This window comes from Triticum aestivum, chromosome 1B (assembly GCF_018294505.1).
Source record: "Triticum aestivum cultivar Chinese Spring chromosome 1B, IWGSC CS RefSeq v2.1, whole genome shotgun sequence".
In the NCBI taxonomy this organism is placed as follows: Eukaryota; Viridiplantae; Streptophyta; class Magnoliopsida; order Poales; family Poaceae; genus Triticum; species Triticum aestivum.
Window position 1 is genome coordinate 207,048,594 of NC_057795.1, and position 72,089 is coordinate 207,120,682.

General features: G+C 46.0%; 1 long non-coding RNA gene across 9 annotated transcripts; it reads right to left on the reverse strand.

Moving 5' to 3' along the window:
- Nucleotides 1–35,105: 35,105 nt before the first annotated feature.
- On the reverse strand, nt 35,106–39,005 carry LOC123116278 (uncharacterized). Of its 9 annotated transcripts, none has more exons than XR_006457024.1 (8): nt 38,585–39,005; nt 38,272–38,376; nt 37,942–38,161; nt 37,608–37,864; nt 36,978–37,092; nt 36,557–36,897; nt 36,174–36,258; nt 35,106–36,008 (listed from the first exon to the last, which is right to left on the reverse strand). It is a non-coding gene; the product is annotated as an uncharacterized lncRNA (long non-coding RNA). The 9 variants fall into 9 exon arrangements; XR_006457013.1 differs by having other exon boundaries at nt 36,557–36,665; nt 36,867–37,092; XR_006457021.1 differs by having other exon boundaries at nt 35,106–35,698; nt 35,813–36,008; nt 36,557–37,092.
- Nucleotides 39,006–72,089: the final 33,084 nt, after the last annotated feature.

Consider the following 72,089-nt stretch of genomic DNA (forward strand, 5'->3'; position numbering starts at 1 on the left):
TGTATATTGGATTCTTGCTCAGGAGCGATGGACGCTGCCGGACTGAGCGTGGGAGTGTTCCTGGTGTTGAACGAGCCGAACTGGCCGAGCCTCTGAACTTCCCCCACCCCTTTCTACGTTGCGCTTGGGCCTCCTTTTATACTCTTAAGGGGTCACCGACAGGGGGCAACATAGACAAGAAGGGTAAAAATGGAAAAGGATGTGGTAGGTGCAGCTACCGCTACTATGGATACAGTGCACCCTACCTAACTCTGATGGCACGGGACAAGGGCATTAAATGCCTGTCTGAGTCTCCTAAACAGTGCAAAAGGTGACCGTTTGGAGCGCCACCGTTTGCCACGATGGGCTTCTCTTCATCTCTGCTTGCCACCACGTACCCCTAGCTGCACGGCCTCCTGCCACGTGTGCTTGGGAGATCCCTAGAGCGACACGTTAGTAGGTGTGCTGGAGCGCAGGCATGAAGTGGGGGTTTCCCGCGGCAAACTCCTTGCCGCGGCCGTCGTCTTGTCGCGTCCGGAAGCTTGTCGCTCACTGGATCTTGCCGGGACGCAGGGCGCGTCGCGGCAAGCTTTCTTGGTATGCCTTGAGTGGCCTTCCTGGCAAGTTCCTCTTGCCGGGGTCTTGTCTCTTCCCGACAAGCTCCTCTTGCCGGGGCCTTGGTTAGCCTTCCCGGCAAGCTCCTCTTGCCGGCGCCTTGGCTGGCCTTCCCGGCAAGCTCCTCTTGTCGGGGCCTTGGTTTGAGTACTTTGTTCTTGAATGGTCTTCAAGGGAACCACGGAGGGTCCCGGCGGTCACTCGGCAAGCCTTGCCGCGGGGCGCTGCAACTGCCCGTGCACAAGTTCGGGGTAATAGGGTACCCCTACTCTAGTACACCGCCAACTGGGTAGTAAAGAGGTATGATCAAAGTGCTACTTGCCTTGCTGATGATCCATGAAACATAGAAACTCGTAGTAGCACGCTTCACACTCCGGGTACTCTATCGCAAACAAAAAAGCATACAATAAAAACTCAACTAGAAGCACGGGTAAAACTCAAATAAGAGATCTAACCAAAAAGTTCAACTTAAGAACTCCGGTTTGCAAAAAGAATCAAATCAAACGAGGCAACGAAACTCAAACTATGAAAGAAACAAGCTTTGTTTACTAATATGGACTTAAGTGAAGTTTTACAGTAGCAAAAACTTGTTTAAGTTGGTTAAACGGAAAGAGGGTTTCGAGACAAAACTCTAGGCGCTTGAATCGTCTGATTCCGATAAACGAGCGAAAAGATAAACTATAACGAAAATCAGGGCAGAAATCATGATCGAAAATAAACGCGGAAAATCCCTGGAAAAAGAAAACTGACGAACAGGCTAACGAATGAACGTTCGCTGTCTGCGGCTAAGCGGTGAAAATCGTTCATTAAAACGAACGAACAAATGGGCGTCCGCTAAATAACTAAACTGAAAAAAATAAAACTGATCTATTAAAAAATAAACCAGGGTTTTTCAAAAAACCGACGGTTTTCTTACAGAAAACCGCGGCGGCGGCTACCTCTGACAACTCCGGCGGCGGGTCCGGTGGGTGGCGGTGGGGAGACGACGGGGCTCCGACGGGGTGGCGGTGGTCAGCGGCGGCTACGGACGGCGGCGACGACGGCGGACGGCGGCGGCGGGTGGATGGGCGGCGAGGCGAGGCGACGGCGGCACAACGCAACGGTGGCGGCGGCGGCAGCTAGGTTTAGAGTTCAGGCGGTGGTGGGCTCGAGTGGGCTAGGCGGCTCGGGGGTGGTAGCGTATAAGAGGGCCGGCTGGGGAGAGTCCTGGTCGGTTACGGCCCGGAGTCGGTTCAATTATTTTTTATTTTTTTAAATAACTCCGCGCAGTAAAACAAATAAAATAAATACTAAGCAGACTCCAAATATCCTGAAATAAATTTTCCCCGTCCTCTAAAAATATATCGGACAAAGTGAACATTTATTTAGGCCTAAAATGCAATTTTGAAACACGCATATTTTTCCTAATTCAAATAAAATAGCGGTAAAACTCTGAATAAAATTCTTATTTGATTTTAATATTAAATCTCCAATATATCTTTATTTTGGGAAAGTCATTTTATTCCCTCTCTTTTATTTTTATAAAAGAAATATTCAAAGAGAAAATAATTAAAATCGAACGATCCTCTTTTGAATTTGAGAAAAACTCAAATATGAAAATAACGAAATCCCCAACTCTCTGTGTGGGTCCTTGAGTTGCATAAAATTTCTAGGATCAAGCCAAAATGCAATAAAATATGATATGCAATGATGATCTAATGTATAACATTCCAAATTGAAAATTTGGGATGTTACATACCTACCCCCCTTAAGATGAATCTCGCCCTCGAGATTCGGGTTGGCTAGAAAATAGGTGAGGGTGATCCTTCCGTAGGTCTTCCTCTCGCTCCCAGGTGGCTTCATCTTCGGTATGGTGGCTCCACTGAACTTTGCAGAACTTGATAACCTTGCTGCGTGTGACTCAGCTGGCAAACTCGAGAATCTTCACTGGTTTCTCCTCGTAGGTCAAATCGCTATCCAACTGAATCGCTTCCAGTGGCACTGTATCTCTCAAAGGAATATCAGCCATCTCCGCGTGGCACTTCTTCAGCTGGGAAACATGGAACACATTGTGTACTCCTGACAATCCTTCGGGCAATTCCAACTTGTAAGCAACTTCTCCCATATGTTCCAGAACTTTGTATGGTCCCACAAAACGTGGCGCTAACTTTCCCTTAACTCCAAAACGCTTAACTCCTCGAAGTGGGGACACTCGAAGATAAACTCTATCTCCGACTTCGTAAACTGCCTGCTTGCGTTTAGAATCTGCATAGCTCTTCTACCTGGACTGGGCTATCTTGAGTCTATCACAAATCAGCTTAACCTTCTCTTCAGACTCTTTAATCAAATCTGGTCCAAACAACTGTCGGTTTCCAACTTCATCCCACAACAATAGTGTCCTGCACCTCCTTCCGTACAAAGCTTCGAAAGGGGCCATCTTCAGACTAAATTGATAATTGTTGTTGTAAGAGAACTCTACATAAGGAAAATTGTCATCCAAACTAGATCCATAATCTAACGCACAAGCTCTCAACATGTCTTCCAGAATCTGATTGACTCTCTCAGTCTGTCCATCTGTCTGTGGATGAAAGGTTGTACTAAACTCTAGCCTAGTACCCAAAGTTTCATGCAACTGATTCCTGAACTTTGAGGTAATCTGGGTTCCTCTATCTGATACAATGGTCCTCGGAACTCCATGCAAACATATGATCCTGGTCATGTATATCTTTGCCAACTTAGCACTGGTATAAGTGGTCTTCACTGGGATGAAATGAGCTACCTTCATCAACCGATCGACTACAACCCATATTGAGTCATAACCTGAGCGAGTCCTGGGCAATCCCATGATAAAATCCATACCTAGCTTATCCCACTTCCATTCGGGTATTGGCAATGGTTGTAGTAAACCTGCTGGCTTTTGATGCTCTGCCTTTACTCTCTGACATACATCACAAACTGCTACATACTCCCCAATATCCTTCTTCATTCCGGTCCACCAGAAACTATCCTTCAAACCAGATACATCTTGGTATTTCCTGGGTGAATCGAATAGGGCGAATCATGGGCCTCTTGCAGAATCAACTTCCTGACCTCCTGATTATTGGGCACATATATGCGGTCCTCAAACCATAAGGTATCGTGCTCATCCTCACGAAATCCCTTAGCTTTTCCTTTCCTCATCCTTTCCTTTATCTCGGCAATCTCCTATATCTGTCTTCTGAGCTTCTCTGATTTTATCCATTAAAGTAGACTGAATCTCCAATGCTGCTACATAGCCTCTCGGAACTATCTCCAAACATAGTTCACGAAGATCCTCTGCTAACTCCTTGGGTAACTCTCCCGTTGTCGGTGTCAAAACCGGTGGATCTCGGGTAGGGGGTCCCGATCTATGCGTCAAGGCTGATGGTAACAGGAAGCAAGGGACACAGATCTTTACCCAGGTTTGGGCCCTCTCGATGGAGGTAAAACCCTACTTACTGCTTGATTAATATTGATGATATGGGTAATACAAGAGTAGATCTACCACGAGATCATAGAGGCTAAACCCTAAGAGATAGCCTATGATGGTATGATTGTAATAGTGACCGGCCTTCTAAGGTCCACCCTCTCCGCTTTATATAGACATCGGAGAGGGCTAGGGTTTACATGGAGTCGGTTACAAGGAAGGAACTATAATATCCGGATCGCCAAGCTTGCCTTCCATGCAAAGGAGAGTCCCATCCGGACACGGGCCGAAGTCTTGAGTCTTGTATCTTCACGCTTCAATAGTCTAGATGTTGTACACAGTCCGGCTGCCCGGATACCCCCTAATCCAGGACTCCCTCAGTAGCCCCTGAACCAGGCTTCAATGACGATGAGTCCGACGCGCAGTATTGTCTTCTGCATTGCAAGGCGGGTTCCTTCTCCAAATACTCCAAAGTGGTCATCGAACACTTGAATTGTGTCCGGCTCTGCAAAATGATCTTTCCACACCACCGTAGAGAGAATGATATTTCACAAACGTAATTTGCTGACAACTTTTTCTGATGACGTGACATGTTGTTACGGTCGGATCATTACTCAAACCGTTTTCCCACAACCAGCTACAGCGCACATTGCGAGGCGGCTTCTGTGACATGTCTTTGTCAAAGCAGAGATCGTGTCCCCTTATCACGGGATTCTCATCAACACGGGTATGGGTAATCTAACCACGCCGCTAATCGCGGCGAGTGGGAGGCAGACGGGTTCCACCAGGAAAGTGGGGAGGCGCAAAAAGCATTTACCGCCTCTATAAAGAGGTTAGGTTTCTTTCTCTTTTACCCATGCCTTCTCCTCCCGCTAGCTCATTCCCCTCTGTTCGAGCCCTAATGCCCAAGCACTCTTCTTCTCCATCGAAGAGAGGTTTTCCAAAGATGTCCAAATCCGGAGAAGGAGGCAGATGGATGGCCTCGACCGTCCAGGAGAAGGACATCAAGAAGCTCCGGGGAGCCGGGTATCTGGCCCAGAAGATCGGCCACCGTCTTCCACCAGTGGGACAGGTCATCCCCACTCCGGAATCTCACGAGAGAGTCGTGTTCCTTCCCCATTTCGTCCGTGGACTCGGGTTTCCCCTTCACCCGTTTGTTCGGGGAGTCATGTATTACTACGGAATCGATTTTCATGATCTTTCCCCCAACTCCTTCCTCAATATCTCGACGTTCATCGTCGTGTGCGAGGCTTTTCTCCGGATCCCACCTCAGTTCGGCCTATGGCTGAAGATCTTCAATGTGAAGCCCAAGGTGGTGAGTGGAGAACACGCCGAGTGCGGCGGCGCCATGGTAAGAAAGATGCCCAAGGCAGTTTGGTCGAAAGGCGCTTTCAACGACTCCGTCAGGGAATGGCAGCAGCAGTGGTTCTATATCACCGAACCACGTGGCAAAAAGTGGGCAGCAGCTCCAGAGTTCAGATCCGGAGCTCCACTGCGACTCACGTCCTTGCCCGAGAAGGGCCCGAACTGGTCCTCGTCCGATGAGCTGTCACTGCTCCAGACGCGCATTCAGGGTGTGGTTGATAGGGACGTCAAACTTGTCGACGTAGTCCAGGTGATGCTAGTTCGCCTGGTTCTCCCCTGTCAGCGTCGAGCTTGTACTCTGTGGGAGTATGACCTGGCCGAGCACCAAACCCTTTGGGAGCTTTATGATTCCTCCCACAAGGATATCTGGAAGGTGCTCTTCAAGTCCGGCAAATCGTGGCCGGGCCCCGCCAAGGACCGTGGGTATCAATTATCCCATTCTCCAAGCTCGGTAAGTTACAGCCACGCTCTGTCTATTCATGCTTCAGCTGGCATGTCATGGGGGAGACATCCTAATCGTGTCTCATCGCGGCCTCAGGGATGGATAAAGAAAGTGGAGCGGATACATTGTCCGGCCCCGTTGCCGGAGGAACCGTCCGGACCCCTTCTGTCGAGGATGCTGATCCTCGCACCTTACAAGGCGCCAAAGAAGGAGGCTTCCGAGAAGGTCAAGAAGACCCGGAGTGGCCTCCGTCGTCGTGAGGCTTCGGACGCAAAATCCGGAGACTCAAGCGACACTCCTTTTTCGGAGGACGAAGAGGAGGAAGAGGAAGACGAGCCTCACTCTGGAGGTGGGAGGAAGCGTGCCGCTTCCCCGTCCCTGGAGGCCGAATCGCCAAAGAGGGGGAAAGGTTCCCTCCTAGAGACATCCACCACGGCGGCCGACAGCAGCCCGGAGTGGGATCCCAGGGCCCAGCCCCTGGGGAAGTCGTAAGTATATAAAATCCGAACTCACGTACGCGTCCGGGATCGTCTTCGGGTTTATCGGCTTTAACTGTTGCCACATTTTGCATATCCCGGCGAGGTCTCGTGCCGGACAGTCCTCATCGGAGGATTCGTTGGGCTCAGACGCCTTGGTGAGCGAGACGCCTCCGCAGGACCCTTCGCCAAAGTCTTGGCGCGACACTGAGGTGTCATCCCGACAGGACCCGGACCAGGGGGGACATATCCCCATTGCCAGACACATGGGGGCGGATAAGGCCCCTAGGACCTCTAAGGTTCCAGAGTCGAGCGGATAGCCACCTTCGATGGTGGGGGGCCTGCCTACCCCGCCGGCATCCTCTGTTCGAGCAGAGCTGCCCGGTGGTCTATCGATAGCATTGAAGAACGCATCTATCATTGATGAGCACCGCACTCTCATGGGTGCGGTGGTTGAGAAGATTCAGTTCGCCGAGAGCGGGTTGAACGAGTCCTGCTTTGGTCTTATAAAGGCCTTTGAGGTATGTTTCCTAAGAAACCTTTGAGGAATTTTTCTAATAGGAGTAGTAGCCCCTGATACGCTGTCCGGCGGAGAAGACAAAGCTGGGCAGGGGATCAAATCATCTGCTTTCGCAGGAGCTTATGTGAATGACGTATACCCCTTTATGTGAAAACAAGCTTCTGCCGAGAGGACGGCCGCTTATAATGCAGAAGTGTCCGAAGTAAAGCATAGCCTTGCACGGGCCGAGGAAGAACTCAGCCTTGTAAAGAAGCAACTAGAAGACAAGCAAGGTATGTTGAAAACATTTGTCTTGAAGTTGGCACGAATGAATAGTTGTGCATAATGAGAAATATTTGTATTGTATGCTCTAGGAGCGGGTGCCGAATACAAGGCACTAAAGAAAGCTTTGGCTGAGGCCGAACATGCGCTTCATGAAAAACACAAGGCCAGGGTTATCGCAGCTGAGCGAGAGCTCCAGGAAGCTGTGAAGAAAAGCGAGGGCTTGGAGCAGAGTCTAAAAGAGAAAGAATCCGAACTCGCCCAAGCTCTCGAGGCTGCGGAAGGTGCTCGGGAAGAAGCCCGAGGTGCTGCGCGGGACATTCAGGAGTCCCAGAAAGTTGCGGCTGGTAAGGCCTTCTGTATTCTTAGCTCTTTATATGTGATAATGGGAAGAATCCTAAGCGGCAAGCTGAATTCTTATTTTTCCAGGGGCTTTTGCGGATCTTCCTCGCAGCATATCAGATGCCGCCAAATTCTACCGCACCGAGGAGAAGAAGTCTGCGGAGAGGGATTTCTGGTCGCAGTATCTAGCGCCGAACTATCCGGTGCCATTTATCAATCAGCTGAAACAGCTGGTCGAACTGCACCAGGCGGCCGAACTAGCCATGAAGGACTTAGTTGTTCGGCTGTGGCCTGCGGAGCCGATTCCAAGCAGTTACTTCGGACTCGTCAAGCGGATTGTGGGCGCCTGTCCTCGGCTTGATTCTATCAAGCGATCAGTCTGTATAGAAGGCGTGCACATGGTGTTTGCCCGTGCAAAAGTGCATTGGGGGAGGCTTGACGCAAAGAAGCTGATGACTGAGGGGCCGCCGGAGGGTAAGGAGCACCGCAAGCCCGAGCTTTATTATGAAAGTGTACTGAAAGGGGCCCACCTTGCGGTGGACAAGTGTGCTAAAGACATTATATTACCCTGAGGGCATTTGATCCACTTTTTGTAATATGGTATAATGGCATTTTTATTATATATTTCCTGTTTTGTTTGAACATATGTTCTTCCAGTGCGGCTGTATATTGTATGCAAATCCTGAGAGTTGGCTAGTCGTCAGCTTCTGCCCCCTCGTAAAAAGAATACGGGGGTGTTCGGGATATATCTGAACGCTCTTTATCCCATAGTTGGGTCCTTTTAAGGAGGTGTTTCTCTCCGCGAACCAGGCAATCAGACTATAAGGCTTTATTACTCTCACTTAGCCATAGGAATTCGAGTATGGTCGGCGCAGCCCCTAGTGTCCGGAAGGCCGAACTAGGGGCTCTATTGGCGCCTGATCAGAAGACCGATCCGTCACACTCAGCATTTACAATGGCGTTGTGCGGAATAAATCTTTAAGGATTTTATGACCTCTCGAACAGCTGACCGGCTCTCGCTTCATCATGACGGTCAGTTTTCGGCTTTCTCTACCGAGGTGCTCGTCCGACTGAACCGGGACACAATCGCAGTAGTTCTCCCAGCGCTACCTTAGCCGACAGAACGGAACGTAAGGTACCAAAACATGGGAGCCGGGCAAACCCAACCAATGACCCAAGACATGATTCGGAGCAGATGCATATAGTGCTATAAGTTCGGGGTGCCGAGCGATTGAAAAGGTGGTCGGACTTTATTGCCGTACTGTGAAGCCCCTTGTGTAACCGGGCGAACGCAAAGCATGGCTGTCATTTTCGGCAAAGAGGCGTCGGCGATAAATGTCCGCCCGTATGTATTTTGTAAGTCTACGCATTGTAGTAGGATGATGTGTCCATGTATATGAGTATGACGTATAAAAACGAGGTGTTATTTGGCGGAACATGTGGTGGCCGGACTGGAGGGGGTTGTGAGTGGATCAAGGGCGAATCTGAACTGCCTTCTACCTACATGCTCCTGCCATAGTTTGTCTGGGCTGATTCCACGCCGCCAATCCTGTTTTTCGTCAATCATTAGTTTGTGAATGCAAATGCTTGAAGGCAGCCGGGTGTCCTCTTGTTGTTGGTCCCAGGGTCCCTAATCGGGCCCCGGTGTGCCCAGCCGTTATATCGTGAGGTAGTGCGGACTCCGCAATGGGTGTCCGGGTAGCTGGCCTGAGTGATTTACCACGTGGAATCTAGTCAACGTGGTTTATCCTGTTAGCATACGGTAAATTACCGCATGGTGGGAAGGTGCCTTACACCTTTTAGGAGATGTTATTCGTGGCCTCATACCCGTGTGGGATTTATGGAGCCCCTGGACTACTAGGTCTGGAGGTACTGCAATTGACATGCAGTGGTTGATGTGATTATGGGCGATCGGCCGTGTTTTTATGCTCTGGGGGGGCTCTATTGACTAGACGCCTCTCCTCATTGTTTCCGGCCCGCGACCAACCGCTTTGTTTTTAGGATCCGGCATTCTCTATTGGTGTGTTTTGCCGTCCTTCTAGGAGTTCCATAAATTTTGCATGGTTGATCGAGCCTGTGGCTCGGGCCGAATAGGCTTGAGCTGCTCCTTGTCTGTTGACCGGACTGGTATTTGCTGGACCTGGCACCAGTTTCCTTGACTTGACGTTTGTTGCCATTGCGCCGAGGCTTGAGGGTGTCTCTTCGCGTATCCTTCTTGCTGTCTTGGATCGTAATGATATGAGGACGTCGGGGTGTGCGCCTTGGGTTCTCCTGCTTGGGTTGAGGTAGCCAGTTGTGTCGTGCATGCTCTTTATTGGGGCTGTCGAGTTCGTGCCTTTCGGTGGCCAGTACCTTGGTCCACCTATCCGTTAGCAAGTCTTGGTCAGCTTTAAGCTGCTCTTGCCTCTTTTGCAGGCTCCTTGCCGTGGCCATGAGCCTTCGCTTGAAGCGAACTTGTTCCACTGGATCTTCAGGTACGCCGAATTCGTCATTGTCGAGGCTCACCTCATCGTCGGAGGGGGGTGTATAGTTGTCCTTCGAGTATCCCATCGTGACCGGTCCAGCCAGCTTGAAGGTAGGCTGATCAGGACTGTATTCCTCTTTGGCACCATCTGGGTTGCTTGCGTCTCCGGGTTCGGTGTTGATATGGCGGGGCGTGGAGCGGCGCCGATGAAGCAAAGGCTTTGTCTTTCTCCTTGAGGGGTTGTCCTCCATTGCCTGGTCGCCATTGGTTTCCTTTGGAGTGTCCACCATATATATATCGTATGAGGAGGTGGCTGTCCACCGCCCTATGAGCGGTGGCTCCTGTAATTCTCTTGCATCGTCGTCCATACCGTCGATGTCTTCGGAGTCGAAGTCAAGCACATCAGTTGAATCATCGACCGTGGCAATGAAGTGGGTGGTGGGTGGGCAACGAATTCCGTCGTCGTCTGCTTCCAACTCAAGCCAGACATAGTTCAGCCCAGAGTCTCTTGACAAAGAGAGAGACTTCAATAAGTTCGTAATGTCGCCAAAGGGCGAGGGCTGAAAAACGTCCGTCGCGGTGAACTCCATTACCGGAGCCCAACCAGGCTCGGCGGGCTCGGGAATGCGCGGACTGGAACCTACATCCGGATATGAATCCGGGGGTCCGGAGTCACAGGCTTCCTCAGAAAGGAGGCCGGTGTTCGGCTCTACCGCCGACGAGGGTACGGCCTGCGGGGCGGGGTCCATCCCTCCGTCCCCAGGCAACATAGTCTGCTCCGGATTTGAGTCCAGAGCTACTACAGGGGTGATATCCCGAGCATCGTCTGACAGCAGGTCTAAGCCGTGCTCATCGTGACTATTCAATGCTCCTGGCGCTGGGCCGAATCCGTCGAAGATCAAGTCCCCGCGAATATCCATTGTGTAATTCAAGTTTTCGAACCTGACCTGGTGGCCGGGGGCATAGCTATCGATCTGCTCCAGGTGGCCAAGCGAATTAGCCCGCAGTGCGAAGCCACCGAACACGAAGATCTGTCCGGGGAGGAAAGTCTTGCCCTGGACAGCATCATTGATGATGATTGAAGGAGCCATCGAGCCCGACAGCGACGACACAGAGGAACTCTCAATGAAAGCACCAATGTCGGTGTCAAAACCGGCGGATCTCAGGTAGGGGGTCCCGATCTGTGCGTCAAGGCTGATGGTAATAGGAAGCAAGGGACACAGACGTTTACCCAGGTTCGGGCCCTCTCGATGGAGGTAAAACCCTACTTCCTGCTTGATTAATATTGATGATATGGGTAGTACAAGTGTAGATCTACCACGAGATCATAGAGGCTAAACCCTGAGGGCTAGCCTATGATGGTATGATTGTAATTGTGATCGGCCTTCTAAGGTCCACCCTCTCCGGTTTATATAGACACCGGAGAGGGCTAGGGCTTACATGGAGTCGGTTACAAGGAAGGAAATATAATATCCGGATCGCCAAGCTTGCCTTCCACGCAAAGGAGAGTCCCATCCGGACACGGGCCGAAGTCTTGAGTCTTGTATCTTCATGCTTCAATAGTCCGGACGTTGTACACAGTCCGGCTGCCCGGATACCCCCTAATCCAAGACTCCCTCACCCGTCATGGGTGTGTTGACATGGCTCTTGCGGCTCAACGCATCGGCTACTGCGTTAGCCTTTCCTGGATGATAATGCAACCTCATATCATAATCCTTGATGAGCTCCAACCATCTCCTTTGCCTAAAATTCAACTCCTTCTACGTGAAGATATGCTTCAAACTCTTGTGATCCGTGTACACTTCACAATGGTTTCCGATGAGAAAATGTCTCCATGTCTTCAACGCATGCACAACGGCTGCTAGCTCCAAATCATGTGTAGCATAATTCAACTCATGGGGTTTAAGCTGTCGTGAGGCATAAGAAACAACTCTTCCCTCCTGCATAAGCACTGCTCCAAGTACTCGACGAGAAGCGTTGCAATATACTTCATAATCCTTGCGCTGATCTGGCAGAATAAACACTGGTGATGAAACCAAACGTTTCTTCAACTCCTGGAAACTGGCCTCACATTCCTCAGTCCATTTGAATTTTGTGTCCTTCTTCAACAACTCCGTCATGGGCTTTGCAATCTTCGAGAAATTCTCAATGAACCTCCGGTAGTATCGTGCGAGTCCAAGAAAACTCCGGACCTCTCCAACTGACGTGGGTGCTTCCCAATTTTTCACAGTGACAACCTTGGTTGGGTCTACTGCCATTCCTTCTCCGAATGTAACATGTCGGAGGCATCCAACTTCCTTCAACCAAAACTGACACTTGCTGAACTTGGCATATAACTGATGTTCTCTAAGCTTCCCAAGTACCAAGCGCAAATCCTCCTTATGCTCCTCTTCATTCCTCGAGTAAACCAAAATATCATCAATGAACACCACGACGAACTTATCCAAAAACTCCATAAACACCTTGTTCATCATGTTCATGAAATAGGCAGGTGCGTTAGTTAGGCCAAATGACATAACAATATACTCATATAGCCCGTACCTTGTGGTAAAAGCTGTCTCAGGTATATCCTGCTCTCGAATCGTCAGCTGGTGGTATCCTGATCGCAGATCGATCTTGGAATATATTTAACTCCTTGCAACTGGTCAAACAAATCATTGATCATCGGCAGTGCGTACTTGTTCTTGATCATCACTTCATTCAATCCACGATAATCAACAACCATCCTCAACGATCCATCCTTCTTCTCCACTAGAAGCACTGGTGATCCCCAAGGTGACGAACTTGGGCGAATATAACCTTTATCCAGTAACACCATAATCTGCTTCTTAATTTCCTTCAAATCCTTTGCGAGCATCATGTACGGTCTCTTAGATATTGGCCCTGTTCCTGGCACAAGCTCAATCAAAAACTCAATGCCTGGCAACTCTTCTGGAAATACATCAGGGAAATCCTTCACCACTGGTACTTCCTCCTGTACAACTCCTGATAAGGAATTCACTTGAGTCCTCTTCGACACATGCCGGGATACATACTTGATCCTTCTTCCTTCTGGGGTGGTGAGCAAAATCGACTTACTGGCGCAATCGATGTATCCTCCATACATCGATAGCCAATCCATACCCAGAATCACATCCAAACCTTGCGACTCCAAAATTATCAGATCTGAGGGGAAAATATGCCTACCTATGGTCAATGGCATCTGAAAACATCCTTGACTTGCCATATACTCCGCTCCTGGCGAGCTCACTAACATAGGTGTTCTAAGAACTTTGGTGGGCAGTTTATACTTATCCACAAATCCCCTTGATATGTATGAATGCGATGCACCAGTATCAAAAAGAATGATTGCAGTAAATGACTTAACCAAAACTTACCTATTACTGCATCTGGCTATGCTTCAACCTCCTCCATGTTAACGTGGTTCACCTGTCCCCTGTTGAAAGGGTTCGACTTCTTCCCAGAGCTTCCATTGCCATTTCCATTCTTAGCTTCAGGACATTCATTGGCATAATGTCCAGTCTTCTGGCACTTGTAGCAAGTAATATGACTTAGGTCCTTCTTGGCGGGTGTTGCTGGGTTGGAACGGTTCTGGCCGTTGCTTCCTCCATTACCATTCCCATTCTTGGGGCCACTATGGTTGTGCGAACTTCCTCCATTGTGATTGTGACCTCCATGGTTATGCTGAAAAGGTCCTCCCGAGTTCGAGGTAAAACGAGGCTTCTGATGAGCTCCAGAATTGTACTTCCCTTGTCCATACTTCCTCTTGCGGTTGCGAATATGCTGCTGCTTCCCTTCAATCATGAGAGCTCTATCTACCAACTCCTGGTAGTTGTTGAAGGTTGCCACCATCAACTGGATGCTCAGCTCATCATTCAGTCCTTCCAAAAACTTCTCCTGCTTAGCTGCATCCATAGCAACATCATCTGGGGCATAACATGCTAACTTACTAAAATCATCCACATGCTGGCCAATTGTATGTCCTCCTTGGCGCAAGTTGCAAAACTCACGCTTATTCATGGCCATAGCTCCTGTTGAAACATGGGAAATACGGAAAGCCTGCTGAAACTGATCCCACGTGACAGTGTCCATGGGGTAAGTGGCTGTGAAATTCTCCCACCAAGATGTTGCAGGTCCATCAAGCTGATGTGCGGCAAAACCACTCTCTCCGCATCTGTGCATCCCGCAGTGGACAACTCCCTTCCAATCTTGCAGAGCCAATCATCAGCAACTATCGGCTCGCTTCTACTGGAGAACACCGGCGGATTAAGCCTCAAGAAACGGGCTAAGTGATCAACAGGTGGTGGTGGTGGTGGGTTGTTGTTGTTGTAGTTCCCCTAATTCTGATTCTGGACTAGTATCTGCATCAATGCATCCTGCTGCTGGATCAACTGAGTGAGCTCCGGTGGGAAAGCAAATCCATTGTCGCGTCTCGGAGGCATCTGAGGGTTTAGAAAGGTTGAGAAAATAGAATAGAATGAGGTCTAGAGAGAAAAACACTACCCATATGCACATGAGGCAAACACAATCATATCACTTCAATCAATTTAAACAAGGGCATACAATGGTCTAACTATCGTTACAAAAGTGCTCGGACTATACTATATACATAGGGGAATACTACTACTGATATGGTGGTCGACTAGAAAAATTGATCGGTCGAAGACTCCATGATATCTGCTCCAGCTTCATCAACGTAGTCATCATCACTATCGTCAGGGTCCGAGTCGGTGTCGTCGATGATGATGTAGTTCTCCGGACAAGTGGAATCGTCCTCATCTCCTCTTGGCGCGGGGTCTCCCATGTATACTCCTAGCTTCTTCTTTAGATCATCATTCTTCTCCACGAGTATCGTCATTTCCTCCTCATAACCATCGCGTATAGTCTTGAGTTCTTCTTCCAGCTCCGTGATCCTGGTCATTTCCTTCTTTAGATGTATCATGCCTGCGCACATCTGGTTCTCCTGGCATCGAATGTGCTGGTTTAACTCCTGGATGAAAGCTGCAATAGATCTATCCTTCCTGGTGCTGATCATCTCCCATTGCTCATCTCGGTGCCCACAAATATGGTAGATAGTATCCTGGAGATCCTTGTGGTAAACTTCTCCAATGCATCCCATAGTGATGTGGGCTGCCATGCTCTTTCCTGGACTCCAGGTTGGTGCATCAATGGAAAACTCTATGGGCTCGGTAACTGGCATGAACATCCTTCCTGGAACTTGAACTTGAATCGTCCAACGCTCCTCTTTGGGTAAAGTGGCGATGTAGGTCCCGGTGAAGCTTGGTACTCCGATATTCAGGTATCTAGTGACATCCTTCAAGTAGCGTCCAAAAGGTGTATCTTCATCTGGTTGCGTGAACTTGTTCCTTGCATCCGCCATCCTAAACAGTAGAAAAAGGGGAGGAGTCAAAAATGAGAAGAGAGTAGTGATCTAGGGATTGAGCTTAGTGGTCGTGTCCTACAGTCAGCATCTGCTCTGATACCATCTTGTAGCGACTAGACCTCAAACAGTCTGATCTCTGTGCATCAGTGTCATCCCTGGATCGGTAATGCTGACACGCATAGTACTTGAAGGATTTATAAGAGAGTAGCAATCACACACTTATTACATCGAATGTCTCAAAAGAGAAGTTATTACAATAAATATGGCTTAAGGCCATCTAAATACGATAACAGTGGAAGGCTTGGAAGATAAAGTGAGTCCATCAACTACAACGGCATCACTGCGTGAAAGATCATGACCTAAGGCACCTTACTCGTCGTCTGAAAAGTCTTCAACATGAAAGTTGCAGCCCGAAACGAGTCAGCACACGGAATATGCTGGCAAAATAACACATAGAGAGTAATGAACAGAATAAAGCTATCACTACATGCATATATGGCTGGTGGAAAGCTCTATGGTTATAGTTTTTTGTAAAGCCAATTTTTTCCTACAACAAAGCAATAAATTTTATTTAACTATCATGGTGGTTGTTAAACATTGAGAAGGTTCACCCAACTCAATCCCAATTAGCATCATCATTAAACCCAATCAAATTACATTATTAGTGATAAGATCCACACACTACAAAAAAAAAGACACATCCGTGACATTTTGGGCCGAACGAAATTTTTTTCTGTCATACATATGACACTTCTATGACAATAATTGTGACAAAACCCGGTATCATCATAGATGTAGTGGGCTCCTACTTCTATGACAAAAAATCATGACAGAAAATGGGCTTTTCGTCCTGGACGGGCCGGAGACGCAGCTGCATGACATTCTTTGGCCGTCCATGATGGAAAAAACCATGGTAGAAGCGAGGGGGAGGAAAATTTCGGGGAGTTACCGGTTACGGTGGGAGGTCGGGGGCCGAGCGATGCGCGTTTCTCTCGTACACGTACGCACATGTGTGCGAGGCGTTGGCTCTAACTGAACCCGAGCGAGGCATTGGGCTCTAACTGAACCCGAGCGATTGCACTGGAGGCTACGCGTTACTGAACCCGAGCGATCGATCGATGGCTGTTAACTGAACCCGATGGAGCGATTCCTTCGCTACTGGTGCTAACTGAAGCCGATTGATTGGGTGAACAGTGAGTGTTGCGGGGGGGGTTGGATGAACAGTGAGTGGTGGCATTGCCTCTGGATGAACAGGACCCCGTGGTGTGGAGGGCTGGATGAACAATAGACGGTGGAGGGGTGGCCGTGGAGGGGTGGTTGAATAGGACCCCGTGGTGTGGAGGGCTAGATGAACAGTAGACGGTGGAGGGGTGCCCGTGGAGGGGTGGTTGAACAGTAGCCGGTGGAGTAGCACGCGGTGGAGGCTGGATGAACAGGAGCCCGTGGAGGCTGGAGGAGGTCGACGGTGGAGATGAACAGTATCCCGTGGAGTCCTGTTTTGCGGTACGCCACACCCCTCCTGATGAATAGGACCCACATTTCGACCGTAGCGCTCTAACACAAGTCCATTTCGTCCGTTTTGCGGTACGCCACACCCCTCCTGATCAACAGGACCCCCGTTTCGACTGTAGGAGGTCCATTTCCTCCGTTTTGCGGTATGCCACACCCCTCTCGATCAACAGGACCCCCGTTTCGACCATAGGAGGTCTGTTTCCTCCGTTTTGCGGTACACCAGGCCCCTCCCGATCAACAGGACCCCGTTTCGAACGTGGTCGGTCGAACACAAGGCCGTTTCCTCCGTTGTGCGGTACGCCAGGCCTTGTTTCCATCGCATGTTCCGTCCAAGCCCTCCCGATGAACACGACCATGCATTCCGTTCTGACCCAGCCGGTTGGCTCCCCATGAACACAACGACGACGTTGTTTCTCCGTTCCGACCCAGCCATGTACGTATGCGTGATAGGTGTTCGAGACCCTGCCCGTATGTACGTACATGGCCGTATTTTCTTTCTTGCACCCTCGCCCCTCTGCGTACGTGTACATGCTACGTGCGCGCCTCTACTACGACACGTGTGTGCCTCTACATCCACCAGTATATATGTACGTACACGTTCACGACCAGAATGACAACGCTACGTACGCTTCGACCAGGTGGGTCCCGACTGTTAGGCACTTCCTTGCGTGCGAAGATGTAGCTGGTGGGTCCCAGCAGTCAGGTGGGCGAATCGTTTTTTTTTCGAACGCACTTCCTTGCGTGCGAAGATGTAATTGGTGGGTCCCAGCAAACAGGGGGAAACGTTTTTTCGCTAAATACGATGGCCCGTCCGGTGGGTCCCCGCTGTCAGGTGGAGGAATAATTATTTTGCGCGTAATAAGGAGGCACTTTCTTGCTCCGGCCGTGGACCAAGCTGTCAGCCTCTCCACGTAGAGTCCACGTCCGATGGAAGCCATTCCTTGACAACGTTGACCACACCGCGCCGAGAGCACCAGGGCGGTAGACGACGGCGAGGCCTAGGAAGGGGACGACACGGAGCCAGGGAAAACGTGGCAATGGATGCCCACGCGTAGAGGAGTATGAGGGTTCACTCATTCGGCTGCGGTGTGAGGCTGCCTTCGCCGCAGAATAACAGGGGGTGTGGATGCGTAGAGGGATGGCCTGGCCAGTGGTGGGAGTAGTAGGGGGCAGTGAGGCCTCCGCGGCATCACAGCTGGCCACGGGCGGCAGGAGCAGGCGGCACGACCGGCGCTGCTTTGGGCGGCTGGAGCGAGAAGACTAGAGGTTGAAGAAGCACTACGGCCGTTGGATGGACATCGTACGGTCACTAGAGCTAGAATCGTTCATATATTGACTAAAGTTGACAAAGGCCTCCGTCCTAGTCAACTTAGTAGGCCCACAAGTCAGCCTCCCACCAAGGTTCGTCCCAGCTAGCAGGGGGTATTCATTTTTTTGTGCGTAATAAGGAGGCACTTCCGGTGGGTCCGAGCTGACAGCGGGGGGAACATTTCTCTCGCGAAATACGGTGGCCCATCCTGTGGGTCCTAGCAGTCAGGGGGAAATGTTTTTTTCGCAAAATACTGGTGGCCCGTCCGGTGGGTCCCTGCTGTCAAGTGGACGAATAATTATTTTCCGTGTAATAAGGAGGCACTTCCTTGCGGCTGACGTGGATCCAGCTGTCAGCCTCTCCACGTACAGTACTCTTCCGATGGAAGTCGGTCGTTGACCACATTGACCATGCCGCACCGAGAGCACCACGGCGGTGGACAACGGCGAGGCCTAGGAAGGGGACAACGGGGAGCCAGGGAAGACGTGGCAGTGGAAGCCCGCACGGAGAGGAGTACGAGGGTTCACTGGTTCGGCTGCGGTGTGAGGCTGCCGTCGCCGCAGGGCCTGGCCAGCGGTGGGAATAGTAGGGGCGATGAGGCCTCTACGGTGGCACAGCCGATCACGGGAGGCAGGAGCATGCGGCACGACCGGCGCTGCTTTGGGCGGTTGGAGCAAGAACACCAGAGGTTGAAGAAGCACTACGGTCATTGGATGGCCATCATACGGTCACTGGAGCTAGAATCGTTCATATTGACTAAAGTTGACAAAGGCCCCCATCCCAGTCAACTTAGTAGGCCCACATGTCAGCCTCCCACCATGGTGGGTCCCATCTAGCAGGGGGAGTATTCATTTTTTTGTGCGTAATAAGGAGGCACTTCCGGTGGGTCCGAGCTGACAGCGCGGGGAACGTTTTTTTCACGAAATACGCTGGCCCGTCCGGTGGGTCCCAGCAGTCAGGGGGGAACGTTTTTTTTGCGAAATAATGTGGCCCGTCCAGTGGGTCCCTGCTGTCAGGTGGAGGAATAATTATTTTGCACGTAATAAGGAGGCACTTTCTTGCGGCCGCCTGGACCCAGCTGTCAGCCTCTCCACATAAAGTACTCTTCCGATGGAAGTCGGTCGTTGACCATATTGACCACGCCGCGCCGAGAGCACCAGGGCGGTGGTCTGGACAACGACGAGTCCTAGGAAGGGGACGACGCGGAGCCGGGGAAGACGTAGCAGCGGTAGCCCGCACGGAGAGGAGTACGAGGGTTCACTGGTTCGGCTGCGGTGTGAGGCTGCCGTCGCCGCAGAATAAGAGGGGGTGTGGGTGAGTAGAGGGATGGTCTGGCCAGCGGTGGGAGTAGTACGGGGCGGTGAGGCCTCCGCGGCATCACAGCCGGCCACGGGAGGCAGGAGCACGCGACACGACCGGCGCTGCTTTGGGTGGCTGGAGCAAGAAGACCACATGTTAAAGAAGCACTACGGCCGTTGGATGGACATCGTACGATCACTGCAGCTAGAATCGTTTATATTGACTAAGTTTACAAAGCCCTTGGTACGCGTCAACTTAGTAGGCCCACAGCTCGGATTTGGTAGAGAACATATAGCCCATTTGCGATTTGTAAGAATGTACATCCCATTTTTCAATTATAATGGAATGTACTACAGCCCATTTACGGGTTTGTTAAAAGTACAACCCAACTTCTAGCTAGGACAATGATTAATACTTTCAAACAACCGCTCAAAACAGAATTCAAAAAAAAATTCCCACATTTTGATGGGATCCGAAATATTTTTATCCAAAATTTCTAGTCAGGTTAAATATAATTTCAAAATAAAGTTGTATCACGTTAAAATCCAATGAAATATTGCGCGCGCAACAAGTAATAAAATTAAAATTTCCAAATTCCAAACATAATATATTTTTCAAACTAAGTACGTGTTTGGTGCATAGTAATTGCCCAGTTATTATAATTACATCACATTTATTATTTCTTAAAGTCCATTTTCTTGTTAAGCCTAATGCATACCTCCTAGGAAACTTTGCAGCCCAGCGGGGCGGATAACAAGTTGACCCGAATATTGTGTACAACTGTCGGCCAAGTTGCATTGCTGATGTTGAAAAAAAGGCCTGTGTAGTACAGTACAACCTAACATGGTTACTCAGCCCACATTCAGGGACGCCGGAAAGGCACAAACAAGGCTTCTGTACAACTTTTTGAAGTAATTGAGCTCAATTAATAACTTAAGAAAAAAGTTAGATTATAGTGGAACCTAATTAAAAGCTGTCACGAGCAAATAGATAATTCAACGGGTCCCACTTGTGCGTGCGTGTGTGTGTGTGTGTGTGTGAGAGAGAGAGAGAGAGATAGAGAGACCCATCGGTCGATGCTCGTAAATACATCTTTCAGCCATATGCATTGCTGATGCTCAGTAAAAACTTATATAGTTGACACAATCATATAGAACATCATAGCACACTGAACTTGCATACAAAAATTTCACGCAGGCGGCACAATCAGGATGGAAGCAATGGATCACTACGGTAAGGGCTATGTTGAAACCAACGAAGTCGTACATAACGGTTCATCGTCTTTATAAATTACGGGGAAATATCTTGAATGTTGTGCAAAGAAAACAGATAGACAACACAATAAGTTCTGCTAGCACATTAATTTGACGTACAGCCCTTTCTAAAAAAGTTCAGGTACAAAATTAGAACAGGTCACAATCAAATGTACTGGCATATCAGTGCTTCAGACCCATAGCTCGGATTTAACTAGTACTATCTGACAAGATTCAGTTGTTCCCTCAAATTAGAGCTTATCCAGGCAGCCAGCCATGCCTCTTCTCCCAAAGAAGCAGTGGCCTCCGCCATGCGATGGAGTAGGCCCTGTGCCATCCATCATTCCGAGCAACACGGGGAATGTCTGACGTTGACTCCTGTAATGGACGTCGTCGACGGACCCTGGCACCAGCAGCGGCGGCAGGACTTCGATTGATGGATTGACCACTTCTTCGACATGCACGAACACTCGATACAGGTACATCCCTAACATGGTCCGCGGCGGCCTTGGTGGCGACGAATAGTACAACCCCGGTTCCTGCACCAGTATCTCAACACCAATCACCTTCGGTATGGTGGACAGCTTCTTCATCCATGCCATAACCGTCAGAGCCCAGCTGTCTGGAGGAACAAACATACTTACGAGCTCACCTCCGAGGTCGTTGATAAGCTCGTTCATGGACTCGCTGTTCCAAGCACGTCGAGGCATGTCGTGGAAGGTAAGTTTTGTTAAAAACTCAAGCTCAGAGGGAACCGAGCCCCATCCTGGGTGCCACCGATCAAAGCTCACCAGCGCGCCATCGCAGAACAAACGCCGGGAAGATTCGAACACACGACTGTGTGTCGAAAGTTGTTTGGAACCTGACAAAGAAATCAGCCGGTGGCGGACAGACTTCGACGAGCAAGTCACTTGTTTGGATGCCGTGCGCAATGCCAAGAGCTTTGAGAAGGTCGTCCGGCGAGATGGGAGGCCGGTCGCCGTTGATGGTTACCATCAGCACTTTGCCGGCAAACTGGTCGTCAAGCGCCGCCATGCCACTGTTGAGCGACAGCATGCAGCGACCGAAGGCAGGACCGGCCTCAGGATCTCCGGCTCAGAGATTCACGTTGACCAGCGACATGATAGTGCGCTTGACTACAGGGAGTACAGGAGGGGGATTTGGGGGAACTGGAGTAGGAATCGAGATTCCAGATGTGGGGGAGGGGCGGGAGACTGGGGATGAAAAGGTAGCATGAATTTCGAGCACGCGCCAATATGCTCACGGCGCGAAAGCGCACGAAAACACCAGTGGCACCCACATGTCGGCCTAAGAGTCCTTATTCTTTCATTTTTGGAGATCCCGGCCTTTTTTTCCAAGATCTTTTGAGAGCCCGCCCCGAGAGTCATAATTGACTTGTTTGGCATTGCGTTACTACTCGGCCCATATTCAACGACACCTCACTGGCCCAAACAAGTGTACATCATTGAAAAGACAGTGAGCTCAAATTATATAACTTGAAAAAAGGAGATATACTCTGAACACTGGAGAATGGTGATGCCCTCATTTAGCCCACCAGTAGTTCGAGACAATAAACAGTTCGAAACAACGATATATACAACATTCAAACACTAACTAGTGACTACTACTGACATAAACAGCAAGACATGATAGTTCATAAGAAGTCTTGCTACACCACCAAAACATACCCATCTGCAGCGCTCAGACTCTCGTGATCCAAACGAGAATGACATTCTAAACAGAAGCAACTATTACATAGAAAGAGTGACATAGACGAGGATGACCAAATGACAAGGAATATGCATAACAAAAGAAAGAACTATGCATCCAGAACCAGCAGCAAAGACAACAAAGTCATTCGAAGAGATGATCCAACACCATCATAATTTGCAGCCCCGCTTCAGCGACCAATGATCCGGAGACACCAGTACTCCACCCTTTTGATGCAACAGCCCAATTACCTATCAACCTGAAGGCTTGAACCACATCACTGTCTGTCGTAATTGAGACATCCAAGGATCAAAGTTAATCCGGATGCCTTTGTCATTCTCACCTTCTTTTGGCTGCAGGCTGTATCATTGACAATCAGGGGAGTATGCTCCCGAACTCCTAGGGCTCGCCATGTAGACACAGTTTTCCATAGCAAACAGAGCCTCTCTGCCATCAAGGTCCTTGCCAACGGTGATCTCCTGGTTAATCGGATAATTGAGTCCGAGAAACAGAGAGTGTGAACCAAGGCTGTTTACCCGCCTCCAACTAAAAAATCCTAAAGGCCCCAACAAGCTGGTATCCTGCTCATAGACGTAATAGCCATTATCCGGATACTCATCCATTACACGGTGCTTGTATACAGTGGGGTTTTTGCAATATAACTTTTCCAGCTCATGTGTCCGAATGATCATCAGTCTTTTGTCATCATCTGATCGAGCAAGGAACCAGTTGTGCTTCCCTGTTTTTGGAAAAGGTGGTGTAATTACAAAGGGCAGTAACTGTAGGGACACTGCATCATATAAAAAAGGACATGCATTGTTAATGTAAGATCAGCATTGTTCAGAGTATGAGTAGGATAATGCAAGAAACAGCATTGATATGTCCCTGTTGGAACTGGGAGGAAAATACAGGGAAATGTATACTGGGTTCGGAAATATAGAAGTGCCATGCATGGTTATACTCATGTAATCTCGCAATCGATTCTTCATAGGAAACTACCATGTCATGCATGTTATGTACTCATGTTCTGTCCTCACAAACAAATTCTTCAAGGTAACTAATAGACCATGCATTGTTATATACCCGTGTTCTGTGGGCAAAAATTTTGTGAGGATATTATTCTAGCCATTGATTGCTGAAGGGCGAATATAGGTATGTACACATGGTAAGCATTGCAGGATTTCACTACTTCCAAATATAGAGTTCTCCATATGCACATTTACTTCCCTAATGTATGGTTAGATGAAACCAACAACGTGGTGCATGTTTCTACATCATGAAAATGAGGAAACTAACATGGCCATTGATACACACTCATATTTAGTAGTAGTATATAGATTACTGTAAAATAAGGATAATATTCATATATTCCTAACCGTTTGATTATTTAGGGTACGAATTGGTTGTAATGACATGGTCACAATCGCATGAATTAACTCATTCCAAATATAGCTGATTTACGGCGTCTCTAATATATTGCCATAGTTCTACTCAAATTCTGCTCAAACAGGGATATGTCAATCATCACAAAAAGTTCAAACAGTGTCATGGCGTCATCATTAACATGAGATGGAAACAACTTACACGCGGCGTCCCAGCAATACGTGGTGCCATCTGCTTTGTCGATCGCGTAGATGATGCCATTGTGTTCAATAGCATCACAGAAGTGTGTATCAGATTTGACGGTGATCCACTGCGAGCCGAGTTGTCTCCAGCTAAAAAAGGCACCAGCATAAAGATAGGCAAGTCCGCGGTCGAACAAGGCAATTAGCTTGAAGTCTGCGTAATTCGCATGTCGTGTGGGTACTTGGCAGATTACAATCTTCTGCAAAACAAGGTCCGTCCAACTAACGTAGTAATCTAGATGCCTTGGACCGCGATGGTAATACTCTATATAATCCAACGGAGGAAGGATAATCTCATGGGAGGTCTGGAAGTTCACGAGCACCAACTTTTTACCGTCTTCTCTGAAGGCAGCCATCCAGTGGGAGTTCATGCCGACCCAGTAAATACCTGCCAAGAAGTTTCGGGCGATGGTGATCGGATCGATGTCGAGGGAAATGATGTACGACGACACACTACATACCTGCAAAGAAGTTTCGGCTAATGGAGATTGGATTGAAGTCGAGGGGCATCATGCACGCCTCCGTATCATGGTGAGCCAATCTCGCAAGACCAGATAGCAGCAAGCAGGGTGTCTTGAAAAGCTTAGGCCTCGCTTTGACGATGGTCGTGTGCATATCCCTCGAGCATGCAGCCAGCCGCAGGGCGGTCAACATATCCATACACGAACAACAGAGGTCGAGGATGTCACTGGGGAGATTTCTCCAATCGCGGCTCATATGGATGTTGCGCGGTTCGCGTTCGGCCATGGTGGAGTTTGGAAGGGGGCTTGATTTACGGGGGAGAAGGATGTTGGTGCTGGAGACTGAGATGGACACAGAGACGGAGACGGAGAAGGAGATGGAGATGGAGTGGTGCTATGGGAGCAGAGAGGGAGACGAGGCGAGGCGCCAATGTGCTGTACAGCGGCGGTGACAGACTACACAGTGCACAGCATGAGGCTGACTTTGGTAACCCGAACACGTCGCCTCGCCTGGACTAGTGTCAGGCGCAGGGTGTTGTCACTTCACTGTGAGGACCCGATGAATAGTATTTTGACCATCAAGTGTACCACAGTTGTACTACTACTACTACTACTACTAGTAGTAGTAGTAGTAGTAGTAGTAGTAGGAACATGAGTACTCCAGTATTGTATAGTGGAAATAGGTCTCCCGTGCTAGCATGCCTGTTCACTTCATCGTTCAGGTATCATCCATATTGTGAGCAGAACCAAATTCTCGTGCATGCCCAATCAATGCCCTGCCATGATGCATGTAGTGGTCGTTCTGGTGCATCAAGGACCGCATGCAGATCGTTCCACACTTGAGAAGAGGAAAAATGGAAAGGTAGAACGCGGCAGCAGAGGAAGAGAACACTGGCTAACGAGGCTGGGAAGGGATCGAGCAGGAAGTTAATGCTCCACGCCTAAAGGTTTTGGGAAAACCTAATTTTCATAAGGTGACTTATACTCGCCTAAACAGAGGGAGTATTCCTTAACCAGCGAATGTTGTGTCTCCCACTCACGCGCTCAAAAAAAACTATGACACATTTGTTTATCTGTTTGCATAGGTCCCACCTATTAGAAAGGATGGGCACGTACATGAACAGGTACGACTCCTCAGTCTACCCGCATAGCCTTTTCGTTTAGTCTACCTAGCCGTCTAATCAACTGCCTACACAGCACTTCTCCCATTTACTTCTCCATCGGGAACCAATTCGCCTCGGCTTCTTCACCTCCCCTTCGTCTTCATTTGCATCCAAACCCCACTGCGTTCACATTGTTTTAACCTCTTTAAATAATCATCTACTACTTCAGTTAGACTAGCCATCTAATCCTAATTCTCCAAACCATAGCCCTCTATTCCAGCGGTTCCAAATGGAGAAAGAGATCGAGATGCAGGTTTTTAGCGTCCAACATGTCCTTGTCGAAGGCTCGATGCGCATAGTTTCCACCGTCACCGTCCACCCAAGGGTTGTTCGGCAGTGGATCAACAATGTATCCAACTCCCTCAAAAAGGTAGAGACGAGGGTTATCGGTCTCGATGCAGAGTACACAGAGCGTGCCCCTGGGAAGATCCAGCACGCCGCCGTCCTTCAGCTGTGCCTCGAAGATGATGTTTTGGTGTACCACATCATACACTCGCCCTCCATACTAGGTGAGCTTCACGATTTCTTGTCTCGGGAGGACGTATACTTCTGTGGGGCAGCCATCGAAGGGGACAAATATAAGCTGGAGCCGTACAACCTTGATTTGAAAAGCATCGCTGACCTACAAACCAGAATCAAAATTCCTGTAGAAGATTGTGCTAAACAGACACCATCCCTATTCGACATAGAAAATTTTGTGCTCGGTACAAATCTTCAGAAGCGTGACGAGAAGGTGGCATTAAGGTTGTCTGGATGGGAGAATTACCCCTTGATGTACGAGCAGATAAAATATGCCGCCCTCGATGCCCGTGTGAGTTTCGAGATAGTTGCAAGGTCCAAAGATCTTGTTGTGAAGCCGTCTCCCACAGAGAATGAGAACAAGAAGAAGAAGAAGAAGAAGAAGAAGAAGAAGAAGAAGAAGAAGAAGAAGAAGAAGAAGAAGAAGAAGAAGAAGAAGAAGAAGAAGAAGAAGAAGAAGAAGAAGAAGAAGAAGAAGAAAACGCTGCAAACAGCAGGAGGGCATTATGGATGGATGAACTATTTCCTCTCTTGTAAAAACAATTATTCCCTCTTGGTGTATATTGATATAGATGGACTATTTCGATGGTGTGCATGTCTTTGGAATAGAGTAGTAGCATGGGTCCGCTTGACTATAAGGAACTATTTATCCGCATATATAGCTTTCTCTGCTACTCCTTCTAGTAATCGGTATGCAGTGCATGTGTCCATAGACATGACAGCTTGTCCATGGAAGTTCAACTACGGCGACCATCACGTTTCATCTCCCGATTCCCACTACGCCTCTCCAACCCACGGCACCACGCCCCCCGACGTGCGCCTCACCCCTCTCAGCCGCACCGCCCCTCTGCCTTTGTGTGCATGACATGTGGGCCACCTAAAATGCGGCGAGCATCAAGTTTCTACCACAGCCACCCGCGATTCCCACGACGCTGCTCGAACCCATGAAACCACACGTCCCCCGACCTGCGGCTCACGCCTCTTGGCCCCACTGCACCTCTGCCTTTGGGAGCATTACATGTGGACCAGTCACCTATCGGGTCTACATGTTATTAACTCAAAGGTAGGTGTAGTAAGGCACTGAAGCTCAGTCTCGACAGCCTTGAGAGGGAAATGTAACTCCTGCGCCAGGGCTTGTGGTGCTCCCGCAGCACAAACTCGTGCCAAACTAGAGATTTGTTTCTTTACTATACATGCACGCAACGATTTAATGGACATTGTAATCTCAACATGTGATGGGGAGCTCTAAATTTGAATTTGAAACTTATAAATAGAAAAGATTCAAAACAAATAAACTGGGAGAGAGGGAGTATATCGTAGGATGTGTCCCATACAAAATAAGTCCCCTGGTTTGTCACCACGAAGATGCGGTTAGAAAGGAGCACAACGTCTTCCTACTCGTACGGCAAAAAATCAGCCGCAGACAGCATGGTCCGCCTTTGACCGCCATGTGCAAGGTTCGTGCTATCTTTTATTCAATCTCACCGTGGTTCCATCGTACCAATTCATGCGGTGGCCCATTGCATGGCTGATCCAATTGTTGGACAAAGGTTCTACGAGAACGGTGTCACCGTTGTAAATGTTGTGCAAATTGATGTTGGTACCCTACCGTACATATGCAAGCCAATATCCACTCGCACTGAGCCTAGCCTGTGAAACAGTGGGCAGGGGTAGAATTAGGAAATGGACACGGAAGTAGTCTTTAGAATGCATTTACTACGTGATCAAACTCATCTTACCTGCTCATCGGAGGAAATCCGAGTGCCCCTCAACGTCGGCATCTCAAGGGGCGTCAACTTGCAACTACGGCCACGCCGCGCTGGAGAGACCCCCAAGGAAACATCCTTGTGCGTTCCACAGAACATCAAGATGCATTTGTATGAGTAGTTTATCTTGTGAGAGAAAAGGATGAACGAGGGAAGGCCTCTAGAGATAGAGATGGACACTACTACTACCAATGTGCTGGCCCGTGCATTGCAATGGATCCAAACTAGTAGAATAATACTTGTTCACGTGCTTGAAATATAAACGCTCTAGTTTTGATATACATGTGCCAGCAGACACGATAGCTTGTCCATGGAAGTTGAACCACGAAGACCATCACGTTTCTTGTTTCTACCACTGCCACACCCACACGCGATTCCCACGACGCCGCTCCAACCCACGGCACGACGTCCCCCAACGTGGACATGGATCCTCTAACGTGGCTATCACAGCCTTGCCCTGCCTTTCCTTCGCTGCCAGGTGGGACCCATGCTTATGGGTCCCACGTGTCAGTGACAGAATGGTAGGATTGTTCGTGCCCCTCATCCCTCTCGGCCCCACCGCTCCTCTGCCTTTGTGTGCATGACATGCGGGTCAGCTGAACTGCGGCGATCATCAACTTTCTACCACAGACACACCCGATTGGACGCGGTTTGCCTGCTCCGCTGCTATGCTCCGATCCGTACTCCCGCACCATCGAATTTTCATCCAGCGGTTGTGACACATTTCGTCCCGGGCATCAATCCTCAATTGGAGTACTTATGTACTACAGGTAGTACCCGCCGGTGTGGCCATCTACGCCTCGTAACGCCCCGATGCCCAACTGTGGTACCCTCGCCACGGCCACGCCACCCCCGGCCGGTTCATCTCGAACGAGTGAGTCGCGAACCACGCCACCACCATGAGAATGACATGTGGGCCAGTCGCATTTAAGGCCCGCATGTCATTGACTCATAGGCCGGGCACTAAGCCACTAAAGTTCAGTCCCGTGGGCCCCGAGAGGGAAATGTAACTCCTGTGGAAGGCCTTGTGGTGCTCCCACCGTATGAGCTCGTGCCAAAGCTGGAATTTGTTTCTTACTACTACCAACTAGTACTAGTAAGGTACACGTGCATTGCACGCATGAGATTCTGGTGGTTTGTGCATTATGCTTCTACATGTGGAGTTTTCTGGATTCTAACATGTGGCAAAATCTTGTGGAATGTAAGGTTAGGCAAGTTTGATTAACTTAGGTGAGTGTTTGGTTCAAGCCACACCTTAGGCAAGCCACACTAGCCCACATGACATACACACAAAAAATGTGGCAAGATTCCCTTAGGCTTGCCAACTTGTGGCTCTCATTTTGAAGAACTTATAATAACTTTGCCTAAGCTTAGTTGTGGCAAAGTTAGTCATGAATTAAGTTCAACCATGGACCATGGAGTCTTCTAGATTATACATGTGGCAGAATCTGGTGGATGATATCCAATTGCCAGTAGTGCTCGGATTTGCCATCTTTGTACTGTCGGATTGGCTTCATCCAACGACCAACTTTTAAAGTTTTTCACACACTATATAGGGGGTATAGATATAGATATGCCGGTCCGTTGCAATGGATCCAAAGTATATTTATTTAGTGGAGTGCACTCTAAACACATTATCTATTTATTTTTCTCTAACCTTCCGTAGCCATGCAACCAAGCCACATAAGCTTCATGGGTGCCCCTCACATCATATTATTCATACTACGTTGATTGAAAAAAGATAAATCACCCAAAACAAGATCTTCCCGTTTTTTGTTCCTACGATGTTGTGCTGTGCACGTATTTGTATAGTGGTAGTACTAGTAATATAGTATTAGGAGTACAAACTTGGTAAGTACTAGTAGGAGTAGTACTAGTACGGAATGCTCCTACTCTATCAACGAGCCCCGTCTGACACAAAATTTCTTGGCTTCCGTGCTACAGCTAGATCTTCCCTTGTTTCTGTTTTCCAACCCGGCGGTGGGCGGGGTGTTGGTTTGCTCAACGGGCGGTCCCACATGAAAGTGAAAATGCTAGGCACAGGGGCGGAGCTACGTGAGGGCCAACACGTGCCCTGGCCCGCCCAACCTAGCAGGATTTTCATAGTTGTACATCCAGTTTTGAGGCATGGAACGTCAAAGCAAGGGTAATTTCTATAGCCTGGCTAGACTGGCACGCCCAACGTTTTGCTTCAAGCTCCGCCACTGCTAGGCAACACGCCTTCCCTAAGCTATGTGTCATGTCGGATGGGCCGTGTTGTACTCCCGATTCCCGGGCGTGTGGGGGTGCGACGCGAACGTGGTTGCGACGGATCCAAAGTAGTAGAATAGTAGTATTTGTTCACAAACTTGAAAGAAATCCCTATTGTTTTGGTATACTCCTAATATATTACTCCCTCCGTACCTAAATATTTGTCTTTTTTGATATTTCAAATGGACTATCACATACGGATTATATAGACATATTCTAGTGTTTCTAGCAAGATGCTCGCGCGTTGCACGAAGTTGATGGAAAAGGTAAGCACAACTTATAAATTGACGGATGGAGTACTAGTTATAGTGATGCATATAATTAAGCAAAGGGATCGCACATGTCGGTATTGACTGGAATGAGAATGCAACAGCACAATAAGAATTAAGGCCATGATGATGTGATCACAGTGGTGGTTTCAGAAGGCAAGAAGAAAGATGGATCCACGAACGTACGACCTCCTCCTCCTCAACTTAGTGCGCCGGGCCACCGACCGGCGGCTAAGGAGCGGCATCTTTTGTGGCGAGGTCGAGGTGCTTCTCAACAAAGGCATCCAAGGCTTCCAGCCGGTTGAGGAAGGCCAACATCGTAGCGTCCTCACTGGCCTTGTAGATATCTATGTACACGATTTTCTCGTACGCGTGGATGTGTAGGTCGACGAATTCTTGCAGGGCGAGGCGCCTCGCGGCGAGCGCGACCTCCAGGTGGACATTCTTCGTGGCGTCGGCGGGCAGTCGTAGGGCCACCAGTGCTTGAAAGAGGTTCCGGCCACGGAGGCCGGTTAGGGTGGCAGGCAATGAGGAGCCCGGGCGCGCGGGCTGGAGGAGTACGGCGATGTCGTCCGCGAGCTTCTTGAGGACGGTGAACTTGTTGCTGGTGGCAACGATCATCTGGTCCAACTGGGAGTCGTAGTTGGCGTCGACGGCGGCCATCCACCAGCCGGTCTCCAACACCGTTTGGAGACGATCCACGGCGCCATGGCGCAGGCCGGCGTCGTGGACCATCTGGTGTAGCTGCTGGCCGCTCAGGCGCATCGCCACCATGGGTCTGGAGCGAGCTCTTTTGCGCTTAGTGTAGGTGCTTAGGCAAGTGCTTAGGTGCGTACGATGTGGTAGATGCATTGGAATGGAGGAGGGGGGCCTTTATATGAGGCATTGAGGGCAAACTGCGTTGCATTCATATCGTGCAGCCTCTTTTCCCGGACCTCCTCCCATTAATTCCCTCATGCATTAATTAAAGGAGGATGCATTGGCCGTTCAACATATCGGGAACCGCTACTCCCTCCCTCGTCTGCATTAAAGGCGTATCGGGAACTGCGCCGCCCGCTGTCAAATCGAAGACTCCCTCCGTCTAGGTGAGTATTAAGTCATCTTACGAAAACCAAATACTAGTAAACACATAGGCGTGGTGCATTAACTCTCACGTTGTTTCTTATTTTTTGACATAAATAGAGGAATCAACCAAGAAGAGATGTGGGGCTTGTGTGCTTTTAATGACTTGAGACTATCAAACATGACATGCAGTGGTCAGTTCGTTGCACAAGAACAAATACAACCCACGTCAGCACACACACATCTTATAGCATCACATCCAATGGCTATAAAGATGAATGAGACCAAATTATATCTCATCTAGATGAGTTCTAGCAAAACTGTATTAATAATACTTAGGCTGGCCATAGTGAGGGTAACATAAGTAGTATCATGCACTTGAGACTCGCAAACATGCTTATGTGGCAGGCAATTAAAGAAGAAAGAGATGGTCATAGTAACATAGGTAGATACTGTAACATAATAAATGTGATGCTACTATGTGTCATGCATGGCAATAAATGAGACCACCTATGATACTAATCTATGATACTATGCACTATAGAGGTAGTAACATAGACTAGTAACATATGCATGTTACTAGTCTAAGTTACTCCCCACTATGACCAGCCTTAGTACTCTTGCGCCATGTATCATATAAGTATTATGTAGTACTTTATTTATTGCCATGTATGACACATAGTTCACGAGCGCTCTCTATATGTACCACCTTTTTTTTAATTTTAAGTTTTGCTCCATGTCGCAATCCATCGATACAACTACTGTACAAATGTGGAGTATATCATTTTTTAAAAGGCTAGAGGGCGGGGCAGTCTAGCTCGGTCGGTTTCACGAGAGGCGAGGGCCTTTGTGATTTGACGGCTCATTAATGCTGTCAAATCGAATAGTACTGCACCGCCCGCTGCACGCCCGGCGCCTCCATTAAACCCTTCCGTTAAACCCGCATGCAAACCGAGAATCCTACTCCGGCCACACGTCCGTTCATGAGCGGGCCAGAATTAAACGCAACACCGGCCGAGCTCCTCCCGTACGCCCTCAGTTTAAACGAGGCCAGACGCCGGCCAAGCTCCTACCGTCCTCCCTCTATTTACACGAAGCCAGATAGACAGCGGGAAAGAATTGCACCCCTCCGCCGCTCCCCCATCTCCTCCTTCACCATTTTCTCCACCCTTCCGATGGCTTCCGATGAGCCGTTCTCCGGCATATTACCCGGCTGGGTGGCCCGCCGAGCCCTCCGGATACGGGCGAGGCCGCTCGGTGCTTCACCAACCTCGCTTGGCCCGACGAAGCCAGTTGCCGCCCCAAGCAGGCGCGTGGTTCAGCAACTCGCTGCTCCAGTTCAGCTCGATGAGGAGTGGTGAGTTGCTCCACGCCGGCACGGCAACCAGCATGCCGGTACGGGCGCCATCGCTGCCGCGTCGTACCGTGTCACTAGTGTCTGCGGTGGTCGTGCCTCCCGTGTCTGTAGGTGCGCCTCCCGTGCCTGCGGCAGCACCATGCAGGCAGAGACAAAAGCCGGGTGCGTGGAGAGCGACGAGTTGGTGGCCAGCTTCTTCGTGTCCGCCGCCATCATCGAGGAGAAGTAGAACACAGGAGGCCGCCATCACTTGGGACCCATGAAGGCCACCGCCGAGGTGACGACCGCGGATTCAGGTGGTTTCTTTGCTGCTTCGTCTCTTCCGAGGATCTTCGTCGACCCGGCAAGTGTCTGACGGACATGAGGGAGACAAAGGGATCCGCGGCGGCCATTTAGAACTAAAATAAGTCTTGATATATCCTTTTCTAGGACAGGTATTTCCGGACGGAGGGAGTATTAATTATACAAGAGAGCCAGATTGGCACCTCTTAGTTCATGTAAATGTAATGAAATCCATCATGTTTATATGAAGATCCGGCTTTTTTATACGAAATCCTTCATGCTTATATGAAATCAGTCCATGTTTGCACGAATTTCATCTGGTTGGTTAGAGTTGTAAAAATGTATGCCGCTGGAGTTTGATGTCGTCCTCCGCGGAAGGAAGCGGGAGGAAATTTGCCGCCATTGGAGATGCTCTTTATGCTGGAAATAATAGAGTGACATCCAATCCATTTGAGTTATTGCGTGTATGATTGTCCCTCTATAAAGTTAATTGCATGTACATGTACACGTGACTTGCAGGGTGGCTACAGCTTCGTACAGAAAGTTAAAAAGAAACAAGTCCATCCTTAATATTCTATGTACTCTGTGGGTTCCACTGTCAGTACAGTAGCGAAAGAAGTATATATTAAATAAATAGAGTAATATATAATGTACAAATCTAAAGTTAAAAGACAGAATTCAAACTCATCTCATCGCGTTGCGAGCATCCGGCGCTAACCAGCCCAACACATTTTTGTTGTAGACCATGCTGGAGATATATCTCCATGTCTACTCTTATATATACTCTACTAGTGGACCCGTTGCGCCAAATGGCGCAGAGACCTGCTGATTCCATGTTAGCGATGAAGAAAAATCCATGGTTTAGTTGATTTTGTTACGGGCAAGCACACATGACAATAGTTTTAATCTCTCTTGGGAAAAACAGGGGCTTGTTGTCCACAATAGATGTATATACACATTTAAATCTGGTAGCATAGAATTCTATTTGAACAAAATCTATGTACCAAATCTAATCCCCTTTAGTATGAAACAACGGTATTTTATTGTCTATAATGAGCTGTATATACCAATTCTAATTTGGTAGCACTAAGTCCCGTTCAAAATCATGCCGCTGAAAATACATGTATCTTTTTTAATGCATGTGCGCATTGTAAAAATACATGTATTAGTTGTTTTGGTTATGAGCATGCACATACATAACAAATTTAACTCCTTTGAATAAATATAATATAGATTTTTTCTACAATAAGATGTAAATGCACGTTTTACTTTGATAACATGGAGTCTCATCCAAAACCACATCGAGTTGAAAATATATAATCTTTTGTTTGAGCGACTACGCAGAATTTAGACCCTTCTGTATATAAAAAAAGTACATATCTTTTTGCCTAAGAACATATGTATACTTAACACCATGTACAAATCCAGTTAAGGAGCGGATATTCGATTCTGAGACCAGGCTCAGCTGCTCCTGAAATCTCAGCCGCCAACCTGCATTTGGATCAGCGCCCCTCTATGTACTCATAGCTGTATTCAGTAAGTATTTCGTCTGAAGTTTTGGTGGGCCTGGGCGCATTCATTGTGACGGAGGCATCGTCCAGAGGGCGGATCAGGCTTTCAGCGCACGGCTCAGCATTGTTCCTGAGCTATCCCGAGCCGTCCCCTCGGACAAACCTCCATCTGCACCAACTCAGTAGACCTTCTGATGAAAAACTGGCTCTGGCTGATTCATACCTCCTCCGCAACCACTGCAGATTAAACATGTGCCGCCGTCGTGCTCCATGCGTCAGCTGTAGACCCCGTACTGAAGTTGCCCGCGACCTGCAAATGTTGTGTTACAAACACAGCCTTCATGCTGACAAAGCAATGGAACAACGGAATCGAAACGCGGCTGAATCTCATCACCGGCACCCACGACATGCTTCATCAAGCCCGTCTCGCACAAAATCTTTTCTGGGATGCACACCAACAATGCAACAGATTGGAAAATGTAGATGTCACGCCCAACATTTTTTCTATCATAATTGTGAAGTTCTGTTGAGTTACAGACTTACCATACAACACTATGGAATACAATAGCACTAAGATTAAGCACTGGAGGAACAATCGTGGAGCATGGCTCACAACACACACCAGAAAATTCTTGAATCACACATTACACACGAAATTTTAAATCTTCTAGACTACATATGTGCACCACCCAGTAGGCGTGTGCACGTGTTCCTGCGGCGCCTTTCCATTCAACAGTTCTTGCACTTTCCGGGTTTGCGGGGCTGTTTAGGTGCATCTCCACGATCAGGGCATGTCGTCAGCTTGTGGCCTTCACGGGGGCAGATGCTGCAAAACCTGGTATGCTTGCTCAGACCCTCGTGTGGTGCTTTCTCCCGGCTGTTCGACGGCCTCCCTACACCTCTTTGCCACTCCGGTGGTGCTAGTCATTGAAGCGCATTCACGCCGACGGACGCCCCAACACTACCTTCCTGGGCCTCCAAACCTTTCGACGGGGCTCCAAAACATAGCACGAGTGTACACTTTGCTTGCATGCTGCTCTATTGCCATTTGCCAGATTTGCTCTCCTCACCACACCTCCCTGCCACCATCAGCACACATCAGTTTTACTGAGAATGAAAAATTGAAAATTAATCAGCAACGGTGAATAACAAACAGATACATCAGTTTTTCTGACAAATAGTCAATTCGTAACTTTCCTCCCTCCCACGGTCAAACTGGAGCCTCATATACTGCCTCACAAAAATGTGCATCGGGCTAGCAGGTGGCATATAACTCTTCAACATGTGGTTTGCGCTCTCACTTCGTTGGGTGCTTGTCATTTTAGAGCAGAACACACCTTGAAGTACAGGGAGGTAAATGATTTCTCATGTTCAATCACAATGCATATCCTGCAAAAGTTAACGAAGATCAAAGGGATATCAGTTATACCAGCACCGCCCTCCCAAACTTGCATTTTGAGGTGTGAGTGAGACAAGAACTGAACAAATTCTACAGAAAGAAACTTATTTGATAAGAAAACAAATGCAAGGGCATTGTGCAGAAGGTGGACGTACTTCTGAAAAATATGCAGTACCGATTTGTGAAAATTAAACCTCCTGTTTTTGTTCCTGATTGCTCACAGTATGCTATACCACTACACTGAAGAAAGCAATATCACACAGCAAACCTTATATTTTTTAACCATCACACAGGAGAACCATCTAAGGGAAATAGACACAGATGCCACAGAGATGGTGATAGATGTAGACAACTAAGATGGTGATTCAGAAACAACTAAAACGTTGATTCAGAAACAACTAAAATATTGATTCAGAAACCGGTGTAGACAAGTAAGATGTTGATTCAGAAGCAAATTATTGCTATAGAAAGATGTAGGTTGCTATGAAAAAGATGAACCACTAACCTAGCAACCGGACAAGCAAAGGAGGAAGCAAACCTGATGGTAGTGGTCTCTTGCCATCGAGGCCGGTGCGCTCGAACTGGCGTTAATATTTCACCTCTGCAAATATACTGGAACATTACTTCTTTGTTTCTTCATTTTTATGCTATACAAAGATATTGTGAGGTCAGCAATGTCACCAAGTCTTTCAGGATATTCTGGCTTCTATTCAACATGTACAATTCAGAAGCAACAATCATGAGGGCAATGTGAGGGCTTGCATATTTATTTCTTCGACATGTCGCTAATTTTTTAGTACCAACAAGGGATATAGATTATAGAGAAACCTGTTATGCTGTCGACATACCTGATACAGTTTTTCAACACATCTTCTTAAACTGCACCAGGAAATATGAAGATAATCATGTAAGGATCCTCCACCATTTCCATTATCATGCTAAAGTTGCAGGAAATGTACTCATTATCTATTTGAAGCCTTGGAGCTGTAGTGACTATCAGAAAATGGCGACCATCGCACATGCCATTTAGCCTTTGTTTTCCCTACTAATTTCTTTCTGAATAGTCCCAGAAAGCTGGACAAAAAAACTGTGAGCTATGTGGCAACCACATAAAGAAATATCAAAGCATGCCCTTTTTTGCTTTTGTAGTCTGTCATAGGCTCTCTTAAACCAGACAAGACTTCCCCAATCAGAATGTTTACTCATTCTAACTGTTAAGGCTATTGTCTAATACAAATTTTAGTGACAATATCACCAGGCAAATTACCATGTCCAAGTATAACAATAATTAGTGGAGAAACTTGGGTTAAGGATATCACCAAGATAAACATGATTTTTTTCTTACATGAAAGCAAGCAATAACAGAACATGAACAATTTGTTAGACGCATATTGCTATGCTAATAATCAAACTATAATAGAAGGGTGTGCATATATATATATATATTGCTAAGAACATGAACAATTTGTTAGACGCATATTGCTATGCTAATAACCAAACTAAACAGAAGGGTGTGCATATATACCCACTCAGACCAGAGAACATAGCACGACCGGCTGATCAAATTATTGCAAGGTTACATGACTTACATCACCCTTCAGGATTCCATCTTATCGTATTATAATGGCCTTCACCAAGCTCGTGAAGAGGATTGCATTTTTGGCTGAATATTGGTGCTCTGGCCGGCCTAACCAAGATTTAGTCAAGGAACAGTTGTAGAAAACAAAGACATTAAACCAGAAATGTTATGGTTCATGTAAGGACGATGTAAGGATATATCCATAGACCACAACAAATTCAGAACCTGAAGAAGACCACTGAACATCATACATTGGCCCCTCATTTTCTGCAAATTACTGATAGAGTTAATGACCAGACATTAAAAAACAGTCTCATAAAGAATATCATAAACTAAGAACTTACTGACAGGAACAATTCCTTGAAAGGCCCTGTAAGTTGTCAAGTGGTGAAACTTGGTTTCACCATAATACTCTGGTTGATTTTATCCACATCAAGTTCGGAAACAATAGAAGTCCAGTGGACCCCTTGTTCCAGTGGAACTGAACAGTTGGACAGCGAAAAAATCTCCTACCGACAAAAAACTTGATTTTGTGTATCCTTCTCACAAGAAAAGATCTGAACACTATGAAAGTCAACAACAAGTAAGTCATACATTTGCCTCTGGGGAAATCTAGCAACATTCAATCCTGGAACACTTGCTAGCTGCATTGCAGTTATGCCTGGTAATCTTACCTTGTACACAATCCCTTTATTAAAATTACTTGTGGCAAAGAAGTGCATCTCGTTAGTCACCATCCATCCGACAAGGACTCATCCGCAGAAAATTTAACTACTGGCCTGTCAAAATTTAATCAACATGTCATGTACCAGTAAGTTTTATGCATCTCATTACTAATTGCATACTATAGGTAGATGAAATCAGCAGTCTTAATTATGTGTACAGATTATGAATCACCCTAGAAACAAGAGCAAGGTGCCATCAAGTGAGGAGGGAAGGTGGGGGAAAGGGCCATGGAGAGAGAGAGAGAGATGGTTGGAGACTCACCTGTGCACTTGGTGGCCGTGAAGATGCGAGCTATTCAAGCACCGACGCATTGAGGTGCGAGCTCATGCACCAGTTGCAGTCTCCGTCGCTCGCCCGCTAAGGCTGCCGTCCGCTGCACCACCACATTAGCTGTCCGCGCTCGGGTTTGCCGTTGTCGTGTCGCAAGGACGGCGTCGAGAGCGGCCGCCGCAGCAAGCCGATGAGGCCGAGATCGACGACCTGGTGAGGTCGGACGCGAGGGCGCAGGAAGAGCGCCGTGACACCATGGCAGGGGCCGGCAGCGATGGTATATGAGACGACAGAACGAGCGCGCGGTGCTACGGCGGATGGTGTGGCGACGAGGGAGGAGGGAGGGAGTGCGGTGGCGGACGAGGGAAGGAGGAGGGGGGAGGTGTGGCGGCTCTGGATTGGGGGGCTAGGGTTCACGCCCAACACACGTCTCACGCGCTGCGTGCATACCTGGCCAAATGGGCCGGCCCGGCACGGCACGGCCCGGCCTGAGCTACACGGGCCAGGCACGGCACGGCCCGGCCAGACACGCTTATTACACGGGCCGTGCCGGGCCGGCACGCGTGCTGACATCCGAGGCCCAGGCACGGCCCCTGACTTAAACGTGCTGGCACGCTGGCCCGGTAGGCACGCAAGCACGGGACGCCCTCGACTGCTCGTTGCCAGGAGCGCACTAGTGTTGCCTCAAAGAAAAAAAGGAGCGCACTAGCGCATGAATTTTTTAATCTATCGATCGTATGAAGCGCCGCTCCCACCGCTCGCTAGTCTTTTTAGACAAAACAATCCTCCTTCTTGCCTGTCGATTGTATGAGGCACTCCTCCCCGCTCGCTAGTCGTGCCGTGCCGGGCTGGCACGCGTGCCTGGCAAGGCAGCCCAGGCACGGCCCTAGCCGGGCCACGTGCCAGGCACGGCCCACTAAACCACGTGCCGTGCCGGCCCGTGACGGGCCAGGCACACGGGCTATCGTGCTGGCCCGACAAGACCGGCCCGTTTGGCCAGGTTTGGCTGCGTGCAAGGAGCCGATGGGAAAATCCGTCTGCACATAGGCACGGCTGACCCAGCCAAGGAACGCGTGAGACGAGCCCACTCGTCATTGGCGTACGAAAACAACCGCGAGGTAAAATCAGATTTGACTGTAGGTGAAGATCCCACGGTTCAGATGCGCCAACAGGCAGATCGGACGGCCATCGAAGGCCCAATCTGGGGGAGCGCTGGTTGGCTGAGTTGGCTAGCTTCTTTTTTGTTTTAAATTCATTCCTAAATATTTGTTTTTTTCAGATTTCAAATGGACTACCACATATGGATGTGTATGTAGACATATTTTAGAGTGTAGATTCACTCATTTTGCTACGTATGTCTTTTCAGGAAGGGGTCAGATTTGTCCTTGATTTATTTATGAGATATCCAGATGGCACTGCACCGCTAAGAAAAGAGGGTAACATTAACATTATGGACTACTTTTTTGAATATGTTGGTAAGGTCCGGTCATAGTCACTTGTTGAAATCTCTAAAAAGACAAATACTCCATCCGTCCGGAAATACTTGTCATCAAAATGGATAAAAGGAAATGTATCTATACGTATTTTAGTTTTAGATACATCTATTTTTATCCATTTTGATGACAAGTATGTTCGAACGGAGGGAGTAGAAAACAGAGTTGGTGATGATGGTGTGCGTGCCATCCTGCAATATAGGCCGTCGAATTTATATCTAACGGATAGGAAAGAAACTATGGAAATTTTGCAAAAATATACCCACACGTCTCTCCACCTTCACAAATAAGGCCTTCCCTCGTTCAGCCTGTTCTCTTACAAGATAAATTACTCATACAAATGCATTTTGATGTTCCGTGCAACGCACGGGCAGCTAGCTAATTTCTTTTAAAATAGTTGCTGCGATAATTGGGTTGAAGTGATATATTTTATGTCTGCCCCGAATAATTTCAGATTCACTAGTAGTAACAAAGAAAAGGTTGCCTTGTTAATTAACAGAAAACATGGTGAAAACTATCACATGAGGCCGGTAAAAACAAGGCACACTGGGTTCAGCGTCATTGTCACTACAGTTGTGCGCGCGCGAGAAGTCTACATATCGAGGGGGCTACCGAGCGAGGCACCGAGACACAATGTTTGAGAGATAAACCAATTGACATATTATGATCAGATCGAGTTGTCACCCTTCTGCTGTCATTGTTGGGGGGGGAGAGAAATAAGTATCGAGAGTGTGCGCGGTAGGCACAGAGGCACAACTAGCGAGTGTGTGTGTGTTTGAAATAGGAGTCGATAGATTATTATCAAGATCGATGTGCCACCCTACTCCTTCGGTGTCGGGTAGTGTGTGTGTGTGTGTTTGAGAGAGAAGCCAGTCGATAGATTAGTATCAAGATCGAGGTGTCACCTTACTCCTTCGGTGTTTGGAAGTGTGTGTGGGTGTGGGGGAGTAGTGACACTCACATATCTCTACTCTTATAAAAACAGAGTTGGTGATGATGGTGTTCCTGCCATCTTGCAATATAGGCCATCTGATTTATATCCGACGGATAGGAACGAAAATATGGCAATTTTGCAAAAAGATACCCACACCCCTCCCCGCATTTGCAAATAAGGCATTCCCTCCTTCATCCTTTTCTCCCACAAGATAAACTTCTCATACAAATGCATCTTGATGTTCCGTGCAACGCACATGGGCATCTTGTTAGTAGGAAGAAGGAGTTTGTGTGACACATATCTAGCTATATTAAGGGATAGGTAGATAGCATATGTGTGAGAGACATTATTATACGTTGAGACATTAGTGGCTGTGGGTGGGCGGAATTAAAGGGGTGGGCGTGTTAGACATAGAGAGCGTGTGTGTTTCTGTGTGAGAGACTTGTAGGATGGGGTAGAAAGACGAATTTAACCCTGACGGAGGGAGAGAAATACACGAAGTGCACGTGTGTGATTCCGATGCCCACAGGGAAATGAGATATGTATGCGTGTGAGAGAGATTGCACAATTCATTCACGTATCACTATCTAGCGATCGTGGACGTGCATCTCTTGAGCATAAGTCAATATCTACTTTGTATCGTGGCCAAAGATACAATATCAATTCAACGCTATAAAGATTGAACACTCACATATCACATTTTTTTCTATTTAAATAAACCTTTTCAGTTGTGCATGCCAAAGTTACAGTGATGTTTCTTCAAACAACCAATGTAGCTATCATGCACATGAACCATTGTTACTCTTGCATTCAAATTCATTAGTCTTGGACGATTTAAGTTTCTATTTTTAAGTAATATATGTAATATTCATATATGAATTCAACGGGTACGCAATTTATGAAAAGGCGGCTATGTAATCATATGAGGTAACACTTTTAAGTAGTTAACTACAATATCCATTTATTTTTGTGGGCCTCTACAATAACATGTCAATGCATTATGTTTAAAGTAAATAACCAATGACACTAAATTATCTATTTACACAAGAAATACATAGGCTGAGCGTTTCATCCCTTTTTTGTGAACGTGCCACTACACCCTTCCGATTGGTCGCGCCCGTGTGAACATCCAAGTTATCGGCGCATCATCCCGAGTTATTGTCTTTTTTTCTGGGGTGGACTTCACACCAGTTATTAACTGCTGACACGTGCCCCGTGTACATAGTCTAGCATGACTTTCCCGCTAGCACGGTCCAAAATTAGTTGAAACTAGATACGAACGATCCCGCGGGCGGCAAAATCTCCCGCCTCCTTCTAAAATTTCCACCACCTTTAGCATGCGAAATCCCCCTTTTGTCCTTGGTGCACGGAGACCAATAGTTACAATACCGCCCTCATCTACATGATAGGTCGGGGCTGCTTTGGTAACTTCCGGATCCCCCCACTACACGGCACCCCCATTTCCTCTCCCCCTCTCGCAAAAACGACTAACTCCATAGCACCAGAGAATCTTACATCACGCCGTCCATACTTCATCACCCTTTCTCCCCTCCCCTCTCAAAACCCTAGACTGCTCATCCACCAGCGTACCATAGCCCATTCACTGCCAGCGGCATCCACCTCGCCAGATCTGCTTCTGTGGCCGCATCTACCCCTCCCACCTCCCCTAGAAACAAGTAGATTGCTCATCCACCACTGTACCACAACCCATTCAGTGTCGGCCTTGTCCACAGTGCCGAATCTGCTTCGCCGGTACTCTCGTCAACCGCCGCACATCTGCAGCGGCTCATTCGTACTCCCCACCGGAGACGCTTCGTCCACACCCCCCGGAGCCGCCCCACCGAAGCCCCCGTCAATGGCCTCAGATCCTCTTCGCTGACACCTTCCTCAACCCTACCGGAGCCGCCTCGCCGACACCTTCCTCAACCCTACCGGAGCCGCCTCGCCGACACCTTCCTCAACCCTACCGGAGCCGCTTCGCCGACACCAGCGTCAACCCTACCGGAGTAGCTTCGCCTATACCATTCTCAACCCTAACGGGGCCGCTTTGCCAAATCACAAGTCCACGGCCTCAGATCCGCTTCCTCGCACCCTCATCCAACCTACCGGAGCAGCTTCTGACGCCCCGTCCACGGCCGCAGAGCCGCATCATCGACACCGCCCTTAACCCAACCACCGAAGCAACTTCTGACGCCGCGTCCACGGCTGCAGATCCGCATCATCGACACCATCCTTAACCCAACCACCAGAGCAGCTTCTGACGCCCCGTCCACGGCCGCAGATCTGCGTCATCGACACCATCCTTAACCCAACCATCGGAGCAGCTTCACCTACGCCCTCCTCCACGGCCACAGATCCGCTTCGCCCACACCATAGTCCACCCTACCGGCGCCGCTCCACAAACACCCTACTCAACGGTTCTAGATCTCCTTACCGGACCCCGACAGCCAGCGCAGCGTCATCACCTCGACGTTTCTAACCTGATTCCCACCGTCTGGAGAGATGCCAAGCACCCGCCACAGCCTAGGTACTTGTCACCTTTAAACCCGTCCAGCATCACCTACCTGATGTACTTCAAATATACTAACCGGTCGCTGTTACCTGTTATGCAGCTGGCAAAAACTACAAGGACAATGTTTCTTCTGGATCTAACAGCTTGGCCAACCAAGATCCTGGACTTAGGCATTGCTATGATCTTGTAAGCGCGTCTCTCTCTCTTGTATTGTTTTGTGCCTGCCAGCGTGCTTTGCTAGGATTTTCCACCAGTAATCCCTTTGTGCAGACAATGATTTCTACTACTGGCTGCTAAATTAGATATGTAGATGTCATACATGATACTACCTCGTACCTCCGTTCCTAAATATAAGTCTTTCTAGAGATTCCACTATAGGCTACATACGGAGCAAAATGAGTGAATCTACACTCGAAAATGCATCTATATACATATGTATGTGGTCCATACTGGAATCTCTACAAAGACATATATTTAGGAACAGGGGCAGTACATTACACAAAATCGTAGGTGGCATGTAGGAATTCCAGTGCACTACATTAGGCTCCCTTAGAGTGCCTGCCAGTCCAGCATACAGAGTCATGGCTAGTTTATGGTACGCACACAATCGTTAATTGGTGGTTTAAATATGCGCAAGGGATATGCAATGTAGTGTCATGTAGAGATGTCTGAAATTAGCCGTGTCAACTTGTAGATAGGGTTACACAATGAAAAAGTACAAGATGTATCTGGCAATTTCATGGAACATTGCAAAAAAAGGAGAGGCAGCGGTGAGCCTATACAGTGTGCTATGGTACGTCACTTCTCCATTGCAATCATCGTGACATGTTATTTGTATGCCAGTTCTATTAGCCAAGTTTCTTAGGGACAGTTATTACGAGTTATCCTAAGAAAATAAGCACCTGTGAATATAAGCTCCATGTAATACGCCAACCAGTTCTTTTCATTGTGTTTTCAGCTTATCTTTGGTATGATCAGTGGAAAGTCTAGATTGCATTATATATATTTTTCATTTTGCTGCCCATATGGAAATTAATTTGACTTGCAAACATCACAAAGTAAACCCAGTGCAGTAATTAATATGATAGGAAAACATACCATCACTATTTGCTCAAAATGCAAATACAAAGATACCATCTACTTGGCACAATCTAGTTTGGTCAATGTTTTCCATAGAGATCCCATTGCCTAATTTAAACGAAGAACACATGACCCACATTTAAATGAAGAACAATTATTTATTGAAATTCGATGGTTCAAGTGGCTGGTTATTATCATATAGCAGCACCACCTGAAAGCATCATATAGCAGCAGCAGCTCATAGCAACTCATCATACAGCAGCAGCAGTCTGCAATTCATCATATACCAGCAGCAGCTCATATCAATTCATCACATAGCAGCAGCAGGAGCAGCTCGTAGCAATTCATCATATAGCAGCAGTAGGAGCAGCTCATAGCAATTCATCATATAGGAGCAGCAGGAGCAGCTTGTAGCAACTCATCATATAGCAGCAGCAGCAGCTCATAGCAATTCATCATATAGCAGCAGCAGCAGCTCATAGCAACTCATCATACAGCAGCAGCAGCTCATAGCAATTCATCATATAGCAGCAGCAGGAGCAGCTCATAGCAATGCATCATATAACGGCAGCAGAAGCAGCTCATAGCAATTCATCGTATAGTGGATCAGAATGAAAATTTGGCAAAAAATCAGAGGAGATCCTCACCTTGTTGGATGAGCTCATCCTTCAACAACACCTCAAGGCCATGGCCTGGGAGGAGGGGAGGGGGAACAAGGTGCCTTTTGCCGCAGTGTGGAATCAGCCGTTGTTGTGCAGTGCCCGCCAGAGTAGTGCGTTGGACAAACCACAGTGGAGCAGCTGCTGGGGACCATGAGAATGAGGGGCGGCACTAGAGGGAGGAGCAGCCAGGGAGATTTGCCCCTACCCGCCCGCCATGTAGCCTAGCTGGACATAGCATCATCAAGGACCAGGCCAGATGGGACCAGTGGCAACGGCTCGCTGGAGGAACCCTAGTGCTGCAGGCAGGGGATCGAGGTAGAGGGAAAGGGGAGAGGAGATGCAAGCGGGCAGGGCAATGAATGCTTGTGTGTTTGTTTTTACTTGAGGGTCAGGTGTGACACGGGCGTCAGCAGTTGCATTTTGAGTGTAATATAGGCAGACAACAGAGTCATTTCACTATTTCCCTTCCCTTCAATTTTTAGTGAGGTTCTACCCGAAACACCCCCCTCCAAAGAGAAATTAGTTAAGCCCAAGCCCATAACTCAAAAATGACTTCTTTACATCTTTTATGGCTTATTTTGACAATATACCTTGAAAAGGCAGAATCGAACTGGCCCTTAACCTGCAATTCAATTGTGCGTGCAATGATGAATCACTCCTGCCTGCTATCTGTACATTTAGGCATCATCATACATGGCATAACCTAATACATGTGCATTCCATTGTAGAATCTGGAATATGCAATGTTTATGTTAGTTCATACTTTGCACATGATGTTTAAATGCCCCTTAAATCTGGTCAGTCAAGTGATGGTCTTTAAGCCTCCTTCTTTGCTTCTTTTCTTGATATGTAAGATTTTCTCACACATCTGTTCAATTGCTTGTTTGCATCAGCCAGCCATACTAGGACTGTTTGCTTTGATTACTTGTTGTTCTTGATCTAACACTCTAACAGAGCTTGTCAACGATTTAAACACTAAGGGCTGCTGTAGTGGGGCCTTGTCTAACTCATAGGTGACATAAAGGTTTGGCTGTACACTACAGTAGGCTCTCCAAGAGTACTTGGAGGTCTAGTTCGAAGGTATGCCTAGTTTTTACATAGTGCAGACATAGTAAATGCTCATTTCATTGTGTGCAAGTGCAAGAGATGCGGCATGTTTCATTATGTGGTGTTGTTTTGTTATAATTTCATCCTTTTGTGTTCACAGACTGGAAAGTATGCATATTTATCTTCCAAGGAGACGGGTAACTAGTTTGTGTCACCTTGCAGAGGGGGTGCAATAAAGATAAGATTGAGGATTTCCAAGTACAAGATGTTAGGAAGGAGCCTTGCAAGAGAAGTAGGAGCTGCACTGAGCCTCTTCAACCTGCTAAGGTAAGTCACTGTATGCAACTCAACAGTTCAATTCCTTGTTTGTTTCAGGCATAGTTAATTTTCTCTTTTGAATTGCTTTATTTGTCCTCACTTAATAAGATGCCCAAATAATTATGCCTGATGTTTGGTACTTTTATCACTATTAGTTGACATAATTAAAGGCCTTGCCATTTAATTACTCTGCCGAAGTGTGCCTGAAGCTTTGAAGTCTATTAACCAACTATTGCATGAGGCTCACAATCTAGTTTATACTACGCTAATGATTGCATAGTTTTGCCTGTTGTAGTATGTTTGTATGAAACCCTCTGCTGTTCATTATGCTCCCTAAGACTTTAATTGAGGTACAGAATGGCCAACTGCTTGCTTACTTATACGCAACGTGCTGTCTAAATTTGTAACTTGTCTGTGTTTTCGATTGGGCCCCAACATCATGCTCCTTTGGTGAGCTAAGAGGAATTTTTGTATGCAGGCTGCACAGACTATCTTTTTTATAATTTTTAAAATATCACCTGCTTATGCTTCATGACGTGTAACATTTTTTTGTGAAGGTGATGTGTAACATTATTGTTAGTGTTGTTTTTCCATGTAGTACAAAATAGTGTCTTGTTCGCTTCACTGTTGTAACTATATTTTTGCCCTAGTCATGTGTACTTACAGAAACATTTCAGGATGAAGTGACATCAACACAAAAATCTGTGAGCAGTGCGGCATGGCCGTTACCGAATGATTATGGATTGGAATTGGAATGTGCTGATGTTCTCGAGCATCAACTAGAGGTGGCAAGACAACATGTACATGATTGTCAATGTATAATCAACAAGTTGAGACTGGACATGCAGGTATTAGATGCAGGAGTCAAAAAAATGAAACAAGACACCGAGGTAACCATGAAGGAATTGGAGATTTTGCAGACTGGAATTTGTGCTATCTGAAATTGGCCAATCCTATTTTCTGAAGAGATTATAGTTCAAATGGAGTTAAGTTGGTGTGCGTCCATGATGTATGAGCCGTATTTGCCCAGTGTATGTAATTTGCTGTTTGTGTATGCTTTATTATCACCTGTGCCGTACCATAATGCCCAGTGGGTATAATCGGCTGTAATTTCTTTATTGTATAGTGTAGGATTATTCTACCTTTCTATGCCTTGATCTCTTTGTTGTATAGTGTATGCTTTTTAGAGGTGATAGTATTGAGTATGATAATTCTTTGAATATGCTATATTGTTCAAAAGGGGGCCAACTCGCCCGACCATGGGCCTTCTATTTCTCGTTGGATCCATGGGCCTTCTATGTCTCGTAGGATCCATGGGCCTTCTACGTCTCGCCGGATCCATGGGCCTTCTACGTCTTGCAGGATCCATGGGCCTTCTACGTCTCGCAGTGTCCATGGGCCTTCTACGTCTCGCAGTGTCCATGGGCTTTCTACGTCACGTAGGATCCATGGGTCGTCGACTCATTTATGGATCTTGTACTGACCTTTAATGGGCCATAGACGGGCCTATAATGGAAATCGTACGTTTTATGGGCTGACCATAACGGGCCGTTAATAGGCCGTATTTGGTCATGCTATGAAAATGGCCCAACAAACTAACGGACCACAAACGGGCCGACTGTAACAATAGGCTAAATTTGGCCCACAAGCAGAAAATGACAGTAACGGTCTGTAAGTAACCGAATGCTGTAAATGAGCCCAAGAATAAATGGGCTCTGAGAAGGCCGAAAGATAACATGGGCTGGAAACGGCCCAACTGAATAACGGACCCTTAATGGGTATAAAGTGATACACTGTTCATTACGGGCCAGTTTCACCACGGGCCGGTAATGGGTCTAAAGTGATACACTGTTCATTGCACGCCAGTTTCACCACGGGTCGTTAATAGGCCAAGAGTTACATAGGGCCTCATATGGGCCGAAAGACGTCATGGGCCATACATGGGCCAGAAGTGAAAATGGGCTGGAATCATATTGGATGGCCCAGATGACGCTACTGGGCCTAATTCGAATAGGGCGTAACGAGCCTTGGGTTAGCGGGCTGTAAATGGGCTATATGCGAACAGGCCGTTAACAGGCTTTCCATGGGCCGGCCCGTCACCTTTTGACCAAGTCAAATGGGCCGGCCTTTTCACAGGAATGGGCCTCTGTTGGGCCGTGCCACGTGTCGACGTATCATAGGCGCCTTCTGTCCAATGAGTGGATAACATCTGTCCCAACAATGACCCGACACGTGTTTCCTCCAGCCAATGATGATTTTATAAGAGGGCCGGCTGGGGAAAGTCCTGGCCGGTTACGGCCCAGAGTCGGTTCGTTTATTTTTTTAAATAATTCCGCGCGGAAAAACAAATAAAAGGAATAATAAACTAACTCCAAAAATCCTAAAATAAAATTTCCCCGTCCTCTAAAAATATAGCGGACAAAGTGAACATTTATTTAGGCCTAAAATGCAATTTTGAAAACGCATAGTTTCCTAACTCAAATAAAATAGCGATAAAACTCCGAATAAAATTCTTATTTGATTTTAATATTAAATCGCCAATATTTCTTTATTTTGGGAAAGTCATATTATTCCCTTTCTTTTATTTTATAAAAGAAATATTCGAAGAGAAAATAATTAAAACCAAACGATCCTCTTTTCAAAATTTGAGAAAAACTCATATATGAAAATAACGAAATCCCCAACTCTCTCTGTGGGTCCTTGAGTTGCGTAAAATTTCCAGGATTAAGCCAAAATGCAATAAAATATGATATGAAATGATGATCTAATGTATAACATTCCACATTGAAAATTTGGGATGTTACACTACAAAGATAAGAGGATTGTGTGGGTGTAAAAGATGAATAGAGATCATATTTCATTATAAAAAGCGAATTCTGATATTTGAAGAATTTATCATAGTGTTTTAAACCGATGCATGTGTGAATATATATAACGGTGATACACATGGTGTGGTCATGAACATGTTATACTACATATAATATATTTTATCTCTACTCTTATAAAAAAACAGAGTTGTTGATGATGGTGTGCCTGCCATCCTGCAATATAGGTCGTCCGATTTATATCTGACGGATAGGAAGGAAACTATGGCAATTTTGAAAAAAGATACCCACACCCCTCTCCATATTTGCAAATTAGGCCTCCCCTTGATCATGTTGATGTTCTGTGGAACGCATGGGCATCTTGCTAGGACTACGTATAATCTATAGAACATTGATTATAATTTGGGCTAATGTGTGGCTCTTGCAGCTTAGCTCTAAATACTTGTCATAATGTAGGGGGCAGGGCACTATCGTTTGTGTGATAAACACGGTGTACATATGGAACATGGTTTAGATTATGAATGTATAGTTAGTACATCAAATGTACTATTATTTGGAATCAACATCAAGTGTATTCAAAAAAATAGAATTCGAGTTCATGTAGTACACATAGTTCATATCTATCTCTATAGTAATCGTGTGGTGTGTTATTAAGGTAATACACGAATGATGGTTGAAGTTGGCAACAATCATGATTGTAGATTCTTATTGAAATAGAGAAACGAATTCAAATTCAGTTTGAATTGCAGTGGTAGTACAGACATTTGGAATGCACTAAAATGTTGGTATGAGTAGGTTACATGCATTATACAACCCGCGAAAAAACTTAATTGGACATAACATGGATTCATACTCCCTCCTTCCATCTATATAGGGTGTAATGCATTTTTTAAGACCGCCTTTTACTATTGACAAGATTAATAGTACATGACATGCACATTGTGAAAATTATATCATTGGAAGTTCCTTTCACAGATGAATTTAACGGTGTGCTTTGTGTAAGTTGCATGTCATATATTATTGATCTAATATTTGGTCAAAGTTAGCATCAAAAAACGCATTAGGCCCTATATAGATGGAAGGAGGGAGTAGCTTTGAATAGCATTTGTATAGTAAAACAGGGCAAGACTCTCTCTTTGTGTGGTGTGAATAGTTTTATTTTTTTCGTTTTCTTTTTGGTTGAGGGAAGTGCGAATTGATTTGGTAAGTACAAGTACAATATTACACATTAGGCTTGTTCCCAAAATTCAACCCGCGCCTTGTTATATCCCAAAAATTCAGATATTGTGCTCCCAAAACTGGCGCCTTCACAACCCGCGCCTTGCTATCCCAAAATTACAACGCGCGCGAAAACTCCCCCCAACTACCAAATCCCGACACGCGAAATCCCCCTTCTAACCCTGAGCCGAAAGGGCCGCTAGTTCAAATCGGTGGGGGTACTTTTGTAACACACCCTACATTTTGGACAAGCGTGTCCCCCTCCCATTGCCTCCTTTTCGCCATCCGAAATCCCAGGCCACCATGACCTCTCCGCTCCAGCCGCAAAACCCCACCCTCCTCCGTCCGCCACCTCACCGCTGCCCAGTCGGAGCCTCTTCCCTGACGACATCGTCCACCGCAACAGCTCGACGTCCTTCGTCCACCTACCCGGATGAGGATCCGTCATCCATCTCGTCGTCCCGCCGGTTCAGCAACCCCATCCCCCACCTCCACGGAGCTGCTTCGTCGATCACCTTGTCTATCGTGGCTGCTCCATCCCCACAGCACCGCCTTAACCTGCTCCACCGGAACCGCAGCATCCTCACCGACTCCTCGGACGAAGCCAAGGCCTACTCGGCGCCACCAAAGAGGTTGTATACTCATCGCATCACCTTCTCCTTTACTCGACCTCTCGGCGTCGACGGTGCTCCATCCTGCACCCCCATGGATCGGCTATGTTGAAGCCGGCGCCGCGGGAGACATCTCCACGGCGGCTCTCCCCCAGTGTGAGGCCCCTTCGGCGGCGGCGCCCATACCAGCCGGATCTGCTACTGCTGCTCTAGCTCTGGCTCGCTCGCACGCGCTGTTGCTGCTGCTCCGGCTCTCGCTTGATCGCCCGCTCGCCCAGCTGCTACAGCTCTGGCTCTCACTCACTCACGCAGCAGCTGCTGCTGCTCTCCTCCTCACTCGTGCTGCTGCTCTGCTCTGATTTAGCTACACTTCAGTCGACTGAATCGACTTTTGGGTCAGCCGATTTTCAGGGGGTGGGGGGGCTCGCCAAAGTTAAGGAAGAACCACCCGCAGTGGGGAGGGGGGCCCGACGGAGAGGTACCCCACTATCTCTCTTAGGGTTGAGGGTGGGGGCAGGGGGCCTAGAGGGCTGGCCGGGGTGGCGGGGCAGCGGCGGACCAGCGGACCGGCGGTGGGGAGTTGTTTCGGGGCGGCGAGGCGGCGCTGGGGCCGGCGGTTCGGCCGGTGGTGGCTGGCGGCTAAGGGGGTGCAGGTTGAAGATGAACTGCGGGCCCTCCCTAAACTACATGTTAAGTGGCTCTCTGCTACCACTGCGTTCAGTTTCAACAGTAACATTCAGATTCCACAGTAAATTTCAGTTTCGACAGTTAAGTTCAGAGTCAACAGTTTTTACCTCAACTGTTGTAGTCAGGTGGTTTTTGGTGATGTAAATTTTACATCATCTATTGGAGATGCTATTAGAATCCCACTTGAGATTGACGATGTCTGTCTTGTGCTGCTTTAGTCTTGACGTCTTACGGCTCACCGGAGCTGCTCCAACGACAGAACGATCCAGCACAACAGAGCAGCGCCCTGGACGCCGTCTACAGATTCCTCACATCTTCCACCACACCTCCGACGGCCACGTCTGCCTCAACTGCTTCAGCGACCAACCCAATGATGCTGAGGTCGACACAGCTACGGCAAAGAGGTTGTACACTTGTTGCATCACTTATTACTATACATTCATGTCGATCCATTAGGGCTATTTTGGTTCAATGGAAAAACATAGCAATAGGGAATTTTCCTATGGCACTCTACTATTCAATTATTCATGCATTTTGTTGAAAGGAATGAAGCAAAACATCAACCTGGACCTACTTTTAGAAATCCTATGAATGAAAACAAGACCAAGTGCATGTGGCAGAATAACATTCTAACTGTACACGCTTTCATATGGTTTCACTTTATTTTGGCCATGTTTCTTTGCATTCCTCTGCTCTTCCAATTCTTGTGAACCAAACACCCAAGTTGACAGAAATCATGTGTTTACAAATGCTCTGTTTACCATGTGCATTCCTATCCTATTCTGGCATTTTTCCTATCCCTACGTTTTTAGAATCATGCAAGCCAAATGAGCCCTTACATAATTACTTCAGTTACAGGTAGGTGTCAAAGGGAACTTTGTGTGGTTTGTCCTGCTCCTGCCGCGACGTCGTCCACCTCACCTGAGTTGCTCCATCGACAGAAGCATCCACCAAACCAGACATCACAACTCCTGACCGTCTTTCGCCGCCTCAGATCTCCTTCCCTGCCGCCGGCACCCACCGCAACGGCATCACCATCATCGACTCAGCAGATGAACCTGAGGAGTACACGGGTCCACAAGAGAGGTCGCACTCTTTTGTTTCTTCTTATGTTATGCATTGCTTAAAACTACCTGCTACTTTATCATCCTGTTCACCTCTTGGACTCCAAGTCAGGTCCAAATTAATGTTCAAACTTGAGTTCTAAATTAGTTGTGGGGCACATATCGAGGTAGCAATGAATAGTATCTCTATCTAATATCTGGTTCACCTAAGGTATGCCTATGTTGTTCATCTTGGGTGGGAAACAAATAGTAAAGCAATCATCATCTGTCTTTTTATTAAATTAAAGCAAACATCAGCCTGCTATCATTATTTTTGGATCCATCCACTGGTTGTTACCATCACTCTAAATTTCTGCATGCTCTCCTTACATAATCTCACCATATTTTTTTCGTATGCATGTCAGATATTGTACACAGTCATGCTGAACATGTAGAGAAAAAGAGAAGAGTTTTTCGCGACAATACAATGTCATGCAGACATCGCTCCATGGTGGGTTCAATGGAAAACCCTCCCCCCTCTCCAGATTGTAATCCAGAGGAAGATATCTATTCTGAGGCGGATTCAGACGCCGCTGCCCACTCCTATTTACCCCCCAAGGTATTTGCTCTACCTTGGCATGATGATGGTAGTCATATCATGCATATGTTGCCTTGCAGTGGCTACTTTTGACATCATATATGTCATCTGCTTAGTTTAGACATGTTCTGTAATGCCACCTGTTTAGTTTCTATATCATATATGGGAATTATGCAGTCTCATGTCTTTTAGCAAGACATAATATATGTGAAATGTGCAATGCCATCCAGTTTAACCAGGCATCATACATTTGAATGATATCTTGCCCATCCTTTTCTTCAATACAATTCCATTTGTCAACAATGTTTGTACATTAAACTACTCTTCATGTGAATCAGTCATTTGGGTGGGAGATGGAAAAGTCTGGAGTGAAAACAAGGCCTTCAGAGCAGAGAGTGCTACCTGTCGAAGCAGATCTCTTGTTGGGTCCCAATAGCTCCTCAGAGATGGATTCAGAGACAGATGACCAGTCCTATTCCCCCACCGAGGTGTATGCTCTAACTTGGCACGGTTATACTACTCATATCATGCATATGGTGTCTTGCATTGCATAGTTTAGACATCATATACACAATATTCAACACCATGTTCTTAGTTCAGACATCATATTGGATGCCCTCTGTTTAGCATATAAATCACATATGTGAGTTAAATGATGCGATCCTGATTACTTAGATAACATGTAGGTGAATTATGTCATGCGATCCTGTTTAGTTATTCATCATATCTTTGAATTATGTTATGCTATGCTATCCAGTTTAGATAGACATCATATATGTGAAATTATGTCATGATATCCATTTTAGTTAAACCATATACATGTCAACTATTTCATGCCCTATTTTTTCCACACTATCTATTGCATCTGTCTCTCATACAATGTCTGTACATTCAACTATGTTTCCTGTTTATCAGCCATTTGAATTGGAGCGGGTGATGTCAGTATCTAGCTGACTAAAAACACGGTCTTCAAATAAAACAGTGCTACTTCTTGGTGGAGATAGCACCCCGGTTGTACATGCACAAGAACCAGCCCTACCACACATAACCCAAACTCTCGCAGATTGTATCCCTACTGCGATGAACAGAGAACCAGCTTCACCCAATCTAACCCCAACCCCAGCAAATAGTAACCCAGTTCCTGTTGACACAGCACCATCTCCACCATAGAGCTCCCAAACAAGAGCAGTCAGTAAGGCAGCTCCAGTGCCCAAAGGGCCAGCACTACCACGGTGAACCCCAACTCGACCAGTTAGTATGCCTATTCCGTGTGGAGGAAGCACAACCAGCTAGTCGTAGTTTAGCATCTATCGCATTTGATGTTGTTAAATCGTATGTGTGTATCTTCCCATCTTGGAAATATTATACTGAAGATGAAGCAAAATGCTAGTTGAAGGTGTTTGTCTGGGAGTTATGTGTAAGTAATGTTATTCATGGCAATTACTTTGCTTTGTCCCATACATCCTACCTCCATGATGGTTATAATACAGCAAATTTTCCCATTTTTCTCTATAGAGAAGGACCGATTTGGAAACTCAGGATGAGGTATGATAACCCACAAATATAGGGGATCGCAATAGTTTTCGAGGGTAGAGTATTCAACCCAAATTTATTGATTCGACACAAGGGGAGCCAAAGAATATTCTCAAGTATTAGCAGTTGAGTTGTCAATTCAACCACACCTGGATAACTTAGTATCTGCATCAAAGTATTTAGTAGCAAAGTAGTATGGAAGTAACGGTAATGGTAGCAAAAGTAACAGTAGCAGTTTTGTAGTAATTGTAACAGCAGGAATGGTAAAGTAAATAAGAAAAGAAAAATATGTGAAAAGCTCGTAGGCATTGGATCAGTGATGGATAATTATGTCCGATGCAATTCCTCATGTAATAGTTATAACATAGGGTGACACAAAACTAGCTCCAATTCATCAATGTAATGTAGGCATGTATTCCAAATATAGTCATACGTGCTTATGGAAAAGAACTTGCATGACATCTTTTGTCCTACCCTCCTGTGGCAGCGGGGTCCTAATGGAAACTAAGGGATATTAAGGCCTCCTTTTAATAGAGTGCCGGACCAAAGCATTAACACTTAGTGAATACATGAACTCCTCAAACTACGGTCATCACCGAGAAGTATCCTGATTATTGTCACTTTGGGGTTGTCGAATCATAACACGTAATAGGTGACTATAGACTTGCAAGATAGGATCAAGAACTCACATATATTCATGAAAACATAATAGGTTCAGATCTGAAATCATGGCACTCAGGCCCTAGTGAAAAGCATTAAGCATAGCAAAGTCATAGCAACATCAATCTCAGAACATAGTGGATACTAGGTATCAAACCCTAACAAAACTAACTTGATTACATGGTAAATCTCATCCAACCCATAACCGTCCAGCAAGCCTATGATGGAATTACTCACGCACGGCGGTGAACATCATGAAATTGGTGATGGAGGATGGTTGATGATGACGACGGCGACGAATCCCCCTCTCCGGAGCCCCGAACGGACTCCAGATCAGCCCTCCCGAGAGAGATTAGGGCTTGGCGGCGGCTCCATATCGTAAAACACGATGAATACTTCTCTCTAATTTTTTTCTCCGCGAACGTGAATATATGGAGTTGGAGTTGAGGTCGGTGGAGGTCCAGGGGGCCCACGAGGCAGGGGGCGCGCCCTAGGGGGCGCCCCCACCCTCGTGGACAGGGTGTGGGGCTCCTGGTGCTGATTCTTTTGCCGGTATTTTTTATTTATTCTGAAAAGTTGCTCTGTGGATTTTCAGGTCATTCCGAGAACTTTTATTTCTGCACAAAAATAACACCATGGCAGTTTTGCTGAAAACAGCGTAAGTGCGGGTTAGTTCCATTCAAATCATGCAAGTTAGAGCCTAAAACAAGGGCAAAAGTGTTTTGGAAAAGTAGATACGACGGAGACGTATCAACTCCCCAAGCTTAAACCTTTGTTTGTCCTCAAGCAATTCTGTTGACAAACTGAAAGTGATAAAGAAAAACTTTTACAAACTCTGTTTGCTCTTGTTGTTGCAAATATGTAAAGCCAGCATTTAAGTTTTCAACAAAGATTATGAACTAACCATATTCACAATAACACTTAGGTCTCATCTTTACTCATATCAATGGCATAATCAACTAGCGAGCAATAATAATAAATCTCGGATGAAAACACTTTCTCAAAACAATCATAATATGATATAACAAGATGGTATCTCGCTATCCCTTTCTGAGACCGCAAAACATAAATGTAGAGCACCTTTAAAGATCAAGGACTGACTAAACATTGTAATTCATAAAGAGATCCAATCATAGTCATACCCAATATAAATTAATAGTAATGCATGCAAATGACAGCGGTGCTCACCAGCGGGTGCATTTTAATAAGAGGGTGATGACTCAACATAAAAGTAAATATATAGGCCCTTCGTAGAGGGAAGCAGGGATTTGTAGTGCTGCCAGAGCTCGATTTTGAAATAGAGATAAATAATATTTTGAGCAGTATACTTTCACTGTCAACATAACAACTGAGAGATCTCGATATCTTCCATGCTACAAACATTATAGGCGGTTCCCAAGTAGAATGGTAAAGTTTATACTCCCCCACCACCAACAAGCATCAATCCATGGCTTGCACGAAACAACGGGTGCCTCCGACTAACAACAATCATGGGGGAGTTTTGTTTGCAATTATTTTGATTTGATTTGAGCATGGGACTGGGCATCCCGGTGACCAGCCATTTTCTCGTGAATGAGGAGCGGAGTCCACTCCTCTTGAGAATAACCTGCCTAACATGGAAGATACGGACAACCCTAGTTGATACATGAGTTGTTCGAGCATACAAAATAGAATTTCATTTGAAGGTTTGGAGTTTGGCACATACAAATTTACTTGGAACGGCAGGTAGATACTGCATATAGGAAGGTATGGTGGACTCATATGGAATAACTTTGGGGTTTATGGAGTTTGGATGCACAAGCAGTATTCCCGCTTAGTACAGGCGAAGGCTAGAAAGAGACTAGGAAGCGACCAACTAGAGAGCGACAACAGTCATGAACATGCATTAAAATTAATCAACATCGAGTGTAAGCATGAGTAGGATATAATCCACCATGAACATAAATATCGTGAAGGCTATGTTGATTTTGTTTCAACTACATGCATGAACATGTGCCAAGTCAAGTCACTCGAATCATTCAAAGGAGGATACCACCCTATCATACCACATCACAACCATTTTAATAGCATGTTGGCACGCAAGGTAAACCATTATAAGCTCCTAGCTAATTAAGCATGGCATAAGTAACTATATCTTCTAATTGTCATTGCAAACATGTTTATTCATAATAGGCTGAATTAGGAACGATGAACTAATCATATTTACAAAAACAAGAGAGGTTGAGTTCATACCAGCTTTTCTCATCTCAATCAGTCCATCATATATCGTCATTATTGCCTTTCACTTGCACGACTGAACGGTGTGGATAATAAAAATAGTGCACGTGCATTGGACTAAGCTGGAATCTACAAGCATTCAATTCAAGGGAGAAGACAAAGTAACATGGGCTCTTGGTTAAATTAACAATAAGGCATATGAGAGCCATTCAACATTTTCATTATGGTCTTCTCTCGACCCCCAAAGGAAAGAAAAGAAATAAAACTGTTTACACGGGAAAGCTCCCAACAAGCAAAAGAAGAACAAGAAATCTTTTGGGGTTTTCTTTTAATTACTACTACTACAGACATGGGAAGTAAACTAACTATTTTTTTGGTTTTTCTTAAGGTTTATCGAACACACAAGAAGAAAGCTAGAAAAAGAAATTAAGCTAGCATGGGTAGTACAATGAAAAAGTATGAGCACCGAAAACTAGAATGAGTGTGTGAACATAAATGTAATGTCGGTGAGAAATACGTACTCCCGCAAGCTTAGGCTTTTGGCCAAAGTTGGTCTATGCCCATGGATGGCCTGGCAGATATCCGAAGTCGTAACTAGGGTTGTACTGAGATGCAGCAGCCTTTGCCGAGTTGCCTCCGTCCTCCTCTCGTACTCGTTCGCCTCCTCCCTGGTGATAACATATCTTCCTTTTGCCTGATAGTCAAAGAAGGCAGGAGCAGGGAGAGTAATATGGACAGCGCGACGTCTGTCAAAGATTAGTCGATACTCGAGGAATTGTTCATTCCTCTCAAGAAAATGATGATTAACCATGGCATTATAATCTAAATAAGCGGGAGGCAACTCCCTATCATTTTCATGTACAGGTATACCAAGATAATTAGCCACACGGGTCGCATAAATCCCTCCAAACAAGTCTCCATCTAAACCATTATTATGCAACCTATGTGCAACAATTACCCCCAAGTTATATTGTTTATCACCTAATACAACACTCTTGAGAACACAAAGATCCGGGACACACATGTGACATGCTTCATCTTTACCGTTAATGCATCTACCTATGAAGAGAGCAAAATAATGTATAGCTGGAAAATGAATGCTCCCTATGGTAGCTTGTGTTATTTCTATAGATTCTCCCACAATGATACTATCAAGAAAGTCTTTATATTCAGATTTACGAGGTTCATTAACACTGCCCCACTGCGGGAGTTTACAAGCAACAGTAAAATCTTCTAGGTCGATGGTATAAAATTTATCATAAAGATCAAACAAACATTGCGAGAATTACGCGAAGATGTAAATTTAAACCTTCTCACAAAGGAGTCAGTCAAATGGTAGTATTGAGGGCACTTATCTTGCATGAATTCCTCAAGATCACCATTACTAACATATGCATCAAGTTCATCCTTGATGCCTGCTTTGACCATAAACTCCTCTGACGGCCATTCACAAGGTCGCACATAAGCTGCCCTCGGTGGTTCATTGTCCTGCTCACGTATTGCAAGCCTGGGTCCTTGCTTCCTTGAATAACCACCTTGGTGCATTTTCCTAGACATATTTCTTCCTCTGAAAAATTTCTGAAAATTTTAGTAACTCAAAATAAAAGTGAACCCAACTCAATAAAATTGATAGCAACTACTCCCACAAGTGCCTAGAGACTATATCACACATTAGAACTACTTGGGACCATATAAATTTGACATGCAAGCTAAAGAACAGGGTCACCTAGGCAGCAAAAATTTGCAATGAATAAAGCACTAGAACAAAAACTAATTGGACCATTGGAGGAGTCACATACCAAAGAACAATCCCCCAAAGCAGTTTGTGAATGGAGCTCTGAGCAAGGAGATCGAAAATGGCAGCAAGATGAGCTAGAACTCGTGCTTGAGCTGGATAGTGATTTTTTTGGGAGGAAGATGAAGTGTGTGGGTGCAGGAATAAGTGGAGGGGGCCACCATTGGCCCACGAGGCAGGGGCGCACCCTATAGGGGTGGGCGCGCCCTGGCCCCTCGTGGCAAGGTGCTTGCTCCCCCTGCTGTGTTCTCAGTGCCAGGTATTCTCAAATATTCCAGAAAAAAACATACTAAATTTGTAGGGCATTTGGAGAACTTTTATTTTCAGGGTATTTTTTTATTGCATGGATAATTTAGAAAATAGACAGAAAACACTATTTTTACTTTATTTAATCTAAATAATAGAAAGTAAAAGGAGGGTACAAAAGGTTGTGCCTTCTATATTCATCCATCTCATGATCATCAAAAGGAATCCACTAACAAGGTTGATCAAGTCTTGTTAACAAACTCATTCCGAATAACATGGAACCGGAGAAATTTCGAATAACACTAGGTTACCTCAACGGGGATATGCACATCCCCAATAATAAGAATATCATATTTCTTCTTAACAGTAGGAAGAGGAAATTCAAAACCTCCAATAATAACAGTTGGAATTTTTCCAATAGAATTGATGTTGGGAACTTGAGGTTGTTTCCTCGGAAAGTGTATTGTATGTTCAGTACCATTAACATGAAAAGTGGCATTGCCTTTGTTGCAATCAATAGCAGCCCCTGCAGTTGAAGGAAATATGCCCTAGAGGCAATAATAAAGTTATTATTTATTTCCTCATATCATGATAAATGTTTATTATTCATGCTAGAATTGTATTAACCGGAAACATAATACACGTGTGAATACATAGACCAACATAACGTCACTAGTATGCCTCTACTTGACTAGCTCATTAATCAAAGATGGTTATGTTTCCTAACCATAGACATGTGCTGTCATTTGATTAACGGGATCACATCATTAGGAGAATGATGTGATTGACATGACCCATTCCGTTAGCCTAGCACTTGATCGTTTAGTATATTGCTATTGCTTTCTTCATGACTTAAACATGTTCCTGTAACTATGAGATTATGCAACTCCCATTTACCGGAGGAACACTTTGGGTGCTACCAAACGTCACAATGTAACTGGGTGATTATAAAGGAGTACTACAGGTGTCTCCAAAGGTACATGTTGGGTTGGCGTATTTCGAGATTAGGTTTTGTCACTCCGATTGTCGGAGAGGTATCTCTGGGCCCTCTCAGTAATGCACATCACTATAAGCCTTGCAAGCAATGTATCTAATGAGTTAGTTACAGAATGATGCATTACATAACGAGTAAAGAGACTTGTCGGTAACGAGATTGAACTAGGTATTGGATACTGATGATCGAATCTCGGGCAAGTAACATACCAATGACAAAGGGAACAACGTATGTTGTTATGCCGTTTGACCAATAAAGATCGTCATAGAATATGTAGGAGCCAATATGAGCATCCAGGTTCCGCTATTGGTTATTGACCAAAAACAGTTCTAGGTCATGTCTGCATAGTTCTCGAACCCGTAGGGTCCGCACGCTTAACATTATGATGACAGTTTTATTATGAGTTTATATGTTTTGATGTACCTAAGGTTGTTCAGGGTCCCGGATGTGATCACAGACATGACGAGGAGTCTCGAAATGGTCGAGACATAAAGATTGATATATTGGACGACTATATTCGGACACCGGAATTGTTCCGGGTGATTTCGGAGAAAACCGGAGTGCCGGAGGGGTTACCGGAACCCCCCGGGGAAGTATTGGGCCTTAGTGGGCCTGAGGGGAGAGAGAGGGCAGCAGCCCAGGAGGTGGCACGCCCCCCCATGGGGAGTCCGAATTGGACTACGGAGGGGGGGCGCGACCCCTCTTTCCCTCTCCCTCTCCCTCTCTTTCCTTCCCCCTTCCTCCTTCCTAGTGGGACTAGGAAAGGGGAATCCTACTCCCACTAGGAGGAGGATTCCCCCCTCCTTGGCGCGCCCCGTAGGGCCGGCCGGCCTCCCCCCTTGCTCCTTTATATACGGGGGCAGGGGGCACCCCAAGAGACACAAGTTGATCTTCGTGATCGTTCCTTAGCCGTGTGCGGTGCCCCCCTCCACCATATTCCACCTCGGTCATATCATTGCGGTGCTTAGGCGAAGCCCTGCATCGGTAGAACATCATCATCGTCACCACGCCGTCGTGCTAACGGAACTCATCCCCAACACTTTGCTGGATCGGAGTCCGGGGATCGTCATCGAGCTGAATGTGTGCTGAACTCGGAGGTGCCGTACGTTCGGTGCTTGGATCGGTCGGATCGTGAAGATGTACGACTACATCAACCGCGTTATCATAACGCTTCCACTTACGGTCTACGAGGGTACATGGACATTACTCTCCCCTCTCGTTGTTATGCCATCACCATGATCTTGCGTGTGCGTAGGAATTTTTTTTGAAATTACTATGTTCCCCAACAGTGGCATCTGAGCCTAGGTTTTATGCGTTGATGTTATATGCACGAGTAGAACACAAGTGAGTTGTGGGCGATACAAGTCATACTGCTTACCAGCATGTCATACTTTGGTTCGGCGGTATTGTTGGATGAAGCGGCCTGGACCGACATTACGCTTACGCTTACGCGAGACTGGTCCTACCGACGTGCTTTGCACACAGGTGGCTGGCGGGTGTCAGTTTCTCGAACTTTAGTTGAACCAAGTGTGGCTACGCCCAGTCCTTGAGAAGGTTAAAATAGTACTAACTTGACGAACTATCGTTGTGGTTTTGATGCGTAGGTAAGAACAGTTCTTGCTAAGCCCGTAGCAGCCACGTAAAATTTGCAACAACAAAGTAGAGGACGTTTAACTTGTTTTTGCAGGGCATGTTGTGATGTGATATGGTCAAGACGTGATGCTATATTTTATTGTATGAGATGATCATGTTTTGTAACCGAGTTATCGGCAACTGGCAGGAGCCATATGGTTGTCGCTTTATTGTATGCAATGCAATCGCCCTGTAATGCTTTACTTTATCACTAAGCGGTAGCGATAGTCGTAGAAGCATAAGATTGGCGAGACGACAACGATGCTACGATGGAGATCAAGGTGTCGCGCCGGTGACGATGGTGATCATGACGGTGCTTCGGAGATGGAGATCACAAGCACAAGATGATGATGGCCATATCATATCACTTATATTGATTGCATGTGAGTTTATCCTTTATGCATCTTATCTTGCTTTGATTGACGGTAGCATTTTAAGATGATCTCTCACTAAATTATCAAGAAGTGTTCTCCCTGAGTATGCACCATTGCCAAAGTTCGTCGTGCCCATACACCACGTGATGATCGGGTGTGATAAGCTCAACGTCCATCTACAATGGGTGCAAGCCAGTTTTGCACACGCAGAATACTCAGGTTAAACTTGATGAGCCTATCATATGCAGATATGGCCTCGGAACACGGAGACCGAAAGGTCGAGCGTGAATCATATAGTAGATATGATCAACATAATGATGTTCACCATTGAAAACTACTCCATCTCACGTGATGATCGGTTATGGTTTAGTTGATTTGGATCACGTGATCACTTAGATGACTAGAGAGATCTCTATCTAAGTGGGAGTTCTTAAGTAATATGATTAATTGAACTTAGACTTATCATGAACTTAGTACCTGATAGTATCTTGCTTGTCTATGTTGATTGTAGATAGATGGCCCGTGCTGTTGTTCCGTTGAATTTTAATGCGTTCCTTGAGAAAGCAAAGTTGAAAGATGATGGTAGTAATTACATGGACTGGGTCCGTAACTTGAGGATTATCCTCATTGCTGCACAGAAGAATTACGTCCTGGAAGCACCGCTGGGTGCCAGGCCTGCTGCAGGAGCAACACCAGATGTTATGAACGTCTGGCAGAGCAAAGCTGATGACTACTCAATAGTTCAGTGTGCCATGCTTTACGGCTTAGAACCAGGTCTTCAACGACGTTTTGAACGTCATGGAGCATATGAGATGTTCTAGGAGTTGAAGTTAATATTTCAAGCAAATGCTCGGATTGAGAGATATGAAGTCTCCAATAAGTTCTATAGCTGCAAGATGGAGGAGAATAGTTCTGTCAGTGAGCATATACTCAAAATGTCTGGGTATAATAATCACTTGATTCAACTGGGAGTTAATCTTGTGGATGATAGCGTCATTGACAGAATTCTCCAATCACTGTCACCAAGCTACAAGAGCTTTGTGATGAACTATAATATGCAAGGGATGAACAAGTCAATTCCCGAGCTCTTCGCAATGCTAAAAGCTGCGGAGGTAGAAATCAAGAAGGAGCATCAAGTGTTGATGGTCAACAAGACCACTAGTTTCAAGAAAAAGGGCTAAGGGAAGAAGAAAGGGAACTTCAAGAAGAACAGCAAACAAGTTGCTGCTCAAGAGAAGAAACCCAAGTCTGGACCTAAGCCTGAAACTGAGTGCTTCTACTGCAAGCAAGCTGGTCACTGGAAGCGGAACTGCCCCAAGTATTTGGCGGATAAAAAGGATGGCAAGGTGAACAAAGGTATATGTGATATACATGTTATTGATGTGTACCTTACTAGAGCTCGCAGTAGCACCTGGGTATTTGATACTGGTTCTGTTGCTAATATTTGCAACTTGAAACAGGGACTACGGAATAAGCGAACACTGGCCAAGGACGAGGTGACGATGCGCGTGGGAAATGGTTCCAAAGTCGATGTGATCGCAGTTGGCACGCTACCTCTACATCTACCTTCGGGATTAGTTTTAGACCTGAATAATTGTTATTTGGTGCCAGTGTTGAGCATGAACATTATATCTGGATCTTGTTTGATGCGAGGCGGTTATTCATTTAAATCAGAGAATAATGGTTGTTCTATTTATATGAGTAATATCTTTTGTGGTCATGCACCCTTAAAGAGTGGTCTATTTTTGATGAATCTCGATGGTAGTAATACACATATTCATAATGTTGAAGCCAAAAGATGCAGAGTTGATAATGATAGTGCAACTTATTTGTGGCACTGCCGTTTAGGTCATATTGGTGTAAAGCGCATGAAGAAACTCCATACTGATGGACTTTCGGAACCTCTTGATTATGAATCACTTGGTACTTGCGAACCATGCCTCATGGGCAAGTTGACTAAAACACCGTTCTCTGGTACTATGGAGAGAGCAACAGATTTGTTGGAAATCATACATACAGATGTATGTGGTCCGATGAATGTTGAAGCTCGTGGCGGATATCGTTATTTTCTCACCTTCACGGATGATTTAAGCAGATATGGGTATATCTACTTAATGAAGCATAAATCTGAAACATTTGAAAAGTTCAAAGAATTTCAGAGTGAAGTTGAAAATCATCGTAACAAGAAAATAAAGTTTCTATGATCTGATCGTGGAGGAGAATATTTGAGTTACGAGTTTGGTTTACATTTGAAACAATGCAGAATAGTTTCGCAACTTACGCCACCTGGAACACCACAACGTAATGGTGTGTCCGAACATCGTAATCGTACTTTACTAGATATGGTGCGATCTATGATGTCTCTTACCGATTTACCGCTATCGTTTTGGGGTTATGCTTTAGAGACGGTCGCATTCACGTTAAATAGGGCACCATCAAAATCCATTGAGACGACTCCTGATGAACTATGGTTTGGCAAGAAACCAAAGTTGTTGTTTCTGAAAGTTTGGGGCTGCGATGCTTATGTGAAAAAACTTCAACCTGATAAGCTCGAACCCAAATCGGAAAAATGTGTCTTCATAGGATACCCAAAGGAAACAGTTGGGTACACCTTCTATCACATCCGAAGGCAAGACATTTGTTGCTAAGAATGGATCATTTCTAGAGAAGGAGTTTCTCTCGAAAGAAGTGAGTGGGAGGAAAGTAGAACTTGATGAGGTAACTATACCTGCTCCCTTATTGGAAAGTGGTTCATCACAGAAACCGGTTCCTGTGACGTCTACACTAATTAGTGAGGAAGTTAATGATGATGATCATGAAATTTTAGATCAAGTTGTTACTGAGCCTCGTAGATCAACCAGAATAAAAACTGCACCAGAGTGGTACGGTAATCCTGTTCTGGAAGTCATGTTACTAGACCATGATGAACCTACGAACTATGAAGAAGCGGTGGTGAGCCCAGATTCCGCAAATTGGCTTGAGGCCATGAAATCTGAGATGGGATCCATGTATGAGAACAAAGTGTGGACTTTGGTTGACTTGCCCAATGATCGGCAAGCAATTGAAAATAAGTGGATTTTTAAGAAGAAGACTGACGCTGACGGTAATATTACTGTCTACAAAGCTCGACTTGTCGCAAAAGGTTTTCGACAAGTTCAAGGGATTGACTACGATGAGACCTTCTCACCCGTAGCGATGCTTAAGTCTGTCCGAATCATGTTGGCGATTGCTGCATTTTATGATTATGAAATATGGCAGATGGATGTCAAAACTGCATTCCTGAACGGGTTTCTCGAAGAAGAGTTGTATATGATGCAGCCAGAAGGTTTTGTCGATCCAAAAGGAGCTAACAAAGTGTGCAAGCTCCAGCGATCCATTTATGGACTGGTGCAAGCCTCTCGGAGTTGGAATAAACGTTTTGCTAGTGTGATCAAAGCATTTGGTTTTATACAGACTTTTGGAGAAGCCTGTATTTACAAGAAAGTGAGTGGGAGCTCTGTAGCATTTCTGATATTATATGTAGATGACATATTATTAATTGGAAATGATATAGAATTTTTGGATAGCATAAAGGGATACTTGAATAAAAGTTTTTCTATGAAAGACCTCGGTGAAGCTGCTTATATATTGGGCATCAAGATTTATAGAGATAGATCAAGACGCTTAATTGGACTTTCACAAAGCACATACCTTGATAAAGTTTTGAAAAAGTTCAAAATGGATCAAGCAAAGAAAGGGTTCTTGCCTGTGTTACAAGGTGTGAAGTTGAGTAAAACTCAAAGCCCGACCACTGCAAAAGATAGAGAGAAAATGAAAGATGTTCCCTATGCTTCAGCCATAGGCTCTATCATGTATGCAATGTTGTGTACCAGACCTGATGTATGCCTTGCTATAAGTCTAGCAGGGAGGTACCAAAGTAATCCAGGAGTGGATCACTGGACAGCGGTCAAGAACATCCTGAAATACCTGAAAAGGACTAGGGATATGTTTCTCATTTATGGAGGTGACAAAGAGCTTGTCGTAAAGGGTTACGTCGATGCAAGCTTTGGCACTGATCCGGACGATTCTAAATCGCAAACCGGATACGTATTTATATTAAACGGTAGAGCTGTTAGTTGGTGCAGTTCTAAACACGTAGCAGGATCTACATGTGAAGCGGAGTACATAGCTTCTTCGGAAGCAGCAAATGAAGGAGTCTGGATGAAGGAGTTCATATCCGATCTAGGTGTCATATCTAGTGCATCGGGTCCAATGAAAATATTTTGTGACAATACTGGTGCAATTGCCTTGGCAAAGGAATCCAGATTTCACAAGAGAACCAAGCACATCAAGAGATGCTTCAATTCCATCCGGGATCTAGTCCAGGTGGGAGACATAGAAATTTGCAAGATACATACAGATCTGAATGTTGCAGACCCGCTGACTAAGCCTCTTCCACGAGCAAAACATGGTGAGCACCAAGACTCCATGGGTGTTAGAATCATTATTGTGTAATCTAGATTATTGACTCTAGTGCAAGTGGGAGACTGAAGGAAATATGCCCTAGAGGCAATAATAAAGTTATTATTTATTTCCTCATATCATGATAAATGTTTATTATTCATGCTAGAATTGTATTAACCGGAAACATAATACATGTGTGAATACATAGACCAACATAACGTCACTAGTATGCCTCTACTTGACTAGCTCATTAATCAAAGATGGTTATGTTTCCTAACCATAGACATGTGTTGTCATTTGATTAACGGGATCACATCATTAGGAGAATGATGTGATTGACATGACCCATTCCGTTAGACTAGAACTTGATCGTTTACTATATTGCTATTGCTTTCTTCATGACTTATACATGTTCCTGTAACTATGAGATTATGCAACTCCCGTTTACCGGAGGAACACTTTGGGTGCTACCAAACGTCACAACGTAACTGGGTGATTATAAAGGAGTACTACAGGTGTCTCCAAAGGTACATGTTGGGTTGGCGTATTTCGAGATTAGGTTTTGTCACTCCGATTGTCGGAGAGGTATCTCTGGGCCCTCTCGGTAATGCACATCACTATAAGCCTTGCAAGCAATGTAGCTAATGAGTTAGTTACAGAATGATGCATTACGTAACGAGTAAAGAGACTTGCCGGTAACGAGATTGAACTAGGTATTGGATACTGACGATCGAATCTCGGGCAAGTAACATACCAATGACAAAGGGAACAACGTATGTTGTTATGTGGTTTGACCGATAAAGATCTTCGTAGAATATGTAGGAGCCAATATGAGCATCGAGGTTCCGCTATTGGGTATTGACCGGAAACAGTTCTAGGTCATGTCTGCATAGTTCTCGAACCCGTAGGGTCCGCACGCTTAATGTTACGATGACAGTTTTATTATGAGTTTATATGTTTTGATGTACCGAAGGTTGTTCGGTGTCCCGGATGTGATCACGGACATGATGAGGAGTCTCGAAATGGTCGAGACATAAAGATTGATATATTGGACGACTATATTCGGACACCGGAATTGTTCCGGGTGATTTCGGAGAAAACCGGAGTGCCGGAGGGGTTACCGGAACCCCTTGGGGAAGTATTGGGCCTTAGTGGGCCTGAGGGGAGAGAGAGGGCAGCAGCCCAGGAGGTGGCACGCCCCCCCATGGGGAGTCCGAATTGGACTAGGGAGGGGGGCGCGGCCCCTCTTTCCCTCTCCCTCTCCCTCTCTATCCTTCCCCCTTCCTCCTTCCTAGTGGGACTAGGAAAGGGGAATCCTACTCCCACTAGGAGGAGGATTCCCCCCTCCTTGGCGCGCCCCCTAGGGCCGGCCGGCCTCCCCCCTTGCTCCTTTATATACGGGGGTAGGGGGCACCCCAAGAGACACAAGTTGATCTTCGTGATCGTTCCTTAGCCGTGTGCGGTGCCCCCCTCCACCATATTCCACCTCGGTCATATTGTTGCGGTGCTTAGGCGAAGCCCTGCGTCGGTAGAACATCATCATCGTCACCACGCTGTCGTGCTGACGGAACTCATCCCCGACACTTTGCTGGATCGGAGTCTGGGGATCGTCATCGAGCTGAATGTGTGCTGAACTCGGAGGTGCCGTACGTTCGGTGCTTAGATCGGTCGAATCGTGAAGACGTACGACTACATCAACCGCGTTGTCATAACGCTTCCGCTTACGGTCTATGAGGGTACGTGGACATTACTCTCCCCTCTCGTTGCTATGCCATCACCATGATCTTGCATGTGCGTAGGATTTTTTTTTGAAATTACTACGTGCCCCAACAACAGTATTTAAAAAGGGTCTACCAAGGATAATCGACATACTATCGTCCTTGGGAATATCAAGAATAACAAAGTCCGTTAAGATAGTAACGTTTGCAACCACAACGGGCACATCCTTAAAAATACCGACAGATATAGCGGTTGATTTATCGGCCATTTGCAAAGATATTTCAGTAGGTGTCAACTTATTCAATTCAAGTCTACGATATAAAGAGAGAGGCATAACACTAACACCGGCTCCAAGATCACATAAAGCAGTTTTAACATAGTTTCTTTCAATGGAGCATGGCATAGTTGGTACCCCTGGAACTCCTAGTTTCTTAGGTATTCCACCCCTAAAAGTATAATTAGCAAGCATAGTGGAAATTTTAGCTTCCGGTATCTTTCTTTTATTTGAAATAATATCATTCATGTATTTAGCATAAGGATTTACTTGAAGCATATCAGTCAAACGCATACGCAAAAAGATAGGTATAATCATTTCAGCAAAGCGCTCAAAATCCTCATCATCCTTTTTCTTGGATGGTTTAGGAGGAAAAGGCATGGGTTTCTGGACCCATGGTTCTCTTTCTTTACTGTGCTTCCTAGCAAAAAAGTCTCTCTTATCATAACGTTGATTCTTTGATTGTGGGTTATCAAGATCAACAGCAGGTTCAATCTCTACATCATTATTATTGCTAGGTTGAGCATCAACATGAACATTATCATTAACATTATCACTAGATTCATGTTCATCACCAGATTGTGTTTTAGCATCAGAAATAGAAGTATCATTGGGATTCTCGGGTGTGTCTACAACAGGTTCACTAGAAGCATGCAAAGTCCTATCATTTTTCTTCTTCTTCTTTTTAGAAGGTCTAGGTGCATCTAAATTTATTCTCTGAGAATCTTGCTCAATTCTCTTAGGGTGGCCTTCAGGATACAAAGGTTCCTGAGTCATTTTACCAGTTCTAGTAGCCACTCTTACAGCAAAATCATGTTTATTATTTAATTCATCGAGCAAATCACTTTGAGCTTTAAGTACTTGTACTATTTGAGTGGTGAGCATAGAAGCATGTTTACTAGTGAGTTTAAGTTCACCTTTAACTCTAGCCATATAATCACTCAAGTGTCCAATCATAGAAGCATTACTTTTTAATTGTCTACCAACATAAGCATTGAAGTTTTCGTGTCTAGCCATAAAGTCATCAAATTCATCCAAGTATTGGCTAGTAAACTTAGTAGACGGAATTTCAACTTTATCATATCTATAGAGAGAATTTACCTTTACTACTTCTGTCGGGTTATCAAGACCATTTATTTCTTCAATAGGTGGTATATTAAGACCATGTATTTCTTCAACAGGAGGTAAATTCTTAACATCTTCAGCTTTAATACCTTTTTCTTTCATAGATTTCTTTGCCTCTTGCATATCTTCAGGACTGAGAAATAAAACACCCCTTTTCTTTGGAGTTGGTTTAGGAGTTGGCTCAGGAATTGTCTCAGGAGTTGGCTCAGGAAGTGTCTAATTATTTTCATTAGTCAACATATTATTCAATAGCAATTCAGCTTGATCGACTATTCTTTCCCTGAAAACACAACCAGCACAACTATCCAAGTGGTCCTTGGAAGCATCGGTTAGTCCATTATAAAAGATATCAAGTATTTCATTTTTCTTAAGAGGATGATCAGGAAAAGAATTAAGTAATCGGAGAAGCCTCCCCCAAGCTTGTGGGAGACTCTCTTCTTCAATTTGCACAAAATTATATATTTCCCTTAAGGCAGCTTGTTTCTTATGAGCAGGGAAATATTTAGCAGAGAAGTAATAAATCATATCCTGGGGACTATGCACACAACCAGGATCAAGAGAATTAAACCAAGTTTTAGCATCACCCTTTAATGAGAATGGAAATATCTTAAGGATATAATAGTAGCGAGATTTCTCATCATTAGTGAACAGGGTGGCTATATCTTTTAATTTAGTAAGATGTGCCACAATAGTTTCAAATTCATAGCCAACAAAAGGATCAGATTCAACCAAAGTAATTATCTCAGGATCGACAGAGAAATCATAATCCTTATCAGTAACAAAGATAGGTGAAGTAGCAAAAGCAGGGTCATATTTCATTCTAGCATTCACAGATTTCTGTTTCAGTTTAGCTAATAACTTCTTAAGATCAGGTCTATCATTGCAAGCAAGAAAATCTCTAGCAGTTTCTTCATCCATAACATAACCCTCTGGAACAACAGGCAATTCATATTTTGGGGGAGAACCTTCATCATCACTATCTTCAATGATATTAGTTTCAAGAATTTCATTCTCTCTAGCCCTAGCAAGTTGTTCATCAAGATATTCACCTAATGGCACAGTAGTATCAAGCACAGAAGTAGTTTCATCATAGGCATCATGCATAGTAGAAGTGTCATCATCAATAACATGCGACATATCAAAATTAATAGCAGAAGCAGGTTTAGGTGTCGCAAGCTTACTCATAATAGAAGGAGAATCTAGTGCAGAGCTAGATGGCAGTTCCTTACCTCCCCTCGTAGTTGAGGGATAAATCTTAGTTCTTTCGTCTTTCAAGTTCCTCATAGTGATCAGTAGATATAAATCCCAAGTGACTCAAAGAATAGATCTATGCTCCCCGGCAACGACGCCAGAAAATAGTCTTGATAACCCACAAGTATAGGGGGTTGCAACAGTTTTCGAGGGTAGAGTATTCAACCCAAATTTATTGATTCGACACAAGGGGAGCCAACGAATA